Here is a 72,089-nt window from a genome sequence, read left to right on the forward strand (position 1 = left end):
TTAAATACAATTTCAGTTAAAGTACTTAACTACATTATTCAACAACTCTTTCAAACTATTAGGAATAGGATTAAAGCATTTAAAGATTAGTATCACGTCCGATTAGTACTCTGTTCTCTCCATATTCCCTGTGGGATTCGACCCCAACCTTGTTGGGTTACTATATTTGACAACGTCCGCTTTACGCCATTAATAGGTGTAATTTGAGCGTATCAAATTTTGGCGCCGTTGCCGGGGAATACGGTTTAGAAATTACTAATTGTGTGTACTATTCTTTAAAACTTTTTCTATTCCATCACACCTCGTTTGCTGTTGTAGTGAACCAGGTGAACATGGCAGGAAGACACAATCGCAATCAAGGAAATCAAGGGGGAATCCAAGTGAACCACCCTGACCCAGACACAGAGGATGATGAGAATGTATTTGCGGAATTCATCGACGAAGCTGATTATGCTTCTGCTGTAGTTCCTCCTAGAACGGGAAATGCAAATTTCAAAATTGATAGTTCTATCTATCAGCTATTGAAACTTGAAGGCTATTTCCGAAATTCCTCGGAAGATTGTCCACTCCGACACCTGAGGAACTTCCTGCAAGTATGCTCTCAACAATCTCAAGGTGCTGTTCCTGCTGATGCACTGCGGTTACGAGTTTTCAAATATTCCTTAGCTGACCAAGCGAGGGAATGGTATGAAAAGCTCCCCAGCAATTCTATTCATACCTGGAACGAGTTAGCCAATGTATTTTTGAAAAAATGGTTCCCACCAAGCAAAAAGGCTGAACTTCGGGACAAGATCTTTGAATTCAAACAACTTCCGGGGGAACAGTTATATGCAGCATGGGAGCGTTTCAAATATTATCTAGCTCAGTCTCCGACTCATGGATTTCCGGATACAATCCTCACAGAGAAGTTCTACAAGGGGCTAGATACCATGAATCAAATTGCTGTCAACACTGCAGCTGGGGGATGCTTCATGGACAAATCATTTGTCAACATCACCAGGTTGCTCGACAAGCTTACTACTCACAATCAAGCCTGGCACTCTAGTGATAGTGAAATCCTGTCATATGGTAGTCCCTCTGCTGCCGCGGTGGCCAAAGAAAATCATGAGCGAGATCATGCGTTTGCTCAATTGCAAACCACCGTGGATTTATTATCGAAAAGGCTTATGGAGAAAGAAGCCAAAGGTGTGAATGTTGTCGATGAGATGCCACCTCATGCTCCCGGAATGTACCAAGTCTCTGACGAAGCTTATCTAGAGGGGCAACCACAATATGAGGATGCGAATTATGTCAATAACTCACAAGGAGGTTATCAACGGCAGAACTATCAAGGTCCTGGTAATCACCCATGGCAAAAGCCTCAACAACAATTCCAAGGGAATAATTATGGAAGAAATGATCAGGGTAATCCCAATCAAGGGAATTACAACAACTATAATTATGGCAACAAGAGCTCCAACCCCTACATTCCACCTAGGGGGCAAGCATCAAATTCCCAACAGTGGAGAGATAATTCAGCTAATAACTCTGCGGGTAACACATCTAATGATTCTGCGGAACTAAAAAGTATGATGCAGAAAATGCTGATGAATCAAGAGAGAACTGAGGGCACAATCAAAGGCATGGCCCAAGTTCAACTATCTCGTTCGACCATTCGGAAGCTTGAAGCGCAATTTAGAGACCTCTCCGAGAGAAGTGTATAATCCTCAACGGGGACAACTACCGAGTGATACAAGGCCCAAATCCAAAAGGTAGTGGAGTCAACTCGGTGGAGAAGGTACTTGCTATTAGCACCGGGGTGGAAAAGTACTTCAAAGTGCTAATAAAAAGGTGATTGATGCGGAACCAATTGTTGAAAAAGAAGCACGGCCTAATGTATCCGAAGATATTGTGGAGGAAGAAGTAGGGGGAGGAAGTCCCTATTGTAGCCGAAGAAGAAAGGATCTTGATAACCCCATGGTACAAGGAGAGGAACATGAAAAGAAGAAGGCAAAACTTTCTGGCGCTCTTCGCCCTTTGAGCCAATTGTTCAAACCTTTACCGCCTTTTCCTCAAAGGCTAGTGAGAAAAACAGAAGATGAGAAGTGCTTGCGATTTTATGATCAACTCAAGCAGTTGACGATGAACATTCCTTTTATGGATGCTGTCCAAGAAATGCCTGACTTTGCCAAGTATTTGAAGGATCTCTTAACAAAGAAGAAAAAGCCATTGAAACACGACACTGTGGGTATCACTCACCGCGTTAGTGCCATTCTTTCCAAAACCACGGTCAAAAGAGGGAAGATCCGGAGCATTCACAATTCCATGCACCATAGGGCGGCGAGAATTTCGCCGTGGCTTTGTGTGATAACGGGGCTAGCATAAATCTTATGCCCCTGGAAATTTTCAAGAGATCAGGGCTAGCGATGCCAAGGCCAACTACCATGAGGTTGCAGATGGCTGACAGATCAATAAAAAGGCCAGTGGGGGTAGTTGATGATGTACTTGTTCAAATCGGGAAATTCCTACTGCCGGCAGATTTCGTGATTCTTGATTGTGCTATTGATCGAGAAATTCCTATTATTCTGGGAAGACCTTTCCTTGCGACAGGGAGGGCTCTTATGGATTCCGAGAAGCACGAAATAAAGTTTCGGGTGAACGATGAGGAGGTGACTTTTCACGCAAGCAAAGGCATGAAATTACCTAGTCCTTATCAAAGTATTTCGGTCATTAACTCGATTGATGAAGTTGATGAAGCGGTAGAACTCAAAATGGAGGAAGAATGTTTGAGAGAAGCATTATTGGCCATCTTGGTGAATTTTGATGCCGAACAAATGGAGGGATATATTGAGACAGTGAATTCGCTCACCGGTCTGGGGTCTTACTCTTATGAGCCCAAGAAAGGTCGGGACTTAGAGAAACGAATAACTCCTCCAAAAACCATCAATTTTAGAGCCACCAAATTTGGACCTCGAAAAACTTCCATCTCATCTTAAATATGTGTTTCTTGGAGTAAATGACACCCTCCCAGTTATTGTGTCATCACTTCTGAATGAGGGCCAAGTTCAAAGACTCATCGCAATCTTACGGAAGCATTTAAGAGCTTTGGGTTGGACTATTGCAGACATCCGGGGGATTCCCTCCGGAATTTGTGAGCACCGAATACAGTTGGAGGAGGAAAGTTCGCCAAGTATTGAGCATCAGCGAAGATTAAATCCACCAATGCAAGAGGTGGTGAAGAAGGAGATTATTAAGTGGCTAGATGCTGGGGTGGTTTATCCTATTGCAAACGAGTCCATGGGTGAGCCCCGATTCGGTGTGTGCCAAAGAAAGGGGGCATCACGCTGTTGTCCCTAACTCTAAAAATGAGTTGATTCCAACAAGGACCGGCCACCGGTGGAGAGTGTGTATGGACTACCTAAGGTGAATGCGCATCTTGCAAGGACCACTTCCCTATGCCCTTTATTGATCAAATGCTTGATCGGCTAGGTGGGAAGATCTTATTCTTTTCTTGGATGGGTACTCGAGGTACAACCAAATTAATATCGCATTGGAAGACCAAGAAAAGACTACTTTCAACAGTCCCTATGGGACATTCGCTTCACTCGGATGCCATTTGGTCTTTGCAATGCTTGCTTACCTTCCAACGATGCATGATGTCCATATTCTCTGATATGGTTGAAAACTTTCTTGAAGTTTTCATGGATGATTTCTCTGTGGTGGGAGATTCATTCGATGAATGTTTGGGTCATCTTGATCGGGTGCTACAACGGTGTGAGGAGACCAACCTCGTGCTCAACTGGGAGAAGTGCCATTTTATGGTCAAGGAGGGCATTGTCCTTGGCCATAAGATTTCAGAAAGAGGGATTGAGGTTGATCAAGCTAAAATCGATGTGATTTCACAACTCCCCCACCCATTTCGGTAAAAGGAGTTCGGAGTTTCTTGGGACACGCCGGATTCTATAGAAGGTTTATCAAAGACTTCTCCAAAATTGCAAATCCAATGTGCAAACTCTTGGAAAAAGAGTCCAAATTCAATTTTGATGAGAAGTGCATCGGGCGTTCGACGAGTCGAGTCAAATTAACCTCCGCACCTATTGTCGTGTCCCAGCATTGGTCACTTCCTTGAATTAATGTGTGATGCCGGTGGGCTTGCAATCGGCTTGTTTGCAGTGGCCAAGCAAACAAAATCTTGCACCCAATTTATTATGCCGAAAGAAACGTTGAATGGAGCTCAACCGAACTATACGAAGAACAAGTTAATTACTTGCTATTGTTTATGCCTTTGAAAAGTTCCGGGCTTATTTGTTGGGTGCCAAGGTGGTAGGTTCACACCGACCATCTTTGCTTTAAGGCTATTTGATGGCGAAGAAGGATGCCAAGCCTCGGTTGATAAGATGGGTGTTGTTGCTACGGGGAATTTGACTTTGAAGTCAAAGACAGGAAAGGTCGGAAAATCAAGTAGCGACCATCTTTCTGACTAGAAGCACCGAGAAAGGCACCTATTGATGTCTTTGATATTGATGACGCTTTTCCGGATGAAAGAGTCTTGGTCATCTCCATGATGTGGCACCATGGTGTGCCGATATTGCCAATTATTTATAACCGGCATCGTTCTGCGCAGTTGAAGACATATCAAAAGAAGAAATTCTTGAGAGGCTAAATATCATGTTGGGATGAGCCTTACTTATTCGAACATGTCTTTGCCGACAATATGATCTAGAGATGTGTGGCGGAATGCGAGGTGATGGATATTTTAAAGGCATGCCATGATTCTCGTTGGTGGACATCACGTGGAAATCGAACGATGACCAAGGTGCTAGAGTGTGGCTATTGCCGGCCATTTTATCGTGATGCAAATATGTTGGCACGCTCTTGTGACAAATGCCAACGCCAGTGGCACAATAGGTCGGAGGCATGAAACTCCGATGAACTTCGTTCTTGAGGGAGAGCTCTTTGATGTATGGGGGATTGATTTTATGGGGCCCTTCGTAAGCTCATACGGCACGAAGTACATTCTTGTCGCAAGGATTATGTCTCCAAATGGGTGGAGGCGGTGGCTTTGCTAACAATGATGGTAGGAGAGTCAATGCGTTTCTCAAAAAGAATATCTTCACTAGATTTGGCACTCCTGAGCTATTATTAGTGATGGTGGCTCTCATTTCTCGCAATAAACCATTTGTCGATCTTCTTGAAAAATATGGCGTGCATCACGGGGTTGCCACTCCATATCATCCTCGACGAGTGGTCGAGTTGAGGTCTCAAACAGAGAAATAAAAGCATCTTGGCAAAGACGGTCAATGAATCGCACTGACTGGTCTAAAAAGTTAGATGATGCTTTATGGGCATATCGCACGGCATTCAAAACGCCTATAGGGACTTCACCATATAAGTTGGTATTTGGGAAGGCATGTCATTTGCCTATTGAGCTTGAGCATAAAGCCCTTTGGGCATTGAAAAAGCTAAATATGGATTGGCATGAAGCAACCAAGCTGCGGTTGTTTCAAATCAACGAGATGGATGAATTTAGGTACAATGCCTATGAAAGTGCAACATTGTACAAGGAAAAGATGAAGTACTATCACGACTCGAAGATCCTAAAAAGGGATTTTCAGCCAAAAGATTTGGTCTTGTTGTACAATTCACGCCTGAAGTTCTTTCCGTGCAAGTTAAAGTCTCGTGTCCGGCCCGTTTGAAATTGTAAGTGTTTCCCCAAATGGAAGTGTCATTGAGGTGAAAACCAAAGATGGCACTCGAACTTTTAAAGTGAATGCGTAAAAAGTAAAGCATTACCATTGGTGTATTGATGATGGTAAGGTGGTTGATAGGTATCATTTGAAATACGGCTCTGAACTCGAAAATGAGGTACCACGTCGGTACGTGACGTTAAACCAAGCGCCGTGTGGAGGCAACCCACATTTACCGCTTTGAAATTTGTTTAAATTTTGTATTTCCTTTGTGTTCTTTTGTGTTTATGATGTGCTAATGTGGTAGGCTTTTGAGCACGGAAGAGACAATTCACCTGCTGAGTTTTTCCAAATGAGACGCTCCACGTTACGGACCGTAACTCATGTTACGGCCCGTATCATGGAGCGTAACAAGCTAGATCAATCCCAGAAATCACTGAAGGATGAGGAATAGTGTTACGGTCTGGAGTTACGGACCGTCGTACAGGTTACGGACCGTAACATGTGGCCGTAACTTTGATAAAAATCTGGGCATTCACTGGAAATTTTGACCATGTTACGACAGGTGATACGGACCGTACCACAGGTTACGGTCCGTCGATTGTAGTGCCAGGTCATTAATGAATAAGTGAAGCGGTGTCGTTTGGTCGACCGTAACACGTGATACGGTCCGTATCACAGGTTACGGTCCGTAACAGGAAACGTAAACGTCGGTTATGTTTAAATACATAACACGACGTTTAATTTTAAAAAACCAAGTCTCCCTCTCTCAACTCCCTTCTCTACATCCAATCTTCATCTTCTTCTTCCCTTCATTCTCCTCTCTATATCTCCTACTCTCCTTCCTATTTCTTTAAATCTCATTGCTATCTTCTTATCACAATCCTTATTTTAAGTTCGAGTTTCATCCTCACAATCGCCAACGATCAGGTATTACATGTCTTGCCTCTTCTCTTGTAGCTATCGATGCAAGTTCTATGATGTTCATGAGTAATTTCGTATAATATGTGTTGAAATTTGTGTTTTGGGCTGCGTTGATGTAGTTTGAATTTTAATTGATAATTTATGGGTGAGTTGACAAAAGTTGGGGGTTGGGATTGGTATTGGTGCTGTTTAGAAGATTCGTGGGCACAAGCAATTGCTTCCCACTGAATTGGAGGGCAAATCCGATTGAAAGTTTCATTCGTGAAATTACTAAATGGGTTTGCCCACCAACTGTTCGATAAAAGTCCCCAATGAAAACTTTAGTAAATCCGGGTGAAGTCTGAGTAACCCGAGGTATGTGAGGGGATAAAATGTTGTTTTACACCATATCCATGGAGCATAAAGTTGAAAATTTTGGCCTCGTGCTTAAAACAAGACAATTTGGCCAAAAAGTTTGTATGATAATATGTTGTCCGTCATTCTGTGTTACGAGCCGTAATTGGTGTTACGGACCGTAACACCACACCGTAACATTGATGGATTCCATGAAAACTTTCTGGAATTTTGAGATACGTTACGGTGAGGTGTTACGGACCGTAACACGAGTTACGGACCGTAACATCAGACCGTAACACTTCTCAAATTTCCAGTAACTTTTCTGGAAATTTGGGTCATGTTACGGTGATCTGTGACGGTCCGTAACCTATGTTACGGACCGTCAACTGTGTTACGGTACATCAGTTAATGAAGTCTTTAATTTATAATTGAAACATTTTTCCCGTATCATATCTAACTGTTCCTTATTGCAGGTATGGGTAAACCACGACAATCAAAGAAGGCTTCACCTAAGGTTGCGGAAAAAGGAAAAAGTCGTGCGGCAAGCAAAGTAACCTCAAGGCCGCGCGACGACGATCTACTCAAAGACGCCAGGCCTACAAAGAGGCCCGTCGCACCTAGCAAGCCAGCCCCACCATCACACCACGCCAGCCAGACCCACCATCAGAAAGTTCATCCTCGGCCGAGGAGGAAGGGTCGGGGAGTTCGTCGAGCCAGAGTGAACCCCAGAGGGCTGTCAAACCACCACACCGACCTCAACCACCCGTTAGACAGCCTTCTGCAGAGGAGCGCGAAAAAGAGCGCGAGCAGGAAAGGAGAAAAACCGACATGAGAATGCAGGCTGTAAATGAGCAGACCCTCCGGTTTTCTGTGGAAGGATCTGAAGACTTGTACAATAAGGGGTGTGAGCTGGTAAAGGGTGAGGGGACGGACCCAAGGCGGAGTATTTTTGAGGAACGGAACGTCATTTTCGATGGTCTCGAAGGATATTCGGGCATTCGGGATACTATCCGATTCCACCAGCTGGAGTTCTTGAAAAACCCCGTGGGGTCCTACATCCCGGTTTTTGTTAGGGAATTCTACGCTTCGTATGGGGCTGCTGTATTCAAAGCAGTGAAGAAAGGGCAGCGAGCAACTCAAATACCGGCAATGAATGCGGTAGTGTTCCGGAAAAAGAAGATTGATGTCTCTCCGTCGGCCATAAATAAAACATTATTCGGGGACGATTATATCGAGCCCACAGCAGCGGAAGAAGGGGAATTTGCATACAAAAGTGAACAGAAGGATACAATCCCCGTCCGAAAATGGGTAGCTTCAGTTATTGCACGGACAACAGATCCTGAATGGGCCATAGTGCCAAAGTTGACACCCACCACAAGGATTTGGAAAAACACCCTAACGCCAGAGGCAAAGTTTTGGTGGCAAATTGTTCTGTTCCGCATCCGTCCTACCCAATCAGATAATTATTTGACTCCAGACAGGGCTGTTCTTGTGGCTGCCATAATGTCAAGGTATAAGATCAACTTCGGAAGACTGATAGCCGAAGATCTCCGAGAGAGAGCCACCCAGCCGGCCACTTCCCTCATTCATCCATGTCTGCTTACGCTACTATGCTTGCGTGCACAACCAGAACCCCTCCCCCAGATCGATCACAGTGTGATCGCCAGCCATATTTATGACATCACAAAAGGGAAGGATGATGTGTTGAGCCACAGTTCATTGCCCTCTGCATCGACTTCTGAAGTGCCGGAGGGGCCACCAGGATCAGATATTATACCCTTGGCCATTCTGGGCGCTCAGGAAGATCAGGCGGGTCAACCCCCAGATTTTGAGGTTTCGGCGGCAGATCATACTACACAGCCCATGCCAGCTCCAGCCGCACCGAATTCGGGTGGTCCTACCTCGTCGACTGGAGCTAGCCCAGCACCGACTCAGCCAATACCGGGAGTCCCATCCGAGCTTGCGAGAAAAATGATGTTCAATCGAGAAAATTTTGGGGCGGTGGTCCTGCAAGCAGATCGCACAGATAGGCAGGTCAAGCAGCTCATGACTGAGCTGAAATTGTACACTAAAAGAGCCATTGATGCTGCGTTGCGGCCAATCAAAGAACAGCTGGCTAATGACCACCTACAGATCCACTCTCGGATAGATGGTATTGAAAGCAGGATGACTGAGCTGACCAGGACACACCCTGCTATGGAGTTGGGCGCTATTCGTACTGATTTGCGGGCTGTCAAGGATGACGTGCAGAAGTTGAAAGCACAGGATGTGGCTGTGGTGACTGACCAGCTTCCGAAGGTACACACACAGTTGGTGCAGAGCTTCTACCAGCCGGTTCAGAGTCTACTTGGAGATGATGACATAGAGGACACGGCTGAGGAGAAGCACGATGAGGAGTTGGAAGAGGATACCCCCTCTTTGACAAAAGGGAAGCGTAAGAGAGCCTCTCCAGATGATGAAAACCTCGACCCCATTCTCCAGAGTCATGATCAATTTGCTGCTATGCGCCCGCTGAATGAGGAAGATGAGCGGCGCACCTTGAAGAAGCTCAGACATGAGTCTCGACTGAGTCCGGACACCACTGGAGCTACTTCTAGCTCAGCCCAGCCCATTGAACCAGCTCACCACACTTCTCCACCACCCACTGTTTCCCCCCATGATGCTGCTGCAGATCCGAGCGCCTAGTGCGCTCCAGGGAAGCCCTCAATTATTTTAATGCGTTATATTGATGCCTTGAGGGCAATGCATAGTTTTAAGTTGGGGGTGTGGGTAATTGTTATTGGTTGTTGGGATTGTCTTGTTATTGATACACTCGATATTGTTTTTATTGTTTTTGTTTTGGTGATAGTAAGCATGTGTTTAAGACAATTGTTATTGTTTATTGTTTTGTTTTGTTGGTATTGTTTTTATTAGCAAGTATGTGTTAGGACGTTTTTCGGTAGGATGTTTAAATATAGAAGTAAAGTAATGATGACTTAAGTGGTAGTGGTCCGTGTTTCTAGCATAGATATAAATGGTTTTTACAAGTTCAATGATATCCCTCCGAAAAAAAAAAAAAAAAAAAAAAAAATTGTGATGTACATCAAGAATGAGTTGTTAATATTGACATGCATGGTTCTTTTATTGACATTGCAAAGAAAGGGTGTTCATGCATTTGAAATCTTCAAACGGAAATGGAATCAAGAATATGTAAACAACCCTTATGCCATTGTGTTGTAAGTTCTTAGTTTCTATTTGCATATGATGCTTGTAATCTAGAACTTGCCTGGTTGGTCATGCGTGAATTTTAAGGACAATTGGATTGTGAAGTGATCTTAGGCTTTCTTTGTATTAACCCCAAAGCCTGTTTATCTTAAACAAGCCTAGCCCGTACAGAAAATGATCCCTAGTCTCCCATTTTGAGCCTATAGACGTTTTCTTCGATTAACCGTGAACTAACCTCTTTCCCTTCTGTGAATAAACCCGTTTGGCACCAAGTCCCTCCTTGACACTGAAGAATGGCAAATGAGGCTAAAAGCCTAAGTTGGGGGTGATAAGAAAAAGATGCGGGAAATGAGGCCAAAGGCCTGTTGGGAGTGATCGCAAATATTAAGGGGCAAGATTCAGCATGGATATATATATATTGATATATATATATGTATATATATATAAAAAAAAAAAAAAAAAAAAAAAAAAAAAAAATGATGATCCACGCTGGAGATGGAGGGTCGGAAATGATAGAAAGAATGGTGAATGAAGTTAAAAAGAAGTGTCGAGGAGGGTGAGTCACCGATATCCAAATATTTATCCTACCCGTCCCTAAGCCAATGTTATAAGCCCAAAAAGTCCTAATGTGAAAAAAAAAAAAAAAAAAAAAAAAAAAAAAAAAAAAAATCAAATTGTTCAAAGACGAAGGCATGAAAATAAAGGCAAGCCTATGGTATGTGCACGCATGATATGCAAATTTCTTTGTGAGTGTGAGTGTTCTTCTGTCTCTTTAGTCTTCGTCCCATCTATGTCGTAAATGTGCGTGGGGACATTCTTTGGTCTATGAGAGGGCGTAAGGGTTGTAGGTTTCAAAATAACTGGCTTTCCGGAAGTTGAAATTCATGTGCATAGAGACCCTCGTACTATGATTTTGTCATTAATTGAGGTTGCATAGTGAGTTGCAATTTTTTTCTGAAATGTGCATCTTGTGTCACAAATAGGAGATGGATATGAGCCTAAATATTTTTCTTGGATTGAAAAGTTCGTGCTAGACACACATGCCAAAACCACGTAGTCATCCTTACTTTGCTAAGATGTCGTGTGTTAGTAGCGAGTATCGTTGTAGTTGCTTGAGGACAAGCAAAAGCTTAAGTTGGGGGGTGTTGATGTGCCGCAAATTTTGGCACATTCTATGCCTTTGTGACTAGAAATATTGCTTGTTTTTAAGTATTTTTACATTGTTTCTTATGATATTTTTGTGTTTTATAGGGGTGGTTAACTAAGAACCGGAAATGAGATGAAATCTTTGAAAAACGGACAAATTGGAGCGAAACGACGGTCCGTAACTCATGTTACGGACCGTATCTGTATCCGTAACTCATGTTACGGTCCGTAACCCATGTTACGGTCCGTAACATTGAACCGTAACAGGAGCCAAATTTCCAGAAAGTTTTATGAACTTTATCGGTGTTACGGAGTGATGTTACGGTCCGTAATTCATGTTACGGTCCGTAACGTTTGACCGTAACATCAGCCAAAATTCCAGAGAGTTGCCAAGAAAAGTCACAAGTTACGCCTCCGAAGGACGGACCGTAACACTGGTTACGGTCCGTCGCATGGTGACCATAACAACAAATAGACAAAACGACGAAGCGAAGGACGGACCGTAACCTGAGTTACGGTCCGTAACAATTCAGCACAAGGGCAGTTTTGTCCAGAAACTTGGCGCGATTTTTGGCTGTATAAATACTTAATGTAGGGTTTTAATTGACATTATTCAGATTCTTGTTTTGGAGGCAGAAACCCTAGGTCTTCAGTCTCAAAAGTTGTTGGAGCATTTAAGACAACAACTTCACTTTCATTCCATCTTGTATTTGCATTGTAAGTTCATTATGTTTACTTGTAAGCTTTCTTTGATATCCAAAATTATGAGTAGCTAATTTTAAAGCTAAGGTTGTGATTCCCATGATGGATATTATGTGAATGGGTTTCTATTATTGATATATGCATAATGGGTGTTGGTATTCATTCAGTTTTTGTGATTTAGTGTTGGGTGATGAGTGCAAGCATTATCCTAAGCCATTATAGTAATTGTTCTTGGAAAAGAAAATTAGTATTGGTAAAATTGAATGACAATGACTCGAGACGTTAACCCTCGTTTAATAGACTAACTTAGGAATGAGAACAAGTCTAAATTGGCATTTTTGGTCATTCTTCAGTTGCAACTCTTTTACATTCGGAAGAATCATGAAGAGGTAATACGACTTAACTGTTGGAAAACATTAAGAAGTTCTTAAGAGACCAAGTGCATATTCACAACAACAACCATTAGAAGTATATCACATTGAAACCTAAAACATAATATCTAATCAAATTGGGGAACACAACCTTAGTCTCTATTTCGCATTAAATACAATTTCGGTAAAGTACTTAACTACATTATTCAACAACTCTTTCAAACTATTAGGAATAGGATTAAAGCATTTAAAGATTAGTATCACGTCCGATTAGTACTCTGTTCTCTCCATATTCCCTGTGGGATTCGACCCCAACCTTGTTGGGTTACTATATTTGACAACGTCCGCTTTACGCCATTAATAGGTGTAATTTGAGCGTATCACTTTTCCATCTTTATACTTATAGTATTTAGCTAGTGCTCTTGTATAACCAGACCAGATACTGTGGTGGTTTATGATTACTTCCGCATTTATTATATATTTAGATGACGAAAGCTTCATTGCTTTATTTTCTTCCTTATATATATATATATATATATATATATATATATATATATATATATATCGAGTTTGTGAATGTTGAATTAAGGGTTCGCCCGCTGAGGTAGGATAGGTAGGTGCCCGCGCAACCTTGTGAAATTGGGTCGTGATAGAATAACAGTTAATGTTGAGGGTGTGTTGAGGTGGATGTACTTGGTGTATTTGAAAGAAGGAAGTGTTGTATACAAGCGTATATGAGGCTGCTCAATTATATATCTTTAAATGTTGTGAATATGAGTTTACAGAGGATCATATGAGGTTATTATGTTAACTATTGGCTGAGGACTTTGTGGTGATGATTAAGATATAGGAAAAATTCAGTTACTTGGAGTCCCTGGATTACAAACGGAGTAGAATATGTGTTGCACAAGTCAAATCAATTTTACAAAATTATCACGTGTCAGTTTGTCATTACATTTGGCAAAACACCAGCAAAAGAACAACCGCGTGTCATTTTACATTTTTAGCATATTTTCAAGGAAATACAAGAGTATTTACTTATTTTCATTTATGTTTTCTCCAAAAATAGTTAATTACAAGTTATTATGTTTAAGCATTCGCAATCCATCATCATTTAGTGTTCTACTCCGTCAAAGTCGAGGGATTTTAATTAATCAAGTAATAAGTAGTTTATTTTGGCTGAATTAAGTGTTAAAATAGAGTTTAATCATGTTTTGGGGAATATAGCTTGGTTCTAATTAAAACAATCTGAGACAAATGAAAATACTTCTATTTTACACTTATGGTATTTAAAAGTTTCCTAAAAAATCGTATATATACCACATATATACGTATGTATACACTGATGATATACATTACGTATATATGGGAAATATACACAAGAATTGGGCCCTATTCTTTAAATTTGGCCGGGTCAAGCCTAAAAGGGACTGACCCGGCCCGCTCCCTTTTAAAGCCCCCATCCTCTTTATTTCTTGGGAGAAGGGCCTGATTTGCCCCTCTACTATTGGAAATAGTTCACATTTACCCCTGTTATACTTTCGGCCCATTTTTGCCCCTACCATTACCTAAGTAGCAATATTTGCCCCCGTTTGGATGGCAGTCCACCATGGCAATTAAACTTTCACGTGGACTGACATTCGGATGAGGTGGCATGCCACGTGACATGCCACCTCACCACCCTCTCCCCTCTCCATTTCTTTCTTCTACAAACAAACAAAGCCACCTCCAACCACCATTGAAGCCACACCCCACCACCATCTCCCCCAACAATTATATCTTCTTTTTCACTAACCCATCTCACCGGAATCACCATAACCGCCACTACTATCACTTTACCCGGATACTGTCCATTTATCTAATTCCAACCCAAAAACCTCACAACCATTAAAATTCTTAAAACCCATTTGACAAATTTGAAGATACTTTTAGATAAAAAGTTTAAATATTTCAATAATATAAAAGAATGTCTTTTAACTCTTGTAAGCATTAACATCATTGCTAATCTTTCTGCTAAATCTTTACGATAATGTGAAAGTTTAAGAAAAAGGGTTTCATCATTGTGTGAAAATACAACATTTGGGTATTGAATGCCTGAAACGTTTGAAAATAAAAGGGTTATTTTGAATGAATTTGAGGGCGGCGGTGGGAAGGTTGGAGGTGGCTTTGGTTGGAGGTAGAAAAAAAAAATGGAGAGGGGAGAGAGTGGTGAGGTGGCATGGCACGTGGCATGCCACCTCATCCAAATGTCAGGCCCCGTGGAAGTTTAATTGCCACGGTAGACTGTCGTCCAAACGGGGGGAAAATATTGCTACTTAGGTAACGGTAGGGGCAAATTTATGCCTAAAGTATAACGGGGGGTAAATGTGGACTATTTCCAATAGTAGAGGGGTAAATCAGGCCCTTTTCCCTTATTTCTTTCCCATTAACAAAAGGGTAACAACCACCAAACGGGCAGAACCCTACAGCCCTATGTACCAACGCACACCTTGTTTTTCTTTTGAATTTGGCAACAAATTGCTGTCTAGCTTCCTTGGTATGTTTGGATTTTTGAAAATTCAAACGGTCCTTGGCTTCATACTTGGGTTCTATAAATAGAGACCTTCCTTTTCATTTTAAGGGGGGGATTTTTTCAGAGTTCTGAGGCCAAAATTTCTGGCCTTTGCACCTCAAAAGGTTTTTGATACCTCTTAAGGGCAAGAACACTTAGAAACCCGGCTAAGCCATTGAGTTTCGAGGACGTTCTCGCTCGAATATAATTTTTGGAAGTCGTTTCCGCTAGTCGGAAATCGATTCGTGTGAAAGATGATTCATCGACGCTCGTTGCTCCCGTCGCTGCTCAAAAAAGGGTAATCCTCTTTCTTTTCATTTTATTTTATTTATTTATTTATCTATCTATTTTCGGCCCTGTTGGTTTGAATTTTGTAAATGAAGTAATTCTAGCTTTGTGTAGAATAAGTTCTAGGATTTCTTTTCTGTAGCTATTGAATATCATGTGGTAGTACGAGTTGTTTGGATGAAAATTTTAGTTTATGTAAGAAACACATGACTGCTTTTCTGTTGCTGGTTTTAAACTGTTATAACAAAGCCCGAATGACTCCTAAAAGTGTTCCTACTTTTGATATACTGAAGGGGTAATCAAGTGACAACCAAGTTTTCAATTTGTTGAGTTTTAGAGAATATTTTGTGAAGAACTCTGCTAAGTTAGATCAGTTTCTTCGAGTCGAATAGTATTTCTCTTTCTAGTCCCCTTCCCTGACTTGTCTGAGGAAATAAAATGACGATTAACTTGGTTGTTTAAAGTTTTCATTCTTTATTTGAGGTGTTGACTTCTTCTAGATTTACAGGTCGATAGAGTAGTGAGATTCACCACTTTAGAACCGAGAATGTTCCGTACTTCGTTTAACTTGAAACTTGGATTTACCTCCTCCATATTACAAAGCCATAAGCATGCTTCCTTTATTTGGTTCTGCCTAGTTTTTGTGTTTGATCTCAACTGACCCTAGAAACTTGTAAGTTCATCAATATGATAAAGTTTGTTTCTATCAAAATCAGTAAGGTTCAGCTTTGAGTTAATCACTATGTTGTTTTTTTTAGTTTAATCAATATGTTGTTCCCTTTCTGTATATCTGGTTCCTTTGAAAACCAGATGGTAGTAGCTGAAATGATTTAATTCCCATATCAATACTCTTCTTTAACAAGCTGATTTGTAAACTCTTTTGAGATATTTGCAACCCAAAGTAATAAGCTTGAGAGATTTCTTTTGACATGATTGATATTGTGAACCTCTTTGTTGTTGCTTAAAATTGAGTACCTCTTTGTTGTGGCACAAAATTGAGAACCCAAACAGATTTGTGTACTTCTGAGATGCTGACCCTTGTTTGCCATTCTCCTGTAATGACTTTTGCTTAGCATGCTATTTTAATAAGTTAATATGGTGAATTATTATGAAGAATGGAATGTTCTTCTCTTGTGCTTAAGCATTCCTTGGTCTGTCCACTAAATGAACACATCAGTGAAAACATGTTCTTCCTAAAAAAGAATTTGATTAAGTTCCCCCTTATTTTGGACATACAACTTAGGGATTGGGAGTCCAGCACTGTTAACAGAGGATGAAGGAAAACGATTTTAATTTGAACTTTGTATGACCATTTGGCCACTAGTTTTAGTTCTTTAAATTTGCATAAGTTGTCCTTGCTTTTCCTTTACTATTTGACTAAATTATACCAAGTTAATGAGAGAGTTCTGGGAATTGCTTAAACTAATTTGAGTATGGAGAATCACTGGATTTTTAGGGACTCTTGGTTGGTGTGAAACTATTGATAAATTGTGGCCCTGCTGGTAGCAGCCATAATCTGAGTGTTCAGTGAGGATCATGACCTTCCCTCTTTGCTGTACCTCACCCAGCATAAGCCTATGAGTCTCCATGAACCTGTGTCTTTAGAACAACATGACATACTTGTTTAAACCAACCAATTGCAGAGCCGTGGTCCACTTTTTTTTTTTAATAAACCTGAAATATGTTTACTTAGTGTCAGTCTAACTGTATAGCATGCTAAATAGTTGAGGGATGTGTGTTGAGACTCAGTTGTTGCATAAGTTCTATTCAAGAGTTTAGCAAAGAGGTGACACTATTTTGTTAGTAGTTTCCCTGCGAAAAATATACAAACAAATGACAGTTTTTTTTAGATTTAGATTAAAATTAGTTGTGTTTGATTTTAAGAGTTCATCCTTGATTGTTTTAGGTTGTTGTGTGTTGCTTAAATGACTGAGTGTCCTTCAAAAACTCTTAGCTTGCCCACACATGTTCAGAATAGAATCTGTACCTTATAAGGGTTTAAGCATGTTCTATTTTAATTCATGGGCTGCATTTTGTTCTTACAAAGTTTTGATTGGTGGTTGAGATGTCAAGGCAAGCTTTGGGTTCGGTTTAGCCTCCTCCGATAGCTTGCCATGCCTAAGGTTCTAGAAACCTTCTGAACTTGCACGGCGTTGGAAGATATGGTGGTGGTAGCCCTCTTTGCTGTCCTATCTTTCAACTCCTATGCTTAGTCTAATGGTCTAGATCAATCTTTAAGCTCAAACTACTCCATATGATTTGACTGCTAAGCAATTCTTTTAAGTTAGTTTGCTTGTTAAAAGATATGAAAGGCTTGGTACTCATCCTTCACTTCTCTTTTCTTTGCATGACTTGGGGAAATTTCCCAAATCCCAAATGTTTCCTGAGTTACTGTTGAGTCTTGGAGAAATCTTCTACACTTCTGAGGCCTTCTAAAGGAAGCTGAGATTGGATAAGTAGTGCTTACTGGCTCGCTGCACTCAGAGCTAAGTTTACCCTACATCCTTTGAGCCATTCTTGCTTTTATGTATTGTCTCTGTTAATCTCTAAACTACTATGTCACTATAGTGTTATTCTTAAGTTGACTGCTACTGCTGTTCTGCCTATTGTGGGTTGCTATTACTGTTTTGGCTGAGTTTAGCTGAAGCATTGCTGCATTTTTTTGAAGACGAAAGGTTTTACTTTTGAGTAAGTTTGCTTGCTGCTACCTGGTTCACAATTGTGGAATCTTATGGCAAGTGATAACTGCATTTTGAGGCAAGCAAGATGTTGCATCTTGAGCCCAAAATGATGCTGCATTTTAAAAGCAGTAGATACTGTAATTGTTGCCTTGGTGAGAGTGTTGCTGTCTCTTAGAAGGCTAAAACTGACATCCTTTATTGCACTGCTTGCTGTTTATTTTCTAGACTACTATGTTTACTTATTGCGGCCTTCAAATGCACATTATCCCTGCCATGTTGGGCTGGTAAACTACTGTTTTTAGAGCAGTTGGCTGCTACATATTACTACTTTTAACTGCTACCTATTTGTCAAGACCCATTTTAGGACCGCGCGGGCACCTACCTTTCCCACCTTGGTAGGCGAACCCTTTCATCAAATAACATATCAATTAAATAAAGACGAATCATTTAAACCAATTGATATTTAGAACTTACGGCGGAACGTTATAAAATATTCAATAACCTCAATAATTATGTGATTACAACAGTTACATGATTACAGACTCGATCCAACTTCCCATTATCTGGTCTAGACTAACACAAGAGCGACTAATGATCTCAGATTACCACTACGTTCTTACACTCAACCTCCATCCCGGAATGAAATGGGAGGAGGCCTTCCAGATAGGCACCGCACATTCCTGCTTCATATCACAATCAACTACCTGAAACAATCTACACCCAAAAAGGCTGTAGCAAGTGCAATATCAGTACAAAACACGCGTACTGAGTAAATATCATAAGCCGACAATGGTTAGTAACACATATCAGTAAAAGAATTCACAGATAAACATGATAACAACCCAATCAAGTCGTACGTCTATCTACCACACACTGTACATCAATACTGTTTAATCATTAACTTCACTCTAATAATCACCAGCCAATCTCACAACAATCTCGCAACTCCCATATCATTAAATCATTCATTTTAGACTAGTAGTCAACTCATCATTAAGACACCCGTTATCCTACATCACATAGAGACTAAATATATAGCTAATCTTACGGACGGTCTATGGGATACCTCAACAAGTTCAATCAGTAATTCTGAATCTAAGCACACGTCATTGCTTAAGTATGGCATCTAATCCCAATGTGCCAAGTCTCAATAAATCAATCCGAATCAAATATCACAAGTAAACACCGAATCATCTCAAACAAGCCATAATGCAATGCAATGCAAGATGTATCAATGCAATGCAATGCAAGATGTATGATTTCAATGCCATGCAATGCAAATAAGGTGTACACATGTACTCCGAATGGAAATATCGACGTCCTCTGCAGGGCACAACCCAAAGGTGACCCCGCGAAGTCTAAAGCCACCCGTCCCGATCTTGCCCAATCGACAGACAAAGCTCATGGGGAGTCTCACCGGTGATTCACTCTGGAGACCACGAGTCCATGCACTAACAACTATTCCGGGATATCATCGGAATCGGCCATGCAACAACGATGCTGGAATAGATCATCGGACATTAGCCATCTCACAATCACTCAAGTAAAAGAGTCTGTCAAATATCAGTCTCACACAATCAATGATTCCGGAATTGAACCTCGGACATCGACCTTCTCACAATCACTTAAGTAAAGAGTCTATCGAAATATCAGTTTACTCAATCAACGATACCGGATCATCGCCGGGTATCGGCCATGCATCATGAATGTGTGAGAATGTATGCAATGCGTATATCAACATCGACAATCAAGTTCAATATCACAAGTACCAACGAAGGGGTACGCCGACAATGTATCATATCACAATACCAACAATGGTATGCCAACAATATATCAATATTACAAGTACCAACAATGGTGTGCCAACAATATATCAATATCACAAGTACCAATAGAGGGGTACGCCAACAATGTATCATATCACAATACCAGCAGTGGGTATGCCAACAATATATGCATATCACAATACCAACAGTGGGTATGCCAACAACGTATCTATATCACAATACCAACAGTGGGTATGCCAACAATATATCTATATCACAATACCAACAATGGGTATACCAACAATATATCGGAACCACAAATACCACAGCAGGTATGCCAATAATATATCCAAACCAAGACGGATAACAGAATCTAATCTCTATCAACAACTCATGGCATCAAGCCAATATAGTAGAACAGTCAAACACAGCACAACAGGTCAATCAATCGATATACATTATTACCACTTCCTTAAATCAGCTTATTAGCTTAGAACACGAGTCTCACCCTACACTTAAAATCCCTCGTCACAACTCATTTAGGACTCAATCACAATCGTTGGTACATTTTATCCTCCCATTTATCCACTAGATTCACTATTAATGGCATAACACAAGTAATCACATATTACGGGAAATTTTCATCATTAGGCACAAAAATAAGTTTCGTCCGCTACTCTCAAGTCACATAAATCCACCGATATTCAAGAAAAACCACATCAAACAACCCAAGGAATCCAGAAGCCACAAGACGGAACAAACAAGTTACAGAACAATACCATCCTAGTATTCCATCCCAAATCTCCGATTTCCTACACATGCATTCTCCGTTCCTTCTAATACAAAAAATATGGGAAACTAACCGGAGTCTACCGAAGGGAAAGCCATAACCTACTCTCGGGTACCGAACAAAGCACGAACCTACACCTTGCCTTGTCTTTCGAAGTGTCTCCAAATAATCAAACTCTATCACATATGAATTATATATAAGAAACCATGAATAATGATACCCATATTGGCTACTTTCTATTCGGGTCAAATTCCAACCCTTAATTTAGGAAAAAGGGGTCTTAAGGGCAAAACGAAAATTTTATGACCAAATTACCAAATTCAATACCAAAAGGTCAAAACCCCTTACTTTTTTTTTTGGTAAGTAAACAAATTGTATTAACCAAAATTGAGAATTACAAAGCCAAATAGGTATAGACCACCTATTTCCAGAGTTTGAAAGACTACAGCGACCTATGACCACGTAGTGTCATGGCTGCTACTACATTTACATACTAGGTGTCCTTCTATCACTAATACAATCTACACAATTCAAGCAAAAAACAAAGAAACTAGGCAAAGCTAAATGGGTCGTTACATCGTGCATGGTTGAGTGTCAACAGTGGCTGATGCCACTTCTTGAGTGTCCTTCCCTGGATATGAATATGAACTGCAACCTCTCTGCAAACTCTATCCAATTGAAATAGTCCCTTCTGGAATCGAATGTCATTCCTCTCTCTCCATATGATAGCAACACACATAGCAAACACAGAGCTGATAATTGCCCCACTGCCAGACTTCATTTTGGCGTAGCTGCAGACCCATTTCACTTCATCTTGCCACTTCTCGATAGCTCTATGGAAACCCAACCAACCGAGCACCTTTTAAAAGTCGCTTGGTAATAGGACACCTAAAGAACAGTGTGACTGCCTATTTCCATTGCAACCGCGTAAGGCACAATGTCGGGGACATGGATGCCAAACTCGAGGAGTCGCTCCACCGTTGCTAGCCTTCTCAAGATTGCCAACCAAAGAGTAAACTTGTGTCCGGGGTGTATGTTCTAGTGCAAGGCAATGCTCTTCCATGGCACTTTCGTAGTTGAGGAATCGCATAGATATACGTTTGATGGAGAACTTCTCCTTTATTACAAACATGCTAGTTTAGTACCAAAGTCCCTTGTAGACTAAAGAGATCGTAAAACATACTCTCTTCGCGTCAATAGTTTTCCTTTTACTACCCATGTAGCTGATTTTGGAATGGTGCAAGCATCCACTGATTCATGCTTCAAATAATAGCAGTGAATCCATTTAATCCAAAGACAATCCTTCTTCTCAGATATGGCCCAAAGTTGCTTCACTACCGCTGCTTTGTTCCATAGACATAAGTTGATTACATTTTGACCCCCTCGTTTGGGGTGACAGGTCCTGTCCCATGAAACAAGAGCTTTCTTAGATAAAGCAGCAGTTCCCGTCCATAAGAAGGTTCTGCACACGGCTTCAATCATTTTCATAACTTTCTTTGGCAGGACAAAAATCTGAGCCCAATAGGTTTGCATACCAAAGATCACTGCTTTTATCAACTGCAGCCTGCCAGCATAAGAGAGCAATTTAGATGACCAGCACTTAATTCTATCCGTAATCTTCTCCACCAGTGGAAGGCATTGACTGATAGTAAGTTTCTTAGATGATAAGGGAACGCCCAAGTATTTAAAGGGGAGTGTTCCTTCCGTGAAGCCCAAGGTGCTAAGTATCTCGCTTCGTGTCATCTTTTACCCGTACATATAGACGGAGCTTTTTATCAAATTGACCGGGAGTCCAGTAGGCAACGAGAATCCGGAAAATGCTTCTTGAGTAACTTGATAGAAATATCAGCCTTCGGAGAACATCAATAAATCATTTGCAAAGTAAAATGTGGACCACCCCTAGTCGTTTGCACCGAGGATGGTATTTGAATAGTGGATTTGAAGCAAGTAAACTGAACTCCCTTTGTAGGTATTCCATAGCAATCACAAAGAGGCAAGGTGACATGGGATCACCCTGTCGAAGTCCTCTTTTCCCCTTGAAAGGCTTTGTTAGTGCACTATTTATAACCAATGCATAAGAGATTGAAGAAATACATTCCATAATCCACTTAATAAACTTATGTGGAAATCCAAGTTCAGCCAGCATATGATGTAAAAAGCTCCATTCAATGGAGTCATAAGCCTTCCTCAAATCTACTTTCATAACACATCTAGGAGATAGTCCCTTCCTAGTGTACTATTTGAATAGTTCATGACTAAACAAAATATTATCAACAATGCTCCTACCTTCAATGAATGCAGATTGAGAGGGGCTAACGATGGTACCAATAACAGACTTGATCCTATTAGTAAGGACTTTAGTAACAATTTTATAAAAAGTAGTGCAACAGGCTATAGGCCTGTAATCCTTTACTTGCGGGATTTGGAATTTTAGGCACTAGGTGAGGGCGTGCCACCGAAGGCTTGTAACATTTTTCCGCAGTGAAAGAATTCCTCGTAGCTCTCTTTTTGCATGTCCTCTTTAACTACCTCCCAATTCCCGGGAAAGAACTCTATAGATAGCCATCTACACCAGGAGCTTTATCAGCGAGGCATCTCCTTTATGGCACTTAAGATCTCCGGGCCGGGCCATCGGTATGATCAAGGCACATTTCTGTGCATACGATAGACAGGGTCCATTCCTGATGGTAACTGAATTAGGACAAGGAAGTTCTGTAGCAGCAAAGAAAGACCCATTAAGTTTGTGAAGAATGAGAGGAATTCAGCTTCTATTTGTACTGGATCAGTAAGCTTGTTGCCATTTGCATCACAGATGGAAGTAATGGCATTTCTACTTGATCTAATCTTACACTGAGCATGAAAGTACCCTGTATTTACATCCCCACACGTAATCCACTTTCGGACTTTGCTCGTTGCTTGTTCCTCTACATTGCTCCATTTTTGAAATTTCTACAAGCAAACTTTTCTCGCTCTACCAACACCGATTTGGGTGGTTAATGAGAGTCCTCGTTATATCAAGCTTCTCGTCTAGTAAATAGCCTCTTCTCATACGAGGCCAAATAAGTATTCAGCCCTTTTAAACTCCCCTTCAAGCATTTTAACTTCCTCCACAATTTAAATATATTTGTACCATCATGGTCTTGGGCCCACACATTAGATAAGATAGCTGCAAAATCAGGGTGGTTCATGATAAGGTAAACAAGCTTTGAAAGGTTTAGGATGAATATTAACTTGGGGTCTAAAACTGATAAGAATGGGAGAGTGGTCGACACACCGGTTCGTGAATTCACCCTCCACATGCCCATATGATTGAGCCACCGAATATTTCCAAAACCCACTAATTTTTGAATATACTCTACTATTGTCCTGCTGCTTATTACAAAAGGTGAAATGCCATCCGGTTGATTTCAAAGGGGATTAGTTGCAATGCATCAATGCAATCCCGAAATTCCTGTGTCTCAGAGTGAGTAACTGGGGACCCAAGTCTATCCTTAGAAGAAAGAACATTATTGAAATCACCACTAATAAACCAGGGCCCTTGAATTGAGGAACCAATCTGAACTAAATCCCTCCCTCCATAAAATTTGTCTCTCCTGAGCATCATTTTTTGCATAAACTACAGTGGAAGAGGTACTAACGCCAGTAGTAGTGTTCTCAACCTTACAATGTATACACTGTTTGGTGACCACAAGAATATGCACTTGCACATGAGGTCTCCATAATAGCCATATTCTCCCATTATAGGCCATTAGATAGTTGCAGCAGTGGTTCCACCCTTGTGCAAGTTTCCTCAGAATATTTTGTGACTTATATTGTTTTATTCTCGTTTCAAGACAAACTCCAATAACATCAACTTTATACTTCGCAGAAGAGTCTTACCTCTTTTTCGTCTGTGGCCGATTCACCCCTCTAATGTTCCAAGTCAGTAGTGATCAGCGGGATGAAGTGGCAATCCTCGGATTACCACTGTGAGTACCGAGAAGAGGCAACCGCAAAGACGTCAAATGTATTAGTAGTCACAACATTGGCCATCGGCATTTCATTCAATGCTTCCATCTGGACAATTTTAACATGTTCACCAGGTCCTCCTACGGTGGCACCAGTTGAATTATTAACAGCCGATTCAGTAGACACTACAGCTTTCACTTGGACTGTAGCCTGGTCACTAAGTTCTTCTCTGGTGGCACCAGTTGGATCAGCAGCAGTAGGGTCTTGTGCACTAGGGCCCTACTTTAATCATAGGAATGCTCAATTAATTCTCAAAATCATCATTTACATGAAACCCCAAATTTGGGTCTAAGAACCCTAACTTTGATTCAAGAAATTCAACTTCATAAAGATGGGTTATTGATAAACCAGCCTAGATGCACATTATCTAGCATAAACAACAATATTAACATCGTTAATTACAATCTAGGAAGTAAATTCATTTTTAGAACTCTTTCATGAAAAACCCCATAAACCCTCCTTTGATTCTAAGAATTCTATGGTTAGAATAAGGATTAGAGACGGTTAAATGATTATGGAGCCAAGAACCTTACCTTAGTGGAGAAATAGGTAGAAAACCCTTCGCCGCCTCTAGCCCTTAGAATGAACTTATAATAAATGGGGAATGTTTAAGGGTTTATGAAATAAAAGGAGTATTCTGATACAGTTATGCCGCTACAGCGGCCATCGTGCCGCCCCAGCGGTACCGCACCGGCAGTGCTCAGACCGCTATGGCGGTCTAGCCTCAAAGTTCTTCACCGCTCCAGCGGCACCATAACCGCCTAAGCGGTGCTGCTGTAGCGTTATTGGTGCCACTGCAGTGGACACCAGCAGATCAGATACTAGAAATTTTTCCCAAGTTTCACCATTTAATCCGATTTTCGACTAGTTCCCGAGGCCATCTGCTCACATACCATACACGTAGACACACGTAAAAACACGCCACAAACGCGCCCGTGGCCTCGGAATTCCCAACAGAGCTCTCGTTGATCGAGTTAACTTTGGGTCAACTCTTTTTCACTTTAAGCCTATATTTCACAAAAGTTGCCCAAATCCCGGTCTAGACACCTCGAAAAGCGTGCCAACGGTCCCCTCGTGTCAAAAATGAGCTAATCACTGCTCGAGCAAGGGCGAAAATACTGAAAAGGCTATAACGACACTGTTGCTACTATCTGGTTATTGCTACATATCAGTCAGTTTTCAACTGTCAGATGCTACACCTGAGTTGCCTATTTTTGTTGTCTCTGATCAGTGGTTACACCTTGATGCTAAGTTGTTAGCATACTCTGTTGTTGCATTTATAAAACTGAAACTGAAGCTACACTTGAGCTATTGTATTTTGGCGGTGCTGCTACAGTCCTTTTGAGCTCCTGCTATGGGCTGTTTTCATTTGGTTGTTGTTATGTCTATTGATTATGTGAGCCACATGTTATGGTTAATATGCTGCGGCACTTAAGATCTCTCCATTGCAGTTGTTTTGAGATGATCTTATTTTAAGGTTGCTACTGGTTGCTGCTGTTCTGTCAATGCTAGAAAGACAATTTGCTGCAGTGTTTTGGTATCCACTGCTACCTTTTGCACAAATAATGCACTTAATTTTTGAATCAATAGTTGTTGTTGCTACACTTGTGGCATTTAGGCAGACAGAGGCTACACTTGGTGCTGCTATACTTTTGTTTTGCATTTGTAAAGTTGCTTGATAGAACTGCAGTTCCTTTGATTCAAAAAATGATCAATGTGATACTTGAAGTGTTCACTTGATACCACTTGTTTGCTGCTGCATTTTGGCCCACTTCTAAGGCCGCTTTGTTGTCGCTATCTCTCGTATCTTCTTGCCGATACAAAGCCAAACTAAGGACATTTGACCTGAATCAACCTGCTATTATGCTTTGGGACCTGTACTGCTGCATTGTGAAACAAAATGGCTGCTTCATTGTGGCCATTTAGCATTTTGGCCAAACAGTTTTACTGATAGGGCATGTGCATTTGGAAGAATAGATACTTCCCTTGAGACTCATCTTGTTATTGCAACTTTAAGATTGTTGTTGTGTGCTCAGTTGCAGAACTTTGGTGAAATATTTTGCTGTATGGTTTGGTCCATTGTGGTTGCCTTTCTAAGAGTAGCTTTTATGGCTTCCTGGCATTTTGCTTAAAAATAAACTGTTTACCATGCTTGGTCTAAAGAATACTGATTGGAACTGGATACAATACTTAGGGCCGATGAAAAAGTATTTAACTTGAGGCCACATTTTTAAAAGAACAAATTTCCATACTTGATGAAAATTTACTGATTTGAATAGATACTTAACTTGAGCATGCCTAGTCCGGAAAGGTTATCTCTCAGTTTAGGCAATGATGATCTCACATTCATGAGGTAGGAACCAACATGCGCTTGGTGAGACAACTAGAATGACCATTAGTTTGTAGCCGCGACATGATTCGGGTTCCTTTTGCCATATTCGGAACCGTGAATCTGAGCCTTCGTAATCAAAGCTCCCATAGTTTGATGCGAGACTGGGGGATATTATATCGATATTCATAAACGTCACCCCACGGGGTGGCGTATCCTTTTTACTAACTCTTTTTATTTCATTTCTTTCAAGGAACATTTAACTAATAAAGGTCCGCAAGATGAGATTCAACAAAGACGAAATGAAGTAAGGTCAAGAGATAGCCCGGATGAAGGACTAGCGGGACATAGAAGAGTGAGGACAAGACTGTTGAAGGATTTGGGCCCGAGGCCATAAAAAGCTAAACTTTCTTTCCCTTCCTTTAGTATAAGTTTTACATTATTTTACTGTATGAATATGCAAAATACATTTGTATAGGTATTGAAACCCTTACAGATTAGAACCTAGGATTCGGGTAGAGGACGTTTCAAAACTGTATTCAAACGATAAAAGAGTTGTATTCCACTTGATTAAAATAAATAAAAGTGAAAGTATTTTGTTTTATTTCATTGCACAAAAGTTGATTATTTCTGAATACCTTTCGATAAGTATATTTTATAATTCGAGAATCTTAAAAGAAGAAAGAAAAGAAATATTTGGGCTAGACCCGACTTAATGAATTCAAATAAGTGGAATTTCCTTCAAAACCCGAGTTTGGGCAGATAGTTCTAAGGATATGGTTGACTGAGGAGATAAAAATGTGGACAATGTATGAATTAAATAAAGGCTGTACATATACATCTACATATATATTTTCCCTTACATACAAACACATGGCATTAGTTTTAGATGGGATATACCCAACATACTATCCTTATAAGTAAAAGGACAAACTATTTTTATCTGCATATCTTAAATCTGAACTCAAAGTACACTTCCTTAAAGGGAATTTGTTTAACTCTTTAAAACCAAAATGATATGCCATGACAGTATTTTTATACAGGAAACAAAACAAAACATAAGCAATTTATACATAATCACACATTGAAGCTCGAAGGTCAACCGTATCCTACGGATCCTTAATACTGGGGTGCCTAACACCTTCCCCAGGGGATCACCAAAAACCCTTACCTAAAACTTTGGATTAAGAAGAATTTTTCACGGTGTATGAATAAACCCTTCAAAACTGGTTTTCCTAATTTCCTAAAAAATTAGGTGGCGACTCTTTTAAACAAAGTCTGAAAGAGCACCAATGATTTCGCAGTAGCTTTTTCTGAGCACTAACCCCGCTCGCGAAAATGTGAACCATTACAGATGGCGACTCTGCTGGGGATTTCGGTTCTAACCATAAGGGTTTCAATATAATGTGATTATTTGTATGAGCTGCTTATGTGTTTACTTTCCCGTATATCTAAACTGTCATTGCATGCATATCATAACTCTGCCACTCGTGGCATTTATTTTACACTTTATTTCAAAGGCGACTGGGCGGAGCAGGCGGTCGATCCTTCACTATAAAACCAAATATTCTTTTGGAACCGTTGAGAGGCGGGGTTGGTTCGTGGTCGTCCAACAGCCCTAACGGTTCAGCCCCAGTAGTCCGCTCGGGTTCCTGGTCTTTTGTAAAAGCCCACTCTAGTGATAACTAACATAGAGCGAGCCGAATCCTTACCGAACTAGAGCATTCATTCCTAGACGAGCCTTGGGTATCTCAGGCCTATCTAAGGCTCATTAAGATTGATTATTTGTTTTGATTGTGAATGTTTATATGCCATTTGAGACTTGCTTGGATTATGTGAAACTAAATATTCCTTCTTATATTAGTTCGATAAATGCTGAATGATTTGCTATGCTAAGATTAAGTCCAGGTTTGCCTTAGAATTAGTTTGAGAACAACATTGCCTAAAAAAGGAGATTAATTAGGTGGTTAATAGAGTCGAAGGATTAAGGGAAGCTCGGAAAAAACTTGGAGTTTCTTGCAACCTGGTTCAGTACAGCCAACTTGAGTTAATGACTGATAATAATAATTGAATCATAGAATTAAGGTGGCACTTGGAAAGATTAAGAGTTGCTTGCAGTCAGGTCCGGTACGGTGCCACCAATAGACAAAAGGGAGTAGTTCGAAAGACTAAGCTTAGAAAGGTCGGAGTTGTTGCAACCCAGCTCGGTATCGCTTGGTCATAATAATAAAAGGAATAGAATTTAGATGGCTAAAAGGGGGGGGGGGGCATTAGTGAAAACTGCTTAAGTTAAAAAGAAGTGAATACATAGCATGTTTACATAGGTTTTTGATAAGACCTGATCCTATTAGATTTACATCATGTATATGCAGCGGTACATCAACACTATATGAGTATATAATAAGTCAACAATGGGATAGAAATCACCATAAGCTTTCATGCTTAGTGTTTAATGGTTTGCGTTATGAACACAAGTGTTCCAGCCCATTAGAATAAATATAAGAGGGCTCATTTCAGCCTTAGGCTAATATAAGAGATAAGTCCCGACGTTAAGGCATTTGTGGGATTGGGCTTGCCAGGCCCACTTACTGGGTTTGTGTGACACTATTTCAATCTGGTATCACTGTATACCCATATACTGTGACGATACACATGTATGCTTAGCGATGTACGAGCAGCCAATCGCAGGCCTGATAATTTCGTTATCTGTCAGATGATCAAAATCCTCTCCGTCCAGTTAGTTCCTTAGGTCGTCTTCAAAAATCTCCCATTCCGACGGAATCCTGAACTATTCTGCCTAAGGCAAAACAAATGCTTCGCTCATTATAACCGATGGACCAATAAAGTTTCCCTTTTGAGATTTTTTGATTTACTCGTAGGGACCACTGAAAGTGTTTTCTTTTAAAAAAGGGCTAAAGTCAAGATCCCTTTTAGCTACAAATAACAAGACATTCATTCGTCGTTCATTCATATTCTACCGCCCACCCACCCTCCCGTGGAGAATTAGTTTCGTATGTGAACTACGCGGCACGATTCTTGTTCCGAAGATACGTAGGCAATCCTACATAAGGGTACGGTCTTCCGCTATTTCAAACTACGGACCCTCAGAACAGATTTGGGGTATGTCTTTGAATCAGTCAAATTCCTCAAATTTTCATTCACGAACAGTCTTGAATTAAGTACCCTAAGGACTGGAAACTGGGGAAACCTGTTCAAATGTTTGACAACTTTGTTCAAAACTCTAAAATGACCCATTTGAATAAACAACTCCTTTCGCGGAAGTCCAGGAAAATTGGGACGCGCCTTACGTGACGTCCCTAAATTGACTAGTTAAGCCCTCGACTCTCTCAACACTTCTTTCAGGGTTCATATTCCCGTCATCGCCAGTCTACCATGACACTTTAAATAGGATCAACACGAGTCAATCACTATCACTAAGGAAATTTTCTGCAAGCACAATGACAAGAAAGTTACATGGGAACGAGCCTCAAGTCAACATCAAGAACTAGGCTAAAAAGGGGTGTGTGACTCCCCAACCAGTCGAAACCCATGTCAACCCCATCTATGCTAAAATGCACAGGATGATCGCCTTTCGAGGTCGCCCTTTCACCAATTCACTCTTAAAGAGCACAAGTGTCTAGTGCATACATAATTCAGCGCTAAGACGATTTCAATCCCTTTTCTTTCGGAGATCAAGGTGACAACGTTTTCAAAGCAATGTGGAAACTATGTCCATGTAAAAAGCCTTATTTATGGATGTGTCACCGACCACATTTATAACTAAGGGGTTGCAAGCCTCTTCTCCCTATGCTCAAATGACGGACACCATTTGTCTCTAATATTAGGCTTAAGTCTTTGGGGGTACATATGGGCTACTCAAATCGCCCGAACCCATCATAACTCATTACTTTCGGAAATCATTCTGATTCGCAAATGCTACCCCAGTCTCACACATAATTCGACACTGGGGCAAAACAGATTCATTTCTTGACCTCACTGCTTGAACTACGCAGTGACCTGACTTCCCGAGGTAGGATAGATAGGCAGTCCTTATAGGACTCGGTCACCTGATTCCTGACATAGTAGGATCCGTAAGCGCTCCTCGAGTTCGATCGTACCAATCAAAAAATCCAAGAAACCCCTACGGAAACCTTAGGGACGCAGAATTCCAAAGTACGAGTAGCGATCAGCCAATACTGATCCTAAACTGGGGCAGAATTTTTGAGAAGACCTCAAACATTCCTTTCACGACAATCGACAAGAGAAGACGATCGACCCAGATCGCACACCGGGGCAGAATTTTTGAGGTCCTCTAAAAAATTCCTTCCCAACAACTTGGCACAAGAGTCAGCCGACATGAACCCTCAACTGGGGCAGAATTTTTTAGAGTGGGTCTCAAAAATTCCAATTCAAGGCGACACAAGGGATTGTCGACATAACTTAGACGAGGGCAAATTGCTACCCAATCAAATCTCTCAAATGTCTAAAACACTTCTAGTAAACATCTTGCCTTTTTTTTCATGAAATCCGAACAAAGTAGGGTGTTATACCCCGCATTTTCAGAGCATGAGTTTGACATGTACCTCATTGTAGTAATGGGATGTTTTGAAATGCACAAGCCATGGAGAGTACGTAACAACGAAGAAAAAGGGTGAATTATGATCTCGTAAGTCGTAATCGGGAAAGAATATTTTGAAACACGGGAACATGGCCATTATTAGTGTAATAAGTGATAAATATCATGTATGGAGAATTTCGAAATATTTCGGGATTGAGCAAATTGAAGAAAATAAGTTCGACGAAAATTTGAGAAAGCGGGACGGATTTTAGTCAACTTTGGAGGCGCATATCTCATAGTATATATGGAGTTTTAAGGTGTTTCAAAATCCTAAAATGAAGTTCGTCGAGTCTAGTTTGTAATGCAACAAACCATTCATTGATAGGACATCGGAGTAGAGAATTATAGACGTTACAAATCGAACCGAAGACGCAAACAAAGCATTCCCGCGCATCGCTACGATCGTAGCCACAGAAGACCGACTTCAGCATTCCGTTTTAAGGGACAAAAATCTTATTTTTTTCAGCACAAAAGTTTCCAATATTTCCAGAAAATTCAGCCATAAAAAGGGCCTCTCATGCCACCTAAAATTGAGGATTTTGAGTGAAATTTCAAGCTACGAAGTACTAATCGGCTTGGCAACGTATAGTCACGAATATAATTTCATTTGGAGTTAGAGGAGCATGGGAACAAGAAAATGTTGAAGAACTAAGTGAAGAAGGTAAGTCTTAATCCTCTTTTCATGTGTTATGAAGGGTTGTGCATGTTGTAGTAAGTGGAAATGATGAAATTCATGAAAATATGGATGTTAGTGTGTGGCCGTGTATAGGTGGTGTTTTGTAGGATGTGGTGAACAAATTTTATTTAGTGTTTTTGGTTGTTGTTGCATGGATTCCATAATGAAAATGATGGTTTAATGATTTAAATGGAAGTTGGAATTGTTTGTAGGTTGTTGGAGAAGATAATGTAATTTTAATATAGTTTTTGTATTATTGTGGTTAAAGTTGTTAATGTGTGGAATGTTGGTGTAGTTTATGAATTTGGAAGAAAGAAATGTATTGTTGTTGTCCCTATGGGAATTGGAAGGTTTCGGGTGACATTGCCCCTTGGTTGGGCCGTTTGAACATTGTGTAGATTGTTTGACGTGTTCTTGAATCTTGTTTGAGTAATTTTGGATTAGTATTTGAATGTGTGTGCATTAGTGTTAGCTTGATAGTATGTGGTTAATTTGAATGAAAATGGAATGTCGTCAAAATATGTAGAAAAGAGTTATTGATGGTAGAATGCCTTTTGAATTAATTGTTGATGTTGTTAGAATGGTTGTTGGTATTGTTGTTGAAGATTTAGCCGAGCTAAATTCTCGGGGTTGTTGAATTTACAGGGGAAATGCTGCCTAAATTTCTGTAAATAAAGTCCTAGCTTAGAATTGGGTTCCTAAGCGCTTATGACTAATGTTTGGTGCCAATGATGTTATTGTAGATTTGGGGAAGCCGAGACGTAAGTTTGGATTAGCTTAGGAAGCGGACAAGGTATGTAAAGCTAACCCTTCTTTCTTTTGGCATGTCTTAGTGGTAAGTAGGCTGTGATACGAGCCTCGGGGTAACTCCGTTCTCAAGATCCGAGCTTATATGCGATTCTTGTTCATTTCTTAATGTTGGCTTTCTTAACGTTGTCGAACCATGATCCTTATGTTTTATAAGATTTGATTTCAAATGTTTCATAAAGACTTTTATTCCTAAAGGGTTCCATAACTACGAACAACCGTAACTTTCATAGACGAGCTCGGATCGCTTCGAAACGTTCGTAGGAGATTCCATAATGGATAAGGTCTCCAACTTTCATAGATGGACTCGAATTGGTTTGATACTCGTCCGTGGGCCCCGAGACTTTCCCTTGTGTAATACTAACGACCTTTGAAAGAATTTGGTGTGATTATAGTCTTAACCCTCGAGCGTCAACTACTTACTTCTCTATCGGGTTGTAAAGACAATTATGCCCTTAATTTCCATAAGCTAATTCATATGATTTGATACGTATCTACGAGTCCTAAAGTTCTATTTGATATGTTCTCGAACGACATTCGGAAGAAACTTGATTTGACTATCGCCTTGTTTTCTTAAATAATGGTTCATTTTGATTATTCTATCGAGTCTTTGAAAATGTTTTAACTGCATATAGTTGCTCACGACTCTGCTCGTGCATTATGTTATTACATCTTTCACCGAGTCCCGGGCCGGTTATGTATCGTGCGCACTATGTTATATTCCGCAGTATGATGTGTCCGGTTCGCCGAGCCCCTCGCTAGAGGGCCGGGTACCGTGTATATTTGGCGTTATGATGTGTTATGGCGTTATGATGTGTTATGATGTGTGACGGGGATACGGAGATATGAAACCTTCTGGTGTGATGCTGTGTTATGGCGCCAACGACGGGCGGGCGACCATAGTTCTAAGAGCCCCATGCATGATTTGTGTTTTTATGAGTAAGCATTTTGATATTCTGGATATTGCATTTACTTTCTGTATTTCTGGTTTTGACTTTGATCCTGTCTACTGTATTTCACGCTTTGTATACTCAGTACATATTCCGTACTGACCCCCTTTCTTCGGGCCGCGTTTCATGCCGCGCGGTACTGCATACTTATTTGGATGATCCACCGCCTTAGGTTCCCGTTCGGTACCGTCTGGAGCGCTCCCTGTTCTCGAGCCTATACTTTGTCCGATTCGTTATTGCATATATGTATATGTTTATTCGACGGGTACGGCGGGGCCCGTCCCGTCATATGATTCTCGTTATTATTCTTAGAGGTCCGTAGACATATATGTGTGGGTTGTGGGTAATCACTTTTCAGTTGTGTCCGTATGATTTGTGTGCTGGACGTCCCCCTGTATTATGACAGCCTTATCGGCTTATGTGTGATGTCATCTGTTGACAGATGCGATCGGGATCTGTACATACATTTGTGACCCCTTTGGGGCGACGTTTCACTCATTCTGAATGTATATGATATTTGCCTATTGTATAAGTTATCCGTATGTTATTTCTCGATTAATAGGGTGTCACGGTGCCCAGGGGCCGGCACTAGTCACGGCCTACGGGGTTGGGTCGTGACATAGGGACACACCTTATGTGACGTCCTGAAATCGGCTATTTTAGCTTTCAATATCAAAACCATTCCTCAACATGTAACGAGCTAAGAAATGACACCGCCAAATCAACATGACGTTGTAAAAGGCATCCATCAAGATGAGGGAATGCCGTCAAGTATCAAGTCTCCATCAAACTGCAGAGGCGCTCGTCATGCTAGACAAAATGGAAATCGAGTCTTCGACAATGACTAGAGATATCAAACAAAGCCTATTTGACGGCACAAGCCGAGTCTACGCCAAATCATTGGTGACTTTCATTGACCACGAGCTCCATACTTGCTCGTCCATCTTAGAAAGGGACGAATACATGCTCACCCACCTTAGAAAGGGATGAATGTTTGATTGTCCATCTTAGAAAGGGACGAATATGTGCTCGTCCACCTTAGAAAGGGGCATATTTGCTCATCCACCTTAGAAAGGAAATATATATTTGTTTGTCCACCTTAGAAAGGGACATGAATGTTCACCTACTTCTACAACAAACAGACGAGGCTCCGTTGTTTTACAAAGCCTTTTTAAGATTATTTTTTGACTAAAGTCGCTGGCAAAGCGACGACATAGCTACTAACCGCTTTCTTTGAGTAAAGATTTTAAGGTAATTGCCGTACGAAAAGGCGTCAGGGTTATGGCCGCATGGACACATCATCGAGGAATCATAAACCATGTCGAACACATGATTTTCGGTATTTCAATTTATCTTTTTCCCGCAAATAGGATTTATTACTTGTTTTTCTGGAGGTGGAACTTATTACTTGTTTAACCGATAAAATGGGTCGCTAATCACTAGAGTGAAACGCTACCCGGTAAAACGGAATGCTAGTCATTATAGTGAGACGTTAATCGATAAAACGGGACGTTAATCATCAAAGTGAAACGCTACCCGGTAAAACGAAACGCTAGTCACTAAGGTGAGACGCTAACCGAAAAAATGGAACGCTAATCAGTGAGGTCAAATGCTAACCAAAAAATGGGATGCTACTCACCAAAGTGAGACGCTACCCAAATGAGAATGAAACAATCATTTAAATTGTTTTGCTGCTCTTTTAAATTAGCTTATCCACCTTTAAGACTTTACAACTACTACATTGCATTTTTCTGCTGATAAGTTTATTTCAGATTTTGCAGTAGTTTCAAAACGCCATAAGGGCGAATGTCTAGCCACGAGGGCTACAAAATGAGCGAAAACGCAATAAGGGCGAATATCCAGCCAAAAGGGCTATAAAAGGATCGAAGCGCCATAAGGACTATCAAAGGATCGAAACACCATGAGGGCAAACACCTGGCCATATGGGCTTACAAAGAACAAAAGGCCATAATGGAAAAATCACCGGCCAATGGGGTCGTAGTAAAACAAAAGACATATCTGACCACTAGCATAAACAACAACAAATGAACAAGAAAAGACATATCTGACCACAAGGGTCATACAAAGAATGAACGACAAAGACCTATCTGACCACAAGGGCCACACAAAGAGCGAATGACAGACATATAAGGCCAAAAAGGTCACAACGAATGAGCGTAAAGACATATTCGACCAAAAGGGTCATGATAAAAATAAAGGGGCATATCCGACCACGAGGGTCACAGCCCACACTATGAACGAAAGAAAGATCATCCAGCCGCAAGGGCCATATCTGTATCTTTTTATTCCTTTCGATTCTTCCATGATTTAAATTCCTTTCAATTCTTTACTTTCCTGTCGCTAAAAGGGCCATTGCACGTATATTTTCTACTGCCGAGAGGACCATGCCAAAAGGGCCATTGCATATTTATTTTCTGCCGCCAAGAGGGCCATGCCAAAAGGGCCATTGCATATTCATTTTCTGCCGCAGAGAGGGCCATGCCGAGAGGGCCATTCATACATTCATTTCATACCGCCGAGAGGGCCATTCATACATTCATATTGCCGAGAGGGCCATTCATCCATACATTCATACACTCATACTGCCGAGAGGGCCATTCATTCATAGATCATCCATACATACTACCAAGAGGGCCATTCATTCATATAAACTGCCACATAGATATATCTGCAATGTTGTCAAGTTTAGGAAGCAGGCGCACAACTGCCAAAAAAGGGAGCCAGCTTGCTGATCTAGACGAATTGCGGAGCAACATGGAACTTTTTCTCAGCAGCAAACCGGGGCAAATTGCAGAAAAGAGGAGTAGACTCTTCGGGCAAGAGTTGATGGTTACCTTTCACCAACATCAAACTACACCCCTGTAGAAGGCATGTAGGTATTTTCTTCAGTATCAAAACCACTCTCTGAAAGAAAAGAGTCATTATCCTAGAGTTTCGTACCCAGTATCTACGTTGGGGCATCATCAGTCTTTTTTTCAAAATCTAGGTGACGACATACTTAAAGTATACGAAATTATGTCCGTACAAAGACTTAATTATGGGTGTGAAGCATGCCACATTCATGGCTAGGAAATTGCAAGCCTCTTTTTCGTACTCAGAAGTTTGTAGTCATCTATCTCAAACCAAAGGTAATTTCCGCATAAGGAATACCCTTTTCTACCAATCGAGTCGAACTACATACGGCCTGATTCGCGAGGGTAGGGATATCACTACAACAAATTGCTCTATCAGCGACGAATAATTTTGTCACTTAAAACTCAAATTTCATCACAAAATACCTTCTGTGACGAAAAATAAATCGTCAACCATTCGTCCCTAAAACATATGTCACTAAATGTATACAACGACAACTTAGTGTTTCGTCGCTAAATAGAGTTGTATTAACCACGAATATATTTTTCGTCCCCAAATGCATAGTATTTATGACGAACAACTTCGTCATGGAAATTATAAAATTTTGTAGGTAATAGAATGTTTTCGTCACTAAAGAGGTTATTAATGCTGACGAAATTGATACGTCACTAACTATTTAGTTTAATTAGTGACGACGTAATTTGTCTCGAAAGTTATATGTACTTCGTAGTTAAATAAATATTATTTCGTCACTAACAACTACCTTTTACATACGAATTCTATTTTGTTGTCCCTAAATGTATAAATTAGTGACAACTTTGCTTTTTTACAATTTCGTAGTTGAAAACGATCATGTCATCACTAAAATTGTTTCTTTTATTGACAAAACAAAATTGTCACTACAAAATGGCATTACAGCGACGATCACAATTGTCATAAAATACAAAGTTAATTTGTAGGTAATAAGTAGGCAATTTTGTGGACAGAGATTATTCTCGTCACTAAATGTCATACTTTAATGACGAAAATGTGTTCATCTTTTTATTTTTTTGTCCCTAAATGTACATATTAGTGACAACTTTGATTTTTACAATTTCGTAGTTGAAAACGATCATGTCATCACTAAAATTATTTCTTTTACCAACAAAACAAAATTGTCACTACAAAATGACATAATTAGTGACGATCACAATTGTCATAAAATACAAAGTTAATTTGTAGGTAATAACTAGGCAATTTTGGGGACAAACATTATTCTCGTCATTAAATGTCATATTTTTATGACGAAAATGTGATCGTCTTAAAAAGTACAATGTAGTCGTCGCTAAAGTTTAAGCTTTTAAGGATAAAATGTTTTGTCACTAATTACAAGAATGATGACGTTTTAATTGTAACGATACTTTTTAGAATTTGTATTTCTCTAGGTTTCCATTAATTTGAAAATTTATAAAAAAAATTACAATTATTTAAGAGTATATAAATATCTTAAACTTCATATATAGCCTGGAGTAGTTTATTCTATAATGAGCTTTACACAAACTAAAAATAACAACATACTAAAAGAAGCAAGATAAATAATAAGAAAATTAAACACTGTCACATTGTAATTAAGAACAACCAAAATGACATTGAGATGCTATCTCATGACTTACTCCTAAAAGAAAAACTAATACTCCTAAAAACTAATATTAAGTAATGTTATCCAACTTGAAAGTGTAACTGTAAAACATACTAAACATCAACAAAATAAAGAAAAAAATGGAGGTTGCTTATCAAAATACCATTGTAGTAACACTTCTCTAGGAACTATTCTTGATTTCCACTTTCCACAACCTGTGTAAAAGAAGAAAGAAAATTCTAAGATTTGAATTCATACTTTGATATCATGAGATGAACAAACTAAAATACAAACTAAAACTCTTGTAAAAAGTATAGTGAGCTTAGCCTGGAGTAGTTTATTCTATAATGAGCTTTATACAAACTAAAAATAACAACATACTAAAAGAAGCAAGATAAATAATAAGAAAATTAAACACTGTCACATTGTAATTAAGAACAACCAAAATGACATTGAGATGCTATCTCATGACTTACTCCTAAAAGAAAAACTAATACTCCTAAAAACTAATTTTAAGTAATGTTATCCAACTTGAAAGTGCAACTGTAAAACATACTAAACATCAACAAAACAAAGAAAAAAAATGGAGGTTGCTTCTCAAAATACCATTGTAGTAACACTTCTCTAGGAACTATTCTTGATTTCCACCTTCCACAACCTGTGTAAAAGAAGAAAGAAAAATCTAAGATTTGAATTCATACTTTGATATCATGAGATGAACAAACTAAAACTCTCGTAAAAAGTATAAGCTAATTAGGGGTGGGCGTTCTTATTCGGTAATTGGTAATTGAAAGTAGATACAAATGTAATATCTTTTACAAATTAAGAAGAGATAAAACGGAGCGAACAGAAAAGTACTAGTTCAGGCACAAGCTAACATGAAAATAGAGTAAACAACAAAAGACAATTCAAATCTCTTGTAGGACTTCGATTCTATTTACAATGATTTATGGCCAGCCGCAGGTATAATTGGTTAAATAAGCAATAGAATTTTGAAACATAAAATTTTGAAAAAATATATGAAGTTATTAAATGTACCTTAATGGATAACTTGATAGGATTCACTGATCACTACATCAAGAAAATGAGACAAAGTTAGGTGCTAAAAGCTACAAAGTTGTTATAAAGCTCATTGTTAAAGCCTCTCATCAACCATGGTGTCCGTCAACAAGTAAGGAAAGCAATGGAAGATGAAAGCTACGGTTTTTTCTCTAAACTGGCTTCAGAAAAACAACGTGCTGGATTGGCAAATCCCTATGGCTACGGCAGCAAGAACATAGGGATCAATGGAGATTATGAAGAAGTTGAACATTTGCTTCTTCATACCAATCCTTTGTCTATCTCTCAAAGATCCAATACTATTTCCAATGATCCAACCCTCTTTAGGTACCTTCTACCTTTTCTTATATTATAGTAATTTTATGGTGAAAAGTTTGATATCATGCAAGTTATGGACATATGCTTTTATACAACAACAGCAACAACAACAACAACAACAACAACATACCCAATGTAATTCTATAAGTAGGGTCTGGGGAGGGTAAGATGTAAGTAGACCGGATAGAGAGTTTGTTTCCGATAGACCTTTGGCTTAAAATAAAATCATACAACAAAATAGCAAGATACTACACAAATGCAGAGATAGTAATACACAGGGATATGCTTTTATAAGAATGGATTTAATTTATGTGGAAACTAAGTCTTAACTAGCACGAAGTTATGTGCCCTTCTTTTCTTCAAGTTTAATAAAATGTTCATGCAAACATCCTTGTTATAAGGTGGTCCAGGAAAGGATGGGAGACTAGATGAGGACCTCTACTACTGTTGCTCTGTTTGTCTATGTATATTCTATATATCTTTTCTGTAAAGTTACGATCAATGTAAGATTACAGTTTCTGACACTTTAAGGACACTGGATATCGTCTGTTTCGCCTATTTATTGTATTGAACATATGAATCAAAACACAGCTCATGCATTCACCAATGAAATTACTAGGAATCTGACCCGTCTCCAGAAGTAAAAAAAAAAAAAAATGTTATCTGCAAATGGGGTTAGCAATTTAAGAAGGAAACTTGGAATAGCTAGAGATATTCTTTCTATAAAGAGGATCTAGTAGTAGAGTTATAGGATTTAGTTTAGTGAAGTGAGACTAATAAATTTTGCATAGTGCACAAGTCAATTTCTTGGTTAAGAAGATGGACCTAGTTTAGTTTGTGTAGGCATTGGGCATGTTGCGCCAGATGTAGCATTGTTGAATCTGTCTCTGCCATGTTTGATCTAAAATAACTAAGACACCATCTACCCTTTATATATCAAAATTCATCATGCAAATCTTTTCTTTTGATTTCTTCTTCATGCCCATTGTTCTCTCTTTAAATGTCATTTGTACGATCTATTTCTACAAAAAAAAAAAAAAAAAAAAAAAACTATAATGAGATTTATTATTTAAAGTTATACTACTTCTAACCTTGATTGGGATGAGCTCATAAAATGTTGTAGTTGTTTTGAAATATCATCTTGGCGTGCCAATAGAGTATTCGATTGTGAATTTAATGATTGTATACGCGACTACGGTCTTGTATCCGAGTTTCTTTGATTTTCTACCACAACTTCAAACTGCATTTAATCATTTACGTAAATCATCTTGGGCACTAGCGGCCTTCCTCTTTTCGCCTTTCTAAGAGAGTCTTCTAACTCGTTGTTCTCCTTTGCGTTGCTCGAGTAGTATTAGGTTTTCGGACCCACTTACCGAGACCTTTTAAATATCCCGACTTTTTACCAAGCACAACATCCACAATTTCATCAATAGTCATAGTAGAATCTCCCTCGCTATATAGAGCTTTCAAATCGTTCATGTCGTTCTGCAGAATAATAATGTATTATTTAAAGTTATGATAACAACAAATAAATCGTATTGAATATGTGACTAAGATATTTTCTTTCTCACATAGTTATCTTCAGTTTCTTGAGATGACCAGCCTTTTTCACTTGAATAATGAGTATCTTTGTAGAACTCAATTCTGTCGGGTTCCACCCCTTCGTTCGTTTTACCCTACAGAATAAATAAAAAATATGAATATTAGTATTGACAAAAAAATAGTACCGGTTGTGTGCAAGGTTTTCTCTAGTTCTCTTCATGGGTACTCTCTGGACACTGTGCTTCATACTGGCCAACTTGACCAAATAAGTTGCAGAAAGAAAAAGCTACTATCGTATCATTGTGTACTTAACCGAGAAGTAACAACACATTTCATGCACTCTGCCCTATAGAAGGGGAGGCAAAGAGCTCGGTCGTGATCCAAACTCCCCCCAATCGTGTCCCAAGCTCCCAATCTCATAAATTCGGCATTGGGGCAATCCTTTAAAACGTTTTCAAAAAGGGGTTGAACTAAGAGTGGCCTGAGTTCTCGTATAGCCCGAGATATGTAGCAAACCCAGAGGCCAGGATCCAACCATCATTTTGAAAATTTACACAAAAAGAAAGGATTTTGAGTCGTTCGGTCAAAAATTAGGGTTCGTCAAATTTCGTTGTCCGCAGATGGCTTTGCCATCCCCACACAACGAAGGGGCAGCTGTTGACACCTAATTTTTGACCTCCGATAGTTTTGCTCAGTTACTTGGAGTCCCTGAATTACAAATGGAGTAGAATATGTGTTTTACAAGTCAAATCAATTTTACAAAATTATCCCGGTGTCAATTTGCCATTACATTTGGCAAAACACCAGCAAAAGAACAACCGCGTGTCATTTTACATTTTTATCATATTTTCAAGGAAATACAAGAGTATTTACTTATTTTCATTTATGTTTTCTCCAAAAATAGTTAATTACTAGTTATTACTTTTAAGCATTCACAATCCGTCATCATTTAGTATTCTACTCCGTCAAAGTCGAGGGATTTTAATTAATCAAGTAATAAGAAGTTTATTTTGGGTTAATTAAGTGTTAAAATAGAGTTTAATCATGTTTTGGGGAATATAGCTTGGTTCTAATTAAAACAATTTGAGACAAATGAAAATACTTCTATTTTACACTTATGGTATTTAAAAGTTTCCTAAAAAATCGTATATATACCACATATATTCGCATGTATACACTGATGATATACATTACGTATATATGGGAAATATACACAAGAATTGGGCCCTATTCTTTAAATTTGGTCGGGTCCAGCCCAAAAGGGACTGACGCGGCCCGCGCCCTTTTAAAGCCACCATCCTCTTTATTTCTTTCCCATTAACAAAAGGGGAACAACCACCAAAGGGGCAGAACCCTACAGCCCTATGTACCAACGTACACCTCCAGCTGGGTTTCAACAGTAACGGTACTTGTTTTTCTTTTGAATTCAAACGGTCCTTGGCTTCATACTTGGGTTCTATAAATAGAGACCTTCCTCTTCATTTTAAGGGGGGAGTTTTTTCAGAGTTCTGAGGCCAAAATTTCTGGCCTTTGCGTCCCAAAAGGTTTTTTACACCTCTTAAGGGCAAGAACACTCAGAAACCCGACTAAGCCGTTGCGTTTCGAGGACGTTCTCGCTTGAATATAATTTTTGGAAGTCGTTTCCGCTCGTCGAAAATCGATTCGTGTGAAAGATGATTCATCGACGATCGTTGCTCCCGTCGCTGATCAAAAAAGGGTAATCCTCTTTCTTTTTATTTTATTTTATTTATTTATCTATTTCCGGCCCTGTTGGTTTGAATTTTGTAAATGAAGTAATTCTAGCTTTGTGTAGAATAAGTTCTTGGATTTCTTTTTGCGTCGCTATTGAATATCATGTCGTAGTACGAGTTGTTTGGATGAAAATTTTAGTTTATGTAAGAAACATGACTGCTTTTCTGTTGCTGGTTTTAAACTCGTTATAACAAAGCCCGAATGACTCTAAAAGTGTTCCTACTTTTGATATCTTTTGAAGGGGTAATCGGTGACAACCAAGTTTTCAATTTGTTGAGTTTTAGAGAATATTACGTGAAGAACTCGCTAAGTTAGATCGGCTTTTCGAGTCGAATAAGCATTTCTCTTTCTAGTCCCCTTCCCCGACTTGTCCGAGGAAATAAAATGACGATTAACTTGGTTGTTAAAAGTTTTCATTCTTTATTTGAGGTGTTGACTTTCTAGATTTCGGCCGATAGAGTAGTGAGATTCAAGACTTTAGAACCGTAATGCTCCGCACTCATGTTTAACTTGAAACTTGGATTTACCTCCTCCATATTACAAAGCCATAAAGATGCTTCCTTTATTTGGTTCTCGCCTAGTTTTTGTGTTTGATCTCAACCGACCCTAGAAATTTGTAAGTTCATCAATATGATAAAGTTTGTTTCTATCAAAATCGAAGGTTCAGAATTTTGAGTTAATCACTATGTTTTTTTTTTTTAGTTTAATCAATCTCTGGCTCCTTTTCGTATATCTGGTTCCTTTGAAAACCGATGGTAGTAAACGAAATGATTTAATTCCTTCTCAATACTCTTCTTTAACAAGCTGGTTTGTAAACTCGTTTGAGATATTTGCAACCCAAAGTGCTAGCCTTACTTGAGAAGATATGGACTGGTTAAGTTAAGACATAATCATCCCTTTTCTTATTTATATTGTGATCTAAGCATGCCCTTAGAGATGTTGAGGTGACTTGATATGAAACATGTTAGTTAGATAAGTGAGTCTAGTGAGGCACTTAGAACAGGTTGTTTTTGTGGTGTGTCTAGACATTTTTTGGGTCTGGTTGTTCAAACCAATCCTAGAATAGGAAATGTTTTAACTAAGTCATTAACTAAGTCATTCCTTTAAGTTATTTGATGAAGTTGAGGTTGTTCATTCCTTTGTTTTGGATGTTTAACCTCTTTTCTAGAAAATGATATTTGTTGTGATAATTAGTATTGGGAAAATTCCCTATATGTTAACTATTGGCAAGAATGTTTTGTAGCTCCCGCTTGTCCTTAGTGCGCTTATAGTAGGCTGTGTGCTCACATGACTTAGCCTGATGTATTTAATAGACTGATTTTTGCAAAGTAATAAGCTTGAGAGATTTCTTTTGACATGATTGATATTGTGAACCTTTTTGTTGTTGCTGAAAATTGAGTACCTCTTTGTTGTGGCACTAAATTGAGAACCCAAACTGATTTGTGTACTTCTGAGATGCTGACCCTTGTTTGCCATTCTCCTACAATGACTTGTGCTTAGCATGCTATTTTAATAAGTTAATATGGTGAATTATTATGAAGAATGGAATGCTCTTCTCTTGTGCTTAAGCATTCCTTGGTCTGTCCACTAAATTAACCCATCAGTGAAAACATGTTCTTCCTAAAAAAAAAATTGAGTCCCCCCTTATTTTGGACATACAACTTAGGGATTGGGAGTCCAGCGCTATTAACAGAGGATGAAGGAAAAGGATTTTAATTTGAACTTTGTATGATCATTTGGCCACTAGTTTTAGTTCTTCAAATTTGCATAAGTTTTCCTTGCTTGTCCTTTACTATTTGATTAAATTAAACCTAGTTAATGAGAGAGTTCTGGGAATTGCTTAAACTAATTTGAGTATGGAGAATCACTAGATTTTTAGGGACTCTTGGTTGGTGTGAAACTGTTGATAAATTGTGGCCCTGCTGGTAGCCTCTTTGTTGTGCCTCACCCAGCATAAGCCTATGAGTCTCCATGAACCTATGTCTTTAGAACAGCATGACATACTTGTTTAAACCAACCAAGTGCAGAGCCTTGGTCCCTTTTTTTTTTATAAATGCAAATATGTTTACTCAAAGGTCAGTCTAACTGTATTAAATAGTTGAGGGATGTGTGTTGAGACTCAGTTGTTGCATAAGTTCTATTCAAGAGTTCAGCAAAGAGGTGACACTATTTTGTTACTAGTTTCCTTGGGAAAAATATACAAACAAATGACAGTTTTTTTTAGATTTAGATTAAAACTAGTTGTGTTTGATTTTAAGAGTTCATCCTTGGTTGTTTTAGGTTGTTGTGTGTTGCTTAAATGACTGAGTGTCCTTCAAAAACTATTAGCTTGTCCACACATGTTGAGAATATAATCTGCACCTTATAAGGGTTATTATGCATGTTCTGTTTTAATTCATGGGCTGCATTTTGTTCTTACAAAGTTTTGATTGGTGGTTGAAATGTCAAGGCAAGCTTTGGGTTCTGTTTAGCCTCCTCCGATAGCTAGCCATGACTAAGGTTCTAGAAACCTTCTGAACTTGCGCGGCGTTGGAAGATGTGGTGGTGGTTGCCCTCTTTGCTGTCCTATCTTTCAACTCCTATGCTTAGTCTAATGGTCTAGATCAATCTTTAAGCTCAAACTACTCCATATGATTCGACTGCTAAGCACTCTTTTAAGTTAGTTTGCTTGTTAAAACATATGAAAGGCTTGGTACTCATCCTTCACTTCCCCTTTTCTTTGCATGACTTGGGGAAATTTCCAATCCCCAAATGTTTTTTGAGTTACTGTTGAGTCTTGGAGAAATCTTCTACACTTCTGAGGCCTTCTAAAGGAAGCTAAGATTGGATAAGTAGTGCTTACTGGCTCGCTGCACTCAGAGCTAGGTTTACCCTACATCCTTTGAGCCATTCTTGCTTCTATGTATTGTCTCTGTTATTCTATAAACTACTATGTCACTATAGTGTTATTCTTAAGTTATCCATCTTTTTGCTTTACGCCTATTGTGGGTTGCTATTCTTCGTTTTGGGCCGAGTTTATCAAGCATTGTTGCATTTTTTTGACGATGAAAGGTTCTACTTTTGAGTAAGTTTGCTTGCTGCTACCTAGTTCAAAATTGTGGCATCTTATGGCAAGTAATAGCTGCATTTTGAGGCAAGCAAGATGTTGCATCTTGAGGCCAAAATGATGCTGCACTTTAAAAGCAATAGATACTGCAATTGCTACCTTGGTTTCTCGTGTTGCTGTCTCTTAGAAAGCTAAAACTGACATCCTATATTAAACTGCTTGCTGTTTTGTTTCTAGACTACTATGTTTACTTATTGCGGCCTTCAAATGCACATTATCCCTGCCATCTTGGGGCGGTAAACTATCGTTTTTAGAGCAGATTGGTCGTTACATATAACTACTTTTAATCGCTACTCGTTGCTACTATCTCGGTTTTTACTACATATCGATCGCCTTTTCAACTGTCTTTGTCCAAGAAAAATGAGCAGATGCTACACCTGAGTTGCCTATTTTTGTTGTCTCTGATCAGTGGTTACACCTTGATGCTAAGTTGTTAGCATACTCTGTTGCTACATTTATAAAACAGAAACTAAAACTACACTTGAGCTATTATATTTTGGTGGTGCTGCTACGGTCCTTTTGAGCTCCTGCTATGAGCTGTTTTCACTTCGTTGTTGTTCTGTCTATTGATTATGTGAGCTACATGTTATGGTTAATATGTTGTTGCATTAAGATCTCTCCATTGCAGTTATTTTGAGATGATCTTATTTTAAGGTTGCTACTGGTTGCTGCTGTTCTTTCAATGCTAGAAAGACAGTTTGCTGCTGTATTTTAGTATCCACTACTACCTTTTGCACAAATGATGCCCTTAAGTTTTGAATCAATAGTTGTTGTTGCTACACTTATGGCATTTAGGTAGACAGAGGCTACACTTGGTGCTGATATACTTTGGTTTTGCATTTGTAAATTTGCTTGATAGAACTGCAGTGCCTTTGATTCAAAAAATGATCAATGTGGAACTTGAAGTGTTCACTTGATACCACTTGTTTGCTGCTGCATTTTGGGCCACTTCTAAGGATAGTTTGTTACTGCTATCTGTTGCTATCTTGGTGCTGATACAAAGCCAAACTAAGGACATTTGACCTGAATCAACTTGCTATTATGCTTTGGGACCTGTACTGCTGCATTGTGAAACAAAATGGCTGCTTCATTGTGGCCAAACAATTTTATTGATAGTGCATGTGCATTTGGAAGAACAGATACTGCCCTTGCGACTAATCTTGTTATTGCAACTTTAAGACTGCTATTGTGTGCTCAGTTGCAGGACTTTGGTGAAATATTTTGTTGTATGGTTTGGTCCATTGTGGTTGCCTTTCTAAGAGTAGCTTTTATGGCTTCCTGGCATTTTGCTTAAAAATGAATTGTTTACCATGCTTGGTCGAAAGAATACTGATTTGAACCGGATGCAATACTTAGGGCCGATGAAAAAGTCTTTAACTTGAGGCCACATTTTTAAAAGAACAGATTTCCATACTTGATTAAAATTTACTGATTTGAATAGATACTTAACTTGAGCATGCCTAGTCCGGAAAGGTTATCTCTCAGTTTAGGCAATGATGATCTCACAGTGTTTTCATGAGGTAGGAACCAACACGTGCTTGGTGAGACAACTAGAATGACCATTAGTTTGCAGCCGCGACATGATTCGGGTTCCTTTTCCATATTCGGATCCGTGAATCTGAGCCTTCATAATCAAAGCTCCTATAGTTTGATGCGAGACCGGGGGATATTATATCGATATTCATAAACGTCACCCCACGGGGTGGCGTATCCTTTTTACTAACTCTTTTTATTTCATTTCTTGCAAGGCACATTTAACTAATAAAGGTCCGGAAGATGAGATTCAACAAAGATGAAATGAAGTAAGGTCAAGAGATAGCTTAGATGAAGGACTAGCGGGACATAGAAGAGTGAGGACAAGACTGCTGAAGGATTTGGGCCCGAGGCCATAAAAATCTAAACTTTCTTTCCCTTCCTTTAGTATAAGTTTTACATTATTTTACTGTATGAATATGCAAAATACATTTGTATAGATAGTGAAACCCTTACAGGTTAGAACCTAGGATTCGGGTAGAGGATGTTTCAAAATTGTATTCAAACGATAAAAGAGTTGTATTCCACTTGATTAAAATAAATAAAAGTGAAAGTATTCTTTTTTTTTTTTAATTTCATTGCACAAAATTTGATTATTTCTGAATTATTTCTGAATACCTTTCAATAAGTATATTTTATAATTCGAGAATCTTAAAAGAAGAAAGAAAAGAAATATTTGGGCTAGACTTGACTTAATGAATTCAAATGAGTGGAATTTCCTTCAAAACTCGAGTTTGGGATGATAGTTCTGAGGATATGGTTGACTGAGGAGATAAAAATGTGGACAATGTATTAATTAAATAAAGGATGTACATATATATCTACATATATAATTTCCTTACATACAAATACATGGCATTAGTTTTAGATGGGATATACCCAGCATACTATCCTTAGAAGTAAAAGGACAAACTATTTTTATCCGGATATCTTAAATCCGAACTCAAAGTACACTTCCTTAAAGGGAATTTGTTTAACTCTTTAAAACTAAAATGATATGCCATGACAGTATTTTTATACAGGAAACTAAACAAAACATAAGTAATTTATACATAATCACACATTGAAGCTCGAAGGTCAACCGTATCCTACGGATCCTTAATACTGGGGTGCCTAACACCTTCCCCAGGGGATCACCAGAACCCTTACCTAAAACTTTAGATTAAGAAGGATTTTTCACAGTGTATGAATAAACCCTTCAAAACTGGTTTTCCTATTTTCCTAAAAAATTAGGTGGCGACTCTTTTAAAAGAAAGTCCGAAAGAGCACCAACGATTTCGAAGTAGCTTTTTCTGTGCGCTAACCCCGCCCGCGAAAATGGGAACCGTTACCCGTGATATACTAGTGCCATCTAAATTCTATATGCATTCCTTTGTTATAGGATTGGCGCTCTAGTTGTAATAAGCTTGTTGTTGGATTACTTGGATGACTTGAGGTATGTTAAGGCTAACTTTCCTTCTTTTTGGCATGATCCTTATGAACGGAACGTAAACGTAACGCTACTGCATAATAACTCTATTCTTAATAGCTAGGGATTTTCCATGTTGATTCATGATCTAGAATGTTATTCTCAGTAAGTCCTTCTTCAGATTCAATATGATTTATAGAGTCCCTTGTTGATGGAAATACTATCTCATAATGATGTTCGGAGGTGTAACGACCTTATGTCACTCTGACAGATTCAGAATGTACTCTTATCATGTTTATGCATTGCATTTCATTCACACACACACACATATATATGTGTGTGTGTGTGTGTGTGTGTGTGTGTGTGTACAGACCTATGACCCCTCAAGCATTATATACACGTATATTATATATTATATATATGTATGGGGTATCGGGAAGGTGACGACGTTATATACGCACTACCACCTGATCAGCTGGTCACATCATGATGATGATGCCCACAGTGGCCGATATGATACGATTGGATGCCCAAAAAGGCTTGACAGGCATTATACACACATATATATCTACGACTGCACAGTATTTATGTATATCATTGGCCCACAGAGGCAGTTCGGACATACATGTTGCATTCATTTCGTCCTATGTTCTTCTTGTTTCTTTCATGTTACTTTAATGCCTTACATACTCAGTACTTTGTTCATACTGATGTCCCTTTCTAGGGGCACTATGTTTCATTCCAGCAGGTACAGATAGACAGGTTGACGATCTGCCCTCGTTGGTTGATGTTTAGCTGATAGTGGAGCACTCCTCTTGTTCCGGAGTTGCTGTTGTACTTTTGGTACGTTATTCTTTTATGTATATACGGGTATGGCGGGGCCCTGTCCCGACCTTTTTATGTCAGATACTCCAGTAGAGGCTTGTAGACAGTCATGGTATAGTTAGACTTCATATGGCCCTTTGGCCTATATTTTTGCTGGATAGTATTGCCCGTTGGCCTTGTCGGCTTGCATAGTTTTTGTCAGGTTTAGTTGCATAAGTGTATTTTCTTGGGCTCATCCCTTTTTCAGTATATCTCTTATACGATTAAGCATATTTTCATTGTTACGATTCACTTTTACGCGGGTTAAAACATAAAAGCTACTACGAGGTTGTTGGTGCTCTAATTGAATTTTAGTATTTTTAGAGTCGCCACCTAATTTATTAAAAAGAAAACTAGGAAAATCGCGTAAAAGATTATTCAAGCAAGAGAGAAATCTTTTTGGTACCAAAGTTCGAGGTAAGGGTTCTGGTGATCCCCTAAGGAAGATTTTACGCACCCTAGTATTAAAGATCCGTACAATATGGTTGACCTACGAGCTTCAATGTGTGATTAATGTATTATTTGCTTAAAAGTGTTTAGTTTTTCCTCAAAAATGTCATTTATTTGTATCATAAACTCAAGAAATTTCGGCAAATACCGGAACTGATAACATTCGAGATTATGCAGGATTATACACAAAAGATCCTTTTTTGGCTCTCTCTTTAGCCCTATGTCTCTTATCCCTAGGAGGTCTTCCTCCACTAGCAGGTTTTTTTGGAAAACTCTAGGTCAATCTCTCCTATTGAGTCATGTGAAGATACGTAATAAAAAAGAACTCATTTATTCGTCTTATTTATTATATATATATATATATATATATATATATATATTAATTAATATGTTAGACAAATTAATATTATTGATGGGGTCTTACTAAGACTTCTTCAGAAAAATCTTTATCCACCTATATCTATAGTATAAGTCCCCTTAGAAAAGGGGTTTTGGGTTCAAAATTCCACATAAGTGTTCAACTCACTTCATTTCCGGACTAAGACACACCCGAAATTTCTTCCTAGTAGAGTCGCTACTATTTTAGTCCTAATGAAATGGGTTTAGTACTTATGAGTTTTATTATACGTATATAGAAAATATGGAGTATATCTCCTTTTTTATACATATATACATATATAGAAAAAATGAAAGTTTTATTTGAGCCCAATTTCATGCATTTTCGAAGCCCATAAGTCAACTTATATTCCAGTCTCAACTTATATTCCATTCCAGTTACCATCTTATCTCATACTTGGCCCAAATGTATTTCTTCTTGTTTCCAGTCCACAAATTTCTGGGCTTTCAGCCTAATAGTCTCAAATTTTTCTCAAGTTTTTTTTTAGTCCAAAACCGTGGCCTTTTAGCTTCTGAAAAAATGTTCGAAATTTGATACCTCTTATCTAATCAACAACCCAGATTTTTAGAATGGTCATTTCCATTTATAACTACAAAAGTGCCTTTAAAGTCAGCTTATTCCTTATTTCAACTCAAATCTGATCTTAAAATTCATTAGGCGATGTATAATCTTAATGATGGGCTTAAGGCCCAAAACAGACACTTATCCGATTTTTGCCAAAAAATGAGAGATCCAAAAATTGTTTACTTAACAACTTAATTTTTTTTTAGTCTCCTTGGCCTTTAACCGTTTAAAAATCAAACAATTTTGAATGAAGATCAATTCATGCTATTTTAAGAGTGGTTAAGTTTGAAAATGTTTGAGACGACTTTCCTAAAATACTATGTGTTTTTCCTAAGTTCTAGAATGCACAAGGGTTTCATTATTTACATATCCAGTACATATACAACATGTATACATGCAAGATATATTTGAAATAGAGAAGAGAAGAAAGTAGATTTCAACTGATGGGCCTACCCAAGCCCATCAGTGCCATTTTCACCCATGACTGGGCCTTCAATATATTAGCCTCCATTTCTCCTCCTTCGGACTTGATCAAGAAAGTGGGGTTGGGCCTCTGGCCCAACAGGTTTAATGCAAGGGTGGCCCAAATGGCCCAGGTTGAATCACATAGTACATAAAAGGGATAAAGATTAGTAAATGTCTAAGTATTTTAGAACTAGAGTATAGATAATTCATATTCAAATAAATTAAAGGCACAAACCAAGCAGGTATATATAACAAGAAAAGTAGAAACAATTTGAGAAGAAAAACTTCAGGCCTAAATCAGATGAACAAGGAAGATTCGAGGCCTAGATGGGCTATTTCAAAGAAAATCAAAACAGATTGGGCCAAGTACAAATTATACTTAGCACATAAGAGGAGGCCCAACAACAAATAGAGAGAAAACAGGCCAAAAAATCAAGTAAACCTACAACAGCCAACATTAAAAATATATACGAGTGATATACCCCTGTTTACTGAACATATTAGCTCCTATATACTTGTGGGTATATGAACTGAATACATCTTGTATATTTGAGTATATCCATGAGGAGAATTAATCATATAAAGGAAAAAAACAACAACAAGAAGACACATTTAGACTTTCCACATTTGATGTTCATTTAGGCTCAAACAAACAGAATCAGAGGAGAAGGGGTGATACCAAACAATATACATGATATACACAAGTTCTTACTTATTTTTAAACACACAGAGGGTCCCATAGGACACTGACTCTTAAGAGGGAACCCCATCAACCTAGAATAGGGGAATCAAACTGAGTTAGCTAGAAACTCAAAGCTTTCTTCCCTTTTCCCTTGGTCCTGGGTAAGTCACACTTATAATCATCCACATACTAAGTGCCTGCCTCCTTAACTTAGACCAATTCTCAGGCTCATACACTGAACATTAGATTACGCCTATGTCACGACCCATTTTAACCTAGGTCATGCGGGCACCTGCTATTCCCATCTCGGTAAGCGAATCCTTAACTCAACGTTTATAATCAATTAATATAATAAAATAGCGGAAGAAGTAAATGACGGAAGTCTCACAATATAATATAATATAGATAAGTGCGAAAGTAAATAAATCCACCCCGGTATCTGGTCTGATTATACAAGAGCATCTAAATCCGAAAAACTCTGGTCTGAATAATAATAAATAAAATGTCTCAAATCATGTCTTGAAAGAAAAAGTAAGGCATAAACAATAGAAGAGTCTTCGAGGTCACCGGACGCCATGCTCACCCTGGAAAACTCAAGTAGAAGCTGAGGAGTCGATCAGCCACAAGTCAGAGAAGTAGATCCGGCCTGATACTCTGCATTCATAAAAGAATGCAGCAAGTGTAGGTCAGCACGAACAATAGTACTGGTAAGCATCATAGGCCGACTAAGCATAGTTAACACAATTCAGAAAATAACGCAGATAAACAAGTAAACCAATCAAGCATGAGACAATATAATCGTAACCGAGTATCCGTCAACAACTATGTAAGTATCTAACCCCAATATAACAAGTCTGAGTATATCTAATCCTTTAACAATCAACATTATAGAATCAACAACACAATCGTCACTATACAGTTATCACGACATCTCACTCAAGTCATAATGCAATGCAATGCAATAATGGTATGAATGTGATGCCATGCCATGCTATGCAAATGAGATGTACACATGTACTCCAGACGGAAATATCGACGTCTCGACAGCACAACCCAGTGTGACTCGCGAAGTTAGAGTGCCACCCGTCCAGGATCTTTGCCAAATAGACGACGGGACCCCAAGCACCGCTCACGGTGGAGTCTCACCGGCACCACTCAGAGGGACCCGCGGAGCCCATGCACTACAATCGATTCCGGGATATCATCGGAATCGGTCATGCAACAACGATGCCTGAATATAACCATCGGACATCGGCCTCCTCACAATCACTCAAAAGAGTTGTCAAATATCAGTTTCATAAATCAACGATTCCGGAATTGAACCTCGGACATTGGCCTCCTCACAATCACTCAAGCAAAAGAGTTTATCAAGCATTAGTTTCATATAAACAACGATTCCGGAATGGATCTTCGGACATCGTCCTTTTTAATAATCTCTCAAGTAAAAGAATTTAACAAATATCAGTTTCGCTCAATCAACGATACCGGATCATCACCGAATATCGGCCATGCATGATAATATGAGAGAATGCGTGCAATGTATATGTCAATCATCAACAAGCAAGCTCAATATCACAAGTACCTCAATGGGGTACGCCAACAATATATCACATCACAATACCAATAGTGGGCATGCCAACATATATCAATAACTCAAGTACCAACAGTGGGTACGCTAATAATGTATCATAGTAAAAATACCAACAACGGGTATGTCAATCCTATCCAAATCAGGACAACAAGTGACATTCGCTATCTACCAACTACACATGGCATCAAGCTAACACAATTAAACAATCAAATGCATACAACGGGGTGGCTAGTCCCAACACACATCAGGGCCCAACCTAAGGCAATATCCATCCCAACTTCACACCCGAAGGTTCACATGCCCTCTCCGACATCATAATCTAAATATGCGATTCACTATATTAAGTCTCACCAAAGGTAAACCATAACCTACCTAGACTGTCGAACTGCAACACCAACAAGTCACTCTATCACCTTGCCCTTTCTCTGAAGCTCAAAACCAAAGTAGTCTAAGCACAATCGAATTCTAAATTAGAAATCATGAATAATGATACTAATATTGCTATGATATCAATTAGGTCCATTTTAACCTTAGAAATTGAGAAAACGGGCCCACAAGGGGAAAACGGGAAATTCACGGGTAAAATACCAAATTGAATCCTAGGTAATCATAACCCAGTCATTAATTGTTGATTTAGCTCAAGAATTATCCCCAATTATGATTTCTAGTAAAATCCCCCAAATTGGGTATGGACCCTAATTCTCTAAATCCGAAATTCAACATTAAAAGTGAAAGATATATGATTACTAAGCTTAGATTCATCACGTTTTATCATCAACATCATCAATTTATCATATAGGACCCTAAGGGAAAATCTCCCAAAACCCTTCTTTAAATTCCAACTCTAAGCGATTGTAAAAGGGAAGGGGGAATTCTAAGATGATTGTGATTAAGGAAGCGTAAAGGATTGGGAAAAGTTTACCTCCAAGAGTTTCTTCAAATTATCTCTAAGAACAGTTTCTCTAGGCTCCAATACCGAGGTATGAAATAATGACGGTGTAAGTTTTATTTAAGACACATTAAATGAAATAACACTGCCCGTGACCACCACTGCTGAGAGAGTGCCACTACGGCGGCTGGGCTACCGCCGCAGCAGTATGGTCTATATTGCCCATCACCGCCCCAACGGTCATCACACCGCCATAGCGGTGCCTTGGGGTGGCTCTGCTGGCACCAGACACCAGATTTCCCGAATTTCTCTAAGTCTTCAATCTGATTTTCGAGTTATTCCCGAGGCCACCTGCTCACAATCCGACCACCTAAACCCATACAAAAATACGCTACGAACGCACTCGTGGTCTCAAAATTTCCAACGGAGGTCTCGTTGACCGAGTCAACCACCGGTGCCTACTTTTCATTTCCCATCCAAAGTCTCGAAACGCACCAAAATGCATTGGGAACCGAACCAATCATACATACAAGTTCTAAACAATCATCCGGACCTCTCGGAGTTGACGAAACTCGGAAAATGTCCGTTTTCCTAAAAGTCAACCTTGGGTCAAAAGTGAGTCAATCAATGCTCGGAAGTGGCGAAAGTGCCAAAAGAGCCATAACGACCGGGTCGTTACATCAGATACCAATTGAACCGTTGCTTGTCCTCGAACAAGTAAAGAAGGAAAGTAGGGAAATACCCGAATCAGTGAACAACTGGGGATATCGGCTACGCATATCGGACTTAGTCTCCCAAGTAGCCTCTTTCACAGGGCGGTGCTTCCATTGCACATTCACAGAAGCAATATCCTTGGACCTCAACTTGCGAACCTGCCTATCCATGATCGTGATAAGCTCCTCCTCATAAGTCAAATTCTCATAAAGCAATATAGAATCCCAACAGATAATGTAGGTACCGTCGGCATGGTATCTTTTCAGCATCGAAACATGGAAGGCCGGGTGAACTCCCACCAAACTTGGCGGCAATGCTAACTCATAAGCTATATCGCCTATACAATCCACGATCTCAAACAGGCCAATGCATCTAGGGCTCAACTTGCCCCTCTTAACAAACCTCATAACACCCTTCATGGGTGAAACCTTCAACAGAACCTGATTACCAATAGCAAACTTCAAATCCCGAACCTTCTAGTCCGCATACATCTTCTGCCTGCTCTGAGCCGCCACGAGTCTGGCCTGAATAACTCTCACTCTATCAAGGGACTCTTTCAATAGATCAGTGCACCTAGGTCGAGCCTCGAACCCATTGAACTAACCAAACGGAGATCTACACCTCCTACTATATAAGGCCTCAAAAGGCGCCATATCAATACTCGAATGATAACTGTTGTTGTATGCAAACTCCACCAAGGGCAAGTGCTGATCCCAATGACCACCAAAATCAATAACACATGCTCTCAACATGTCCTCGAGCACCTGAATGGTCCGCTCGGACTGGCCATCGGTCTGGGGATGGAAAGCTATACTAAAGTCCAATCGGGTACCCAACTCATCATGAAACGCTCTCCAAAATCAGGAAGTGAAGATAGTACCCCGATCAGATACAATAGAATTAGGGATCCCATGTAATCTCACAATATCCCAAATGTACATCTTGGCTAACTTCTCCGCGGTATAAGAAACTTGAACCGGAATAAAGTGACCGGACTTAGTCAATCGATCCACTATCACCCAAATAGAATCAAACTTGCCAAGAGTCTTCGCAAGACCCGTGACAAAATCCATGGTAATCCTCTCTCACTTCCACTCGGGAATGGGCATCCTCTGAAACACCCCACCGGGTCGCTGGTGCTCATACTTTACCTGTTGACAATTTTCACACTTAGCTATAAAATCAACTATATCCCTCTTCATATGAAGAGGGTGCCACCAATAGTGCTGTCTCAAGTCACGGTACATCTTAGTCACTCTCGGATAAATGGAATAGCGAGAGCTGTGGGCCTCGGATAAGATCAACTGAATCAGGTCACCAACACGAGGAATGCATACGCTTCCTCTAATCCTCAGAATCAATCAGGCCCTCCTTGGCCTCACCTCTCGACACCCTATCTCGAATCTTGCTCAACTGAGAATCCTCAAACTGATGAGCCTTGATCCGATCCAATAACGATGATATCGCCTCTAAACAAGCCAAAATCCTGCCCGAGGTCGAGACGGACGAAACTGTTGGCCAAAGTCTAAACCTCCATGGACAATCCCCATACTCACTGCCTTGCGACTCAAGGCATCGGCCACCACATTGGCTTTACCAGGGTGATACATAATAGAGATGTCATAATCCTTCAGGAGCTCCATCCATCGGCGCTGCCTGGAATTAAGATCCCTCTGAGTAAACATATGCTAAAAGGCTAAGGTGATCGGTGAAAACCTCACAATGGACACCGTACAAGTAATGCCTCCAAAGCTTCAAGGCGAAGACTACGACCAACAACTCCAAATCATAGGTAGGGTAATTCTTCTCGTGAACCTTCAACTGACGGGAAACATAAGCTATCACCCTACCCTCCTGCAACAACACCGTACCCAAACCCATACGGGAAGCATCACAATAGATCGCGAAGTCCTTGCCCATCGAGGTGAAGAAAGGCTAGATCGGGGCGTGGTCAAAAGCTTGAGCTTTTGAAAGGTCTCCTCACAATCATCCGTCCACTAGAAGGGAACATCCTTTTGAGTCAATCAGGTCAAGGACGAAGCAATGGCAGCAAAGCCCTTTACAAAACGACGGTAATAACTGGCCAAACCCACAAAACTACTAATCTCGGTAACAGTAGTGGGCCTCGCCTAACCCCTCACAGCCTCAATCTTATGTGGATCAACCATAATCCCCTCCTTGGATACCACATGGCCCAAGAATGCCACAAACTCTAACCAGAACTCACACTTAGAAAATTTAGCAAACAAACTATGTTTCTTCAACAACCCAAGCGACGGTACGAAGATGGCTCTTACTCCACTCTACTCTTGGAATACACCAAGATGTCATCAATAAACACAATCACAAAAGAATCAAGGAACAACCTAAAGATGCCATTCATCAAGGTCATAAATGTAGCTAGGGCATTGGTAAGCCCGAAAGACATCACTGGAAACTCATAATGGTCATATCTCATCCGAAATGCTGTCTTCGGAATATCCTCTGCCCTTAATCTTGGTCGATGATGGCCGGAACGCAAATCAATCTTAGAAAACACCGAAGCACCCCGAAGCCGGTCAAATAGATCATCAATACGAGGCATAGGGCAATTGTTCCGGATAGTGACTTTGTTCGGCTGGGCGGTAATCAATGCATATCCTCATAGTCCCATCTTTTGCTTCTTCACAACAACGGAGCACCCCGAGGGGAGAGACTTGGTCTAATGAACCCTTTGCTCGATAAATCTGCAATCGTTCCTTAAGTTCTTTCAACTCAGCTGGTGCCATCCGATATGGTGGGATGAAAATAGGACGAGTACCCGAGTCCACGTTGATACAGAAATCAATGTTACGATCGGGTGGCATACCCGGCAAATCTGAAGGAAATACCTTCGCGAACTCGCTCACAATAGGCATAGACTCAAGGGGTGGAGATGCAACAGTCGTATCAAGAATATGCGCCAAATATGCTAAACACCCGTTAGCTACTAATTTCTTCGCTCGAAGGAAGGAAATAATCTTCTTCGGAGCGGGACTAGGAGTACCTTTCCACTTAAGCCTAGGGATGCCTAGCATAGCTAAAGTGACTGTCTTGGCGTGACAGTCCAAGATCGCATGATAAGGAGAAAGCCAGGAAATACCCAATATAATGTCAAAGTCCACCATATCCAGAATCATCAAATCTACCCAGGTGTCATACCCTATAAAAGTAACTAAACAAGACCGGTAGACTCGATCAATAATCACAGAATCTCCAACTGGAGTAGACACATGAATAGGTATATCTATGCTATCACAGGATAAATCCCAAACAACGGTATAAAATGCAGATACATACGAATAAGTGGATCCAGGATCAAATAACACAGATGCTGCCCTATGACGGACAAAAATAATACCTGCCATCACCCCATCAAGGATCTCCACCCGGAGGCCTGGCTGCTCTCGCCCTCGCGGCCTCAACTCTCACTGCACAGTCAACAATGGCCTGGAACGAAGCGTCCGCTGCCTCAAGCTGGACACAAGGCAGTTGGAGAGGACCATCCAACCCGCTAATGAACCCCGAATCCTACCGGCCTCCGTCGGAATCAAGGGGTAGGAGTAACGAGCCAAGTAGGAGAAGGATAGTGCGTAGGTAGCAACCAGCATACCCTCCTGACGTAGAGCGAGGAACTGACACTGACGCTCGTCCCTCCAAGAACGGGGCACGTATCTCTCCAGAAATACCCCATAGAACTGCTTCCAAGTAAGTGGGCGCGCGTACGCTGGCCCGCTAGCAAGGTAGTCTCTCCACCATGACCTCGCGCCACCACTGAATCGAAGGGTAACATACCTAACTCTGAGGGTATCCGTGATCCCTGCTGCATGGAGTAGCTCGTGCGTGATCACGATGAACTCATAGGCATCCTCGTCTGGTGCGCCCGTGAAAATCGATAGGGCTAACCTCGTATACCTCCTCCATGCTAGCGTGTCGCGAATCCTCACCATCTGTGAGGGAAGATATAATAGTCAGATACCAATTTGGTCTTTCCAGATACCAATTTGAATAAAGTAGCACGATGGAAAGAAAGAAGATGAGATTTCCTAAATGTCCTATAGCCTCCCGCAGATAAGTACGGAGCTCATCGTACCGAACCACGAGACTTTACTAAACAAACTCTTGTAGTAAAGACCGGGTAACCAAGGGCTCTGATACCAACTTGTCACGACCCATTTTAGCCTAGGTCATGCGGGCACCTACTATTTTCACCTCGGTAAGCGAATCCTTAACTCATCATTCATAATCAATAAATATAATAAAATAGCGGAAGAAGTAAATGACGTAAGTCTCACAATATACTATAATATAGATAAGTGCGGAAGTAAATGAATCCACCCTAGTATCCGGTCTGATCATACAAGAGCATCTAAATTCAAAAAACTCTGGTCTGAATAATAATACATAAAATGTCTCAAATCATGTCTTGAAAGAAAAGTAAGACATAAACAATAGAAGAGTCTTCGAGGTTAGCAGACGCCATGCTCACCCTGGAAAACTCAAGTAGAAGGCGAGTCGATCAGACACGAGTCAAAGAAGTAGATTCGGCTTGATACTCTGCATTAATAAAAGAATGCAGAAAGTGCAGGTCAGTACAAACAACAGTACTGGTAAGCATCATAGGCCGACTAAGCATAGTTAACACAATTCAGAAAATAACGTAGATAAACAAGTAAACCAATCACGCATGAGACAATATAATCGTAACCGAGTATCCGTCAACACCTATGTAAGTATCTAACCCCAATATAACAAGTCTGAGTATATCTAATCCTTTAACAATCAACACTATAGAATCAACAACATAATCATCACGATACAGTCATCACGACATCTCACTCAAGTTATAATGCAATGCAATGCAATAATGGTATGAATGTGATGCCATGTCGTGCTATGCAAATAAGATGTACACATGTACTCCGGACGGAAATATCGAGGTCTCGGCAGCACAACCTAGTGTGACTCGCGAAGTCTGAGTGCCACCCGTCCCGGATCTTTGCCAAACAGACAGACGATACCCTGGCTAATTGCTTACAGGGGGAGTCTCACCGGCACCACTGCGGGGACCAGCGGAGCCCATGCACTACAATCGATTTTGGGATAACATCGAAATCGGCCATGCAACAACGATGCCCGAATATAACTATCGGACATCGGCCTCCTCACAATCACTCAAAAGAGTTATCAAATATCAGTTTCATAAATCAACGGTTCCGGAATTGAACCTCGGACATCGGCCTCCCACAATCACTCAAGTAAAAGAGTTCATCAAGTATCGGTTTATATAAACAATGATTCCGTAATGGATCTTCGAACATCGGCCTTTTTCACAATCACTCAAGTAAAAGAGTTTATCAAATATCGGTTTCGCTCGATCAACGATACAGGATCATCCGGATATCGGCCATGCATGGTAATATGAGAGAATGCGTGCAATGCATATGTCAATCATCAACAAGCAAGCTCAATATCACAAGTACATCAACGGGGTACGCCAACAATGTATCACATCATAATACCAACAGTAGGTATGCCAACATATATCAATAACTCAAGTACCAACAGTGGGTACGCCAATAATGTATCATAGTACAAATACCAACAACGGGTATGTCAATCCTATCCAAATCAGGACAACAAGCGACATTCGCTATCTACCAACTACACATGGCATCAAGCCAACACAATTAAACAATCAAACGCATATAACGGGGTGGCTAGTCCCAACACACATCAGGGCCCAACCTAAGGCAATATCCATCCCAACTTCACACCTGAAGGTTCACATGATGTCTCTGAAATCATAATCTAAATATGTGATTCACTATACTATGTCTCACCAAAGGTATACCATAACCTACCTGGACTGCCGAACTGTAACACCAACAAGTCACTCTATCACCTTGCCCTTTCTCTGAAGCTCAGAACCAAAGTAGTCTAAGCACAATTGAATTCTAAATTAAAAATCATGAGTAATGATACTAATATTGCTATGATATCAATTAGGTCCATTTTAACCCTAGAAATTGGGGAAACGGGCCCACAAGGGCAAAATGGAAAATTCACGGGTAAAATACCAAATTGAATCTTAGGTAATTATAACCCAGTCATTAATTATTGATTTAGCTCAAGAATTATCCCCAAATCTGATTTCTAGCAAAAATCCCCAAATTGGGTATGAACTCTAATTCTCTAAATTCGAAATTCAACGTTAAAAGTGAAAGATATATGATTACTAAGCTTAGATTCATCAAGTTTTATCACCAAAAATCATTTTAGTCCTCCAACTTTATTTTAAAAATCGAAGACCTCCCCCAACATTGAGCAATCGACATTTTCATCCCCTTATCTCAACTTTAGGCCATTGACCGGTAACTTTATATTATTTAACCGATCATCAAAGGGGTAAAACGGAATTTCACTTATATTTTTAATTAATTAGTGATTACCATAACTAATAATATATATAAATTTTTCACAGTTTCCTCCATTAATTAATTCTAATGCTTTCTGCCATCTTCAATTTTTCCATAGCCTAAGCATTTCTTCATATTTCCACCGTTCAAACCCTTGTAACCACGAACAATTGTTTACTAGGGTTTGAAAGGTTCTCTGGAAATATGAAGAATTGCTTCGGATATGGAGAAAAATTGAAGACGGCAAAAAGCGTTAGAATTAATTAACGGAGGAAACTTTAACAAATATATATTATTAGTTATGGTAATCACTAATTAATTAAAAATTTAAGTGAAATTTCGTTTTACCCCTTTGATGATCGGTCAAATAATATAAAGTTACCGTCAATGGTCGGAAGTTGAGATAAAGGAATGGAAATGTCGATTGTGCAATGTTAGGGGAGGTCTTTGATTTTTAAAGTAAAGTTGGAGGACTAAAATGGTTTTTACCCTATGACAAATTGATGATGTTGATGATAAAACTTGATGAATCTAAGCTTAGTAATCATATATCTTTCACCTTTAACGTTGAATTTCGGATTTAGAGAATTAGGGTTCATACCCAATTTGGGGTTTTTTTACTAGAAATCAGATTTGGGGATAATTCTTGAGCTAAATCAACAATTAATGACTGGGTTATAATTACCTAAGATTCATCAAGTTTTATAATCAACATCATCAATTTATCATATAGGACCCTAAGGGAAAATCTCCCAAAACCCTCTTCAAATTCCAACTCTAAGGGATAGTAAAAGGGAAGGGGGAATTCTAAGATGATTGTGATTAAGGAAGCGTAAAGGATTGGGCAAAGTTTACCTCCAAGAGTTTCTTCAAATTATATCCAAGAACAGTTTCTCTAGGCTCCAATACCGAGATATGAAATAATGAGGGTCTAAGCCTTATTTAAGAAAAATTAAATGAAATAACACTGCCCGTGACCGCCACTGCGGAGGGAGTGCCGCCACGGTGGTTGGGCTACCGCCGCAGCGGTATGGTCTATATTGCCCATCACCACCCCAGTGGTCATCACACCGCCACAGTGGTGCCGCCATTGCGGGCACCAGACACTAGATTTCCCGAATTTCTCTAAGTCTTCAATCCGATTTTCGGGTTATTCCCGAGGCCACCTGCTCACAATCCGACCACCTAAACCCATACAAAAATATGCTACGAACGCACTCGTGGTCTCAAAATTTCCAACGGAGGTCTCGTTGACCGAGTCAACCATCGGTGCCTACTTCCCATTTCCTATCCAAAGTCCCGAAATGCACCAAAATGCATTGGGAACCGAACCAATCATACATACAAGTTCTAAATAATCATCCGGACCTCTTGGAGTTGACGAAACTCCGAAAAAGGTCCGTTTGCCTAAACGTCAACCTCGGGTCAAAAGTGAGTTAATCAATGCTCAGAAGTGGCGAAAGTGCCAACAGAGCCATAACGACCAAACGGGTCGTTACAGCCTAATTCCATATTTTATACTCAATACCTACATTAACAGACTCCTATAGAAGCAGGCAGACATACAGTTATCATAGATATGAGGCATGTTTTAACATAGGCATAGACAGATAGACATCAGGTCTTCTAGCTTAGGTAGCAGGCATACTTGACTCCCTTTTATTCTGGCATGATCATTTTAAAGATTAAGTATGGTTTCTTTCAAAGGAGTATGACAGTAAACACAAATCTTATAGAATTAAACAAATTTCACATAAAGATATGCATTCATCTAGTTCATACAGTATTCTTAAGTGAGCACAAATAGATTCAAGCTTAATCAGAAGTGATCACACAACACACCACGATTATCATGTTTTGTCAATAGGGAACCTCAAATATCATTATGAGATTCAACAGAGTACTAATCACATATTCAAAGAATGTTGAAAATTAGTCTAATATGCTTTTAACCTTACAAGTCATATTCTGAGATTTATAAGACTAAAGCTAACAACAAGCTAATCACAGAGGCTTCATAGTTTGAACAGAGTCATTAGGGGAAGCATACAATGGTCTGGCTCAACAGGTTCATCTCAATACTATTTTTAAGCAAGGCCAGATATAACTATAATCATGCAATACTAAAATAGGTACTAAGGGCAACAACATATGCACATAAGTTTCTGGCCTTCAACACTTTAAAAATGCCAAACTAATCACTTCAAACATGGGACAGTGTTACTTTTAAGGTTTAAAAGGACATTTAAAATGTTCAGACAGATTTACATTCAGTCATAGAGAGTTATAATCACATGCTTTTGACTCAATAAAGGACTTGTCATACAACATTAAACCACATAGCAACAGTTTAGGTGATAAATAATCATTGCACTTAATCTAACATGCTTCATAGTCATAACTTGTTTCAAAACAGGGTAAGACAAGTAGGGATAGGTCTTTTGAAAATCATACCATCATGATACAAAACCATAACAACCAGAACATCAATATAGGGGTCTGAGTTATGACATTTAGACAGCAAGAGACCATAACTTACTGATCATAACCTGAATAAAGTATACAGAGTGATAATCATAGACTCCAATTCTCAAACTTATAGGAAACTAGCATACATAGACCCAAGTGAGTATGGACATAGGCTAACCACAATAAAATAAGTCTGGACCACATGTATATCTTACTTCAAACTTCATATATTGCTAACAGAGACTAAGTAATCTAAATATAGGTATGTTAATCACAAAGCAGTATATAACCATGATTTCTCAAGCCACAAAAGTTAGATTAACATGAGATTTACCAATGACCTAACTATAAGCACAAAATTTATCTAAACATAGAGTTAACAACTAAGCCAACCCAAACAAGACTACATAGGAGGCTAATCATGCATAATAAAGTTGTAAAACAGCATAAACTATCTAAACAACAAAAATACTAAGCTATCTAAATGCATAAACAACAAACAATACTGGAAAATGATAAACTAAACAGCAAATTATACTGGGAAATAGTAAGCTAAACTATCTAATCTCATGAACAACACATAAACAGGAAATAATAAAAAATAATTGTAGGGAAAGAGATTTGCCTTTTTCAAGTGCAGCCTAGGTCGAGATTCAACTTGGAAGAGCTTGTTGCCTCCTTAATCCCAACACTCAGCCACAATCAACAAGAAAAAACCACAATTAAAACTTTTAAAATTTAACTTAATCCGAAAAATTAAAGGTCTTAAGCAATTTTGCTAGAAACTCTAGGTATTTCGGATTTTTTAAGTGTGCAAGTGATGTTTTCAGTTGCCAGCCTCCTCGAATAATGGAGAATGGGGTTCTTTATATAGAATCCCCGAATTCTCAAACCCTAGTTCACAAACGATATGGAAGTATAGCAAATCTGAGGTTTGTTTCTCTCAACACCACATCTAATGGCTAGGAATCAAACACTTCAATGATTTAACGGTCAGATTCGACCTACTCGAGGTCAATCCGAGTGGTTCTTGAAGAACCAATGAAAAATCGATATTCAAACACATGCAAACAAAAAACCATTAAGGATTTTCAGAGCTTTTGACCGTTGATTCGCAAAAAGCAAAGAGAAAAGGGAATTATACCGTGTTTGGGGTGAACTTTGGATGGTGATAGGTGAGAAATGGCAGAGCATTTAATGCTCTTTCCATTCTTGACAAACCTCATAACTGTAGAACCCAGGTGGACCCTCATCTTTGCTAAATCCGGCATAGATGATGAGGAGAGAGAAGTCAGAGACATGGCGGCGCTAGGGTTTGAGAGGAAATCCCTCTTCAATCTCTTAGGCATCGTTTGGTCTTTGGACCAAACGCATTCTTGGGCCAGGTTGGTCCGTATTTGGACTGAGCCTGGCCAAAATTAAAAAAGGGGGAAAGGGTAGCCCACATGTATACATGGTATACATGTATATACACATATATACTTGTATATTTGTGTATACATGCATATACATGGAAGGGTAAAAATGACCCCTTTTTAAAAGATAGCCCAAAAATTGAAAGTGCCTATTGATTAAACATTTCAATTATGACCCGATAATAGCCAATTGACCAATTAAGAGCTACTTTGCAAGAATTAAGGTTGTAACTGACATAACAGTTAGCTATTTCAATTGTAGCCACTACTAGTCTCATAATCAGCACTTTATGGAATTAACCATAATTAAATACCCAATTAATTATGATAAAATGCCAAATTAAGAATTGAGGGGTAAAATGATTAATTCATTTAATTAATCAGATTCCTTGAACTAAACAGGGTAAAATATTTGCCAATTGATTTTTGATAATTCAAACAATTAAATAAATAATTATTTTAAACTATTTCCTTGATTAAATTTAGCAAATATATCATAATTTTTGCAAATTAATTTCCAAATGATTTATAACATTAAAGAAATTATTTTACCAAATAAGAATGGTAAAATATTATCTAAATAATTTTATAAAATCATTTTGACTTCTAAAAATACATATTTCATTCCGTTTAATATTCAAGGACTCTGGATAATTAAAATAAATTATGGGAGGTAAAAAATTAGGTGTCAACTTTCATCTGGTGACCCTGAGGTCCATTCTTGTTTATGATCATGATAGAAAAGCATGTTTAGCGATGATAGAAAAGCATGTTTGGAGGTGTTCGGTAGTAGGGCCCGGGTGCCCTTCATGGCCCTCCAGTTTGGGTCGTGACACTGCTGCTACATATTTTTAAAACAAAAATAATTTTTAACTCATGCTTACTTTAACGCATGAGCTCCAATTTTCAACTCATGCTTATTTTTAACGTTTGAGCTCAAATTTTCAACCCTTGCTTATGCTTGAATCAATTTCAACCCATGTTCACTTTTAATGCATGGGCTCAAGTTTCAACCTGTGCTCACTTTTAAAGCACAAGGCTCAAATTTTTAACCATACCTACTTTTAATAATGACAAACAATAGTGATGAAGATTATGTGAAGAAGGATGAAGATTATTTTGCCAGAAAATTCAGGCCAAGGGGAGATTTGTTAGGGTTTGCCCTAAATTTCCTACCTTATTTGAATTCTTCAATAGTTGTGTTTTACTCCAAACAAGTTTTCTTGGTGGAAAAAGGTTTTCTTGGTAAAAAAGAACTCTTCTATATGTATCCTTTTCTTGGAGGAGAAGTTTTACACTTCTATAAATAAAGATATTTTCTTCTCATTCAATAACACAATAGCAACCACAATGTAGTCCTTTAAAGTTAAAGAGCCTTGTTCAGGGGGAGATTTTCTCTCAATATTTTTGATGCTTTTTAGTAGTATTCTCATATGTAGGCCAATTGGTCAAAATCATATTAAATTTATTATGCATATTTTAGCATAGTCTCTTTTGTTTCTGATTTACCGTTTAAGGTTTGCAATTATTAGCTTCCGCATAACGCTCTTTAATTTCGATCCCAACAGAAAATACAATGGACTTTAAATTTTGTAAAGATAATAGTAGCGCTGAGCAGGGGGCTATATAATTTCTTTGAATAAATATATATCATGTGTGACAGAAAAGAAGTAGAACAACATTTCAAATCAAATAAAGATCAGAGGAAGAAATGACCAAAATGATCATTTAGGAAGTCTACTATCGAGTTAGTCTTGTGCTTAAATTTGCCTTGCATATACCTAAGTTGAATTTTTATCCCGTATAAGGTGTCATTATAAGTAGCAGTTGTGGTTGTCGATGTTTAGAAGCTAGGTGATGTAATAAGAATTGGAATGTATGTCCAGCTTAGTACATCATCTATTTCTTAATGAGATGTAAATATTCATCATTTTGATAATTAAAAATCTTTCGTTATCAAATATATATTGGTTTGTAATAATATATATATATATATATATATATGCCTCATTGATCAGAAAACCTATTTATCTATTTTCTCAAATTTTTGCCTTTTCCCTCTTCTTTCTATTAAATAAAATTACCAGGAAAAAAAACAATGTGTCGGCTTAAGTATATATATATATATATGCCTCATTGATCAGAAAACCTATTTATCTATTTTCTCAAATTTTTGCCTTTTCCCTCTTCTTTCTATTAAATAAAATTACCAGGAAAAAAAACAATGTGTCGGTACTTAAGCATAGACTCCAACAGTCTCTTCTTAAATTCACCAACAACTGTCATCATAGAAGAGCCGCCCTTCCCATAATGTACCTTCCTCAGCATGAAGAACGCAAATATCTACCGGAAATTTCCTCCTTCGATTCACATGCCCTACAAGAAAACCAGTCAGTAGGCCTTATCTCTCTCCCCTCTCCTCTTTCTTTTCCCTTGTCCGTCTAAGAGTTACATCTAAAAGTCTTTCTCTCCTTCAACAATTTGTGCTTTCTTCTTCAACTGCTCTTTCTAAATTAGCTTTGTTATTCTGGTGAAACACTTCACTTATCATTATTATTGCATTGAATAGTTCATTATTCCATCTTGTGTTCTTATTATTTATATCTTTGTACCTGAAATGTGGAGAAGTAAAGAATCAGGACCTACAGAAATCACTGTTGAAACTTCCAATGGTTCATTTACACTTGAGGTACTATATTCTTCTACTTCTTTGTTTTTATTATTGTGTATTCAGGGTTTCTGGATTACATGGCTTTGTGACTACTTTATAACACCAGTTAAGAATTGATGGATTACAGGCATAAATAACGGAAGCAAATAGCTAGGATCAAACTTGCATGAAATATAGACAACATGTAATCACAGATTTTAATCAAACATAAAATCGTTACTTATCTATTGAAGCGTGACTGCGACCACAAATCTAGCCTTCAAGCATGCGATATCCCACATCACCATTGCACGCCAATTTCACAGTCTTCTACTATGTATTCTAAATATTCTATGAACTAGAATACCCGAGTGGCGAGTATTGCAGCTGGAAAAAGTCTCTCACTTAGGGCTGAAAAGCCTTGTATATATACACACATTTTGAGTGTAAACCCCTAGGCATAGTAGGGACCACAGATTTAATAATGAGGCTTCCTATTGTGATATTAATTCGGAATACGAGGGAATTAATCCTATCACAATAAATTACAATTTATTTCACTAAAAACTTGTAACTGCACTCCTCAGTTTAATTTCTAAATCATACATTAAAATTTATTTAACTCCCCGTGTTAAGATTACAAATACCAATCAATTAAATTAAATTACTGACAATTTAATTCATTAACTAATTGAATCCTTTATATTTCCGCTTAACTTATATCATGTGACATATACAAAATCCACCTGCAGGGTTTTCATATGAGACTTATAAGCATCCATATAGGGGTATCATCAATCTCAAAGTCAAGACATGAATTCTATCAACTGATTATTATTTCACAAATATATTTTGTCATTATCCAATTTATCAGGAATATATTGACTCGCACCTTTTAATAAATCAAAATAATGAACAAATCACATTTATCATAATAATCATATCAAGATTAAGAGCATAAGTACATTTAAGAAGCTAGAGAGGTTGTTTTATATATTCAGTACAAAAACACTTATCTCTATTTGGTCCATTCAATACACTCAAAATGTACTAGCACAAGAAGTCGGAACGATACCGTTCCGATAATGAAGATAATTATATTTTGTCACGACCCAACCCATCGTGATGGCACCCACACTAACCCCCCGGTTGGGCGAACCATCCCCTTAACGAATTATGGTGGGCGAACCATCCCCTTAACCAATTATTCATTCATTTAACCAATTATAAATCAATACAAATAAATAAAACCATGAAACTGTCTAGTCATGCCTTAAATAAAATAAAGATGCGGAAGTCAAACTATTACAACCCTAAAATCCAAAAGTCATCGTACAAGGATTCTAAATATAAAGTTGTTTAAGAAATAATAGTTGTCTGATATAACATAAATGTCTGAAATGAAGTAGACATCAAGATAGGAAAGATCTTCAGGCGGCATGGCATGGATAGGAGCTCACCCTCTGATCTGGACAGGAAATAGCATCAAGCTAGATGTGAGGTCTGGACGAAGTCTCTGGCACACAATCTACACTCAAAAAGGGTGCAGCAAGGTAGTATCTGTACAAACACTATATACCGGTAGATATCATAGGCCGACTAAGGTTAGTATCTTGCATACATTTATAAAATCAACAGAATAGGCAGATAGACACAACATCACAACAACACAACAGTATCAAGAATCAATCATCAACAAAACAATAATGCATCACAAAAATAAGATAAGTCCAATGCAATGCAACCAATGATAGTATCTCAACCGTGCACACATGCCAACAACTATTTTCTCTCATTAGTCATGACCTGCAGGGGACTCATGGTGTCCATGTATCCAGAACTGACCTCGGATCATGAGCCCTTATTTAGGCCACATCCTTACCCCCTATCAAATGTGCCTTTACATATATTTTTGTATCTGATCACAATATGCATCTCAACGTATTATATATTGACTCCTTCCTTCTCATAACACAACAATTTCCTCTCAGGTTTCGGTACATAAAGTAATGACGACAAGCCCACATAAACAGAAATCATACCAACCTAAGTGATGTCCAACCAGGCGTCATGTCCGAAGACCTAATCATGCTTTCTCCCATCAATTCTATTACATATATAATCAACTAATCAAAGTCTAACTCAAGTAAACTATAACCTACCTCAGATGCAGAACTAAGACAATTGCAAGCTACTTCGCTAGAGCTTTCCCCTTTCGTAACACTTCAGAACGCTAAAATTCTAGCAATATAATGCTACGTAAGCAATAGACCATCTGATCAAAATAAGAACAACAATTGGGGAAGAAGACCCAGTTACTTCTACCCATTTCAAATGGGTGAAACCATTATCTAATGGTGAATTTATCATAATCTCAATCCCAATAATCATACTCCTCCAATTTATGGGATTCTAATCAATTTACCCCTTTCAAAAAAGATTTTAGGCCAAAGTTACCATTTTTGGTGGAACCCTAAGTCTCAATACACAATTCTCATCATAAATAATCAATTTCCCATCCTAGAAAGTGATCACCTACGCTCCAAGATGATTAAAAAACAATAAATTCAACAACCCATCAATTATTCAAGGGTTTACTAATTCTAGGGTTCTAGTCTTTTCATCCACCATTAGAGAACCTTAACTAGTATATGAACTTAAAGATGACAAGGGAATGAACAAGGAAAGGATGAAGACTTACCCTCAAAGAAGAATCCACCCAAGCCTTAGGAAAATCGTGTCTTACTTTCTTGGGAATTGCTTTTGGAGTTATGTGACTTAAAGACTCGAATTTTGCAATATAAAAGTGGGTTTCTATCGCCCGTCGACTGCTGCAGCAGTCACTAGTCTCGCTGCAGTTGTCTTGCTGTAGCGGAAAATACCACCGCTACGGCAGACCTCATTAACTAGCCCGACTCGCCCTAGCAGTCAAGACCGCGCCGTAGCAGTCCCGCTATGGCGGACTCGCTGCAGCGGTCGCATCCGAACCAGTGACCTCTGGTTTTTCACCAGTTTTTCACTCCAAATCACAACATCAACCCGAGGCCATATTCATACAAACCAGACATGCACACATATGTAAAAACATGCGAACTCACCCGTAGCCTCGGAATTCCCTACGGAGGTCTAATTTACTAAGTTAACCCCCCAACGAAAATAAGTCAAGTTTTCAAACAAGTGCACAAATACAATCAAATGCCTTTATTTTATAATTCCAACTATTTAAGTTTCCATTAAACTCACACCTAGTCTCAGAAATGTACGGACAGGGTAAAATGGTCCAAACGCACATAACCTAGGTCGTTACATATTTAATCTTGTGATACAATCATATGAACATAAAACTTTATACTTATAAGAACCGATGATTTTATCTTTCGTGTATAAGCTAAACTTTATACACTAAATCATCTACTATATAAGTAAAGGACACATGTAACGGTTCATATTTCGCTGGCGGGGTTGGCGCTCGGAAAGCT

At 39.1% G+C, this 72,089-nt stretch overlaps 2 protein-coding genes, 1 long non-coding RNA gene and 1 other non-coding gene across 4 annotated transcripts; 2 read left to right on the plus strand and 2 right to left on the minus strand.

The window, feature by feature from the left end:
* The first annotated feature begins 332 nt into the window (after positions 1-332).
* Positions 333-2,364, plus strand: LOC132054221 (uncharacterized). Its single transcript, XM_059446266.1, has 2 exons — positions 333-1,697; positions 1,792-2,364. Exons 1-2 carry the CDS (start codon positions 333-335, stop codon positions 2,362-2,364), a joined length of 1,938 nt encoding a protein of 645 aa, XP_059302249.1.
* Positions 777-883, minus strand: LOC132055001 (small nucleolar RNA R71). Its single transcript, XR_009414469.1, has one exon. It is a non-coding gene; the product is annotated as a small nucleolar RNA R71 (small nucleolar RNA).
* A 2,915-nt stretch (positions 2,365-5,279) lies between the features above and the next one.
* LOC132054222 (uncharacterized) lies at positions 5,280-5,675 on the plus strand. The gene has a single exon (XM_059446267.1). It carries the CDS (start codon positions 5,280-5,282, stop codon positions 5,673-5,675), a length of 396 nt encoding a protein of 131 aa, XP_059302250.1.
* A 10,258-nt stretch (positions 5,676-15,933) lies between these two features.
* On the minus strand, positions 15,934-44,157 carry LOC132053566 (uncharacterized). Its single transcript, XR_009414148.1, has 2 exons — positions 43,814-44,157; positions 15,934-16,063 (listed from the first exon to the last, which is right to left on the minus strand). It is a non-coding gene; the product is annotated as an uncharacterized LOC132053566 (long non-coding RNA).
* Positions 44,158-72,089: the final 27,932 nt, after the last annotated feature.

This window comes from Lycium ferocissimum, chromosome 4 (genome assembly GCF_029784015.1).
Source record: "Lycium ferocissimum isolate CSIRO_LF1 chromosome 4, AGI_CSIRO_Lferr_CH_V1, whole genome shotgun sequence".
NCBI classification, from domain to species: domain Eukaryota; kingdom Viridiplantae; phylum Streptophyta; class Magnoliopsida; order Solanales; family Solanaceae; genus Lycium; species Lycium ferocissimum.

What these genes read in the sequence shown, in the direction of transcription:
- LOC132054222 (XM_059446267.1), top strand. Translation starts at nt 5,280, where the DNA reads ATGAATCGCACTGACTGGTCTAAAAAGTTAGATGATGCTTTATGGGCA.
- LOC132054221 (XM_059446266.1), top strand. Translation starts at nt 333, where the DNA reads ATGGCAGGAAGACACAATCGCAATCAAGGAAATCAAGGGGGAATCCAA. An exon ending in GAGACCTCTCCGAGAGAAGT is followed by an intron (nt 1,698 to 1,791) that starts GTATAATCCTCA and finishes ACTTGCTATTAG; the next exon opens with CACCGGGGTGGAAAAGTACT.